This window comes from Pelophylax lessonae (genome assembly GCF_965119305.1).
Source record: "Pelophylax lessonae genome assembly, chromosome: 12".
Classification (NCBI taxonomy): Eukaryota; Metazoa; Chordata; class Amphibia; order Anura; family Ranidae; genus Pelophylax; species Pelophylax lessonae.
Genome location: NC_138779.1, coordinates 72,097,119 through 72,169,207, shown reverse-complemented (window position 1 = coordinate 72,169,207; position 72,089 = coordinate 72,097,119).

The following is a 72,089-nucleotide window of genomic DNA, read 5'->3' as shown; positions in this document are numbered from 1 at the left end:
CACCTCCCCCAGGGCATTCACAAAGGTCTTACTATCTGCAATAGCGACAGAAAAAAATTCAGTATAACTTCCACAAGGGAAGATCTGTCCTATGATAAAGAAAGTCAAAGGTGATTTGGAAGTGAAATCTCTTCCAGCAGAACAGTGCCTAAGTATCCTTGGTTCTTTTTAACTAACCAGTTGTTGTTTTTGAATGGAACATTATCATATTAGACCCCAGCAAAAAGCAGGCTGCTCAAGGTCTTGGAATGTTCAGCCTTTGAGGCAAAGTATGCTCTCGAACTGAGTGTAGTGTTCAATCAGTGGCCTGAGAGCGCAGGAAGATTGAATCATCGCTGGTTGGAGTAATTGGAGGGTACAGAGTGTGTGATCCACTGCTGCTTAGACCCGCATCATAGGATGTCTGGAGTTATGGTCTAGTTACTCAGCGACATATTATTGTCTTTCTGGTGAATTTGCATTACATGTGGGGTGACAAGAGTTGAACACATGGGTCTGTCTTGGGTCTTTTTATCAAGGGTGATCTCCTCTACTCTCTGAAGCAAGACTTTATCATCTTAATTCTACACCATGAATGTCTTATTATTTTTGCTTTTTTCTTCACATATTATTTTATGAGAAAGACTGAATACAATACGGGCACTTCGATTTCTTCATTGGTGCATCCAGTAGCTATATACATTCCTATCAGACTTTCGGAATGTGGGGGTGAGTGACATTTTCATCATAAAGGACACTATTACCCATGGACTTGAAGTTTTTTTTTAATCAACCATTCCTTCTCCAGGTTCTATTTATTTATAATTTTTTCATGTGCGCTGCACTCCTATATTTAAACATCAAAGCAACGTCCTAGGAGTTTTCGAATCAGGCTTCATGACATATGTAAATGGACTACACCAATAGCAAGAGCATTATTCAACTTTAGTCAAAGTTGCACAGTTTGTTTTTTATCTACAGATGCCCCTTTATTTGCATAGACAGTTGGTGAACTAACCTTTGAAGCATGGGGGATTATACAACTGGTGGACATGTCACAGTCACTGGTCAAGAGTTCTGACTATGCCCACCCTTTCCGCCCTCCTCCATTTATAGAAGCGGTACTATAGCTTTTAAAGAAAAATGCTCTGTGAATGGAAGAGGCCGACTTTTCATTCATCCACCCGAAATCACCATTCGTAGATACCTTTTCATTGATGTATCCTTTAGTACAGCTTTTGTGAATAGAATAGGGGGCAGAAAAGGCAGGCATAGTTGGCACTCTTGGCAGGAGCCTGTTACAAGTCCAGCAGCTGTGTTAACTCCTGTAGCACTGGAGGATTACTGTTGCAGGGGAAGGAAGGGGGTGCAGGAGATTTCAGCTAAAGCTGGTAGATGCTTTGAATCTTGGCTGGTTCAGCAGGGACTCGCCAAGATTCGTTCCATGTACAGGCAGGCTGATTGTACCAAGGTCAATCAATTGATCGACTTGGGTACAACCAGTATGTAGGATTTCCAGTAAAATTTTTAGGCAGTTTCCCTCTGACCTCAAGCGATATTCATTGGGTATTCTAGAAGATATAGTTCCGGATGCCAGGCACGTAAAGCCATACTACTCTACAGGAAAAGCACTTTCCCCCTCCCCTAAGGAATGGCTTAGGCATATGGATACCACTTTATGATACGAGTGGGTTTTTCTATCAACACAGAGGATGATTTTCCAAATTTCATAGGGTTTGGGGAGGCTGGCTTGACATTCCTGGTTTGGTTCCGGTTGACCTAGTCACGAACAGAATATTGGCGTAGGTTGACATTTACAATATTGTTTTTATATTCACAGTCAAGGTACAATAGGTAGCTGTTAATACGCTGTGGGACCATTCTCATACCTGCTCCTTCGGCCCACTGGTGGGGCCCTCGGATTTAACATGGAAGGGTTTCGAATCTGCTCTAGGCTATATAGTGCTGGACATTGTAATTATACTTGCCAACTTTTCTAGAACTTGAGAATTTGTGGAACCTGTATGCTTGCAAATGTCCAATAAAGGTTCTTTCTGAAGAAAAAAAAAAAAAAATTTTAAGCAGTTACAGCAAGGTTTTTTTTCTTTAGGATAAAGGTTTTACATAAATAAAAAAAGCTGATTATTGTAGGTACCCCTGTCAGTGGTAAATGGTTTTTCTCAACCCTCCAACTGCTATTTTTTTTGGACAGCTTGGTCTGTTAAAGGAAGATGAAAAATGACACTTATTAGCTAGATCAACAGCTGCAAATAAAGGAAAGAAAGAAAACAAATGCAGCCACCATATCTAAGAATTAGTAAACTGCAATGTGTTACAATTTGCTTTAAGATTCTGTCTTCTGGCAACAAACGTATGTTAGGTCAGATATTGCACAAGTGTGTAAGTTAGTGACAAGATGAAAAATAGAAGGTGAATTTCCCTCAGAAAATATTTTATGAGGTAAAGTTTTGCACAAGGAACAGGATGTGTCTGTAACACAGGAAGATACAAAGGTGAGGTTGCACCTTCCTGCCTGCTTACCGTCACAAACTAACACTATCATAAACCGTGTTATCAGATTACCCGCAATGACTGGGACAGCCTTGACATGGGGACAGCAAGGAAATGAGACAGAACTAAGTGCCTGGTGACAAATGCAGAACAACTAACTCTTTATGTTTTCATTAGGCAAGGATCAATTAAGTACATAATTAATGGGTATTTGATACATAACTGTGACATGCCTTCTAGATGACATGCTTGGGTAATTTGGATGAATGTGTAAATAAAAAAACAGTACAACACTGCTGTGTCTCACAGCGGCCAAACTGAATGTCTCATTTCAATTTTATTATGTCTGCTTGAAATGGAAAGCTTGATTTTGTCACGGGGAGATGGTTTCTCAGCAAAATAAGGCGTGTTATTTAAAGCGGAGTTCCGGGCACAAAAACGATATTTTTTTTTTGTGCCCCTCCGCTAGTTAGACATTACCTGAAAAGGAATTGGATAGTTATTTATTTTTTTTTTGTTTACTTACTTTGTAATTGAAGATCGTAAATACTCACCTCAGAGTACTTCCTCCCTCAGAGCCGCGGCTCACCCCGTCACTTCCTGTCTCGCGATGATTCCTGGGAGCTGAACGTCATCGCTCCCAGGAATCATTGCGACGGCACCGGCCCCTCTCGTCACTTCCGGGCGACGCCGCATTCCCCTGCTAAACAGCTTCTGGGCATGCCCAGAAGCTGTGGAGGAATGCGGCGCCGCACCGGAAGTGACGAGAGGGGCCGGTGCAGGCGCATTCTGGGACAAGAAGACGCGGAAGAAGACACAGAAGAGGACCGCGCCGGCTTCAGCTGCCCACAAGAGAGATGGAAACGCTGTGGAAGAAATTTTATAAGTAAGTATTTCTTCTAAAAGGTAAGTGCGAACCGGGACAGATCAGAGGCTAGCCATTGTGGAATGTGCTAGCCCTGACTGTCCCGGGGGTATGTTTATTAAAAAATGACATCTGTGCCCGGAACTCCGCTTTAAGGTAAATATTTTCTGTGCTCCTAAGTAAAATGGAGGAATCATCTTTCTTGCTTGGACTATTGGGGCTTGTTCACACTTGCTCAAAATACTGACACTTATCAAACGTGCCTACAGTGTTAATGCGAGTTAATAGGTGTGGTTGATAAGCGTTTAATGAGCATTAAAAATGCTCCACCAAATGCCCTAAACATTTTTTTTTTCTAAAACAGCCAGAACTGACAGCAGCCAGTAAATACATGTCAAATACATATAGGGTACATTCACACATCTGTAAAATGGGTCCGCATCCGTTCCACAATTTAGCGGAACATTTACAGACCTATTGATTTTCAATTCCAGTCTGAAAGATTTGGCAATTTAGTATTCTGTGGCTGGTAGTACATTAGGCATTCACAGGAAAAATAAGTGTCGGCCATTACAGGCCCCAAAAATTAGCTCACAGGCGTTCACCTGACAGCAAAGAACTTGGTTTTCTGTGGCTGGAGGTACATTAGGCATACACAGGATACAGAAGTAAGTGTCGGCCAGTACAGGCCCCAAAAATTAGCCCACAGGTGTTCACTTGACAGCAAAGAACTTTGTATTCTGTGGCTGGAGGTACATTAGGCATTCATAGGATTAAGAAGTAAGTGTCAGCCAGTACAGGCCCCAAAAATTAGCCAGCAGGCGTTCACCTGACAGCAAAGAACTTGGTATTCTGTGGCTGGAGGTACATTAGGCATTCACAGGATAAATAAGTGTCAGCCATTACAGGCCCCAAAAATTAGGCATTCAACGGACATAAAAGGCCTTTTATGCAACTGTATTTACCTAAGACAGGGACCATGAATTGTTATAGGGTTTTGGCAGATATTTGTGGGCTGTCATGAGGAATTTGAATCAAACATGGTCTACTGGTCACATGTGTTGAATTCCTCCGAGATCCATGCCTCATTAAATTTTTATAAATGTGAGGTAGTCAACAATGTCGTGAGCTAGGCGAGTGCGCTTATCGGTCACGATCCCCCCTGCTGCGCTGAACGTCTTTTCGGACAGGACACTAGACGAGGGGCAAGCCAACAGTTCCATTGCAAATTCTGCAAGCTCTGGCCAGAGGTCAAGCCTGCCCACCCAGTAGTCCAGGGGTTCATCACTTCTCAGAGCGTCCACATCGGTCGTTAACCCGATGTAGTCGGACACCTGTCGGTCTAGGCGTTCCTGATGCTGGATCCGGAGGACAGCTGTAGATGGGTCGGCTGAAAGAATGATCTCATATCAGAAGTGACCAACACATCTTCAAACCGCCCTCTTCTTGCAGGCGCTGTTGGATTGCTACCCGCAACTGTTTCTCTGTAAGTGGAAATTCCTCTGCCAGTGCACGCAAAAGCAGAATGCAGCATTTCCCGAAGCAAGGCCTGGAAGTGCTGCATGCTAAAAGCCCTCTGTGATGGTGGTAATATTTCCGCCATTTTTTGTTTGTACAGGGGGTCTAAGTATGTTGCCACCCAGTACAGGTCCTTGCCCTTAATGCTTTTTATACGGGGGTCCCTCTTAAAACACTGGAGCATGAAGGCCCCCATTTGCACTAAACTGGAAGCGTTGTAGTGGCCTGGCTCCTGCTCATCATCCAGGATAATGTCATCCTCGTTCTCCTCCCCCTATCCACGGACAACACCAGGGATCCCAGAAAGGTTTAAAGCGTGCTCTTCTTGCTCTTCCTCATCCGCCCCGGCACCATCCTCCTCTGACTCCTCTTCAGACTTTTGTTGTTGACTTGTCTCATATGGAGTAGCCCCCCCTGGGAATTCATCCAGCTTTGCGACTTCCTCATCTTCCTGCTCCTCGACGGCTTGATCAATGACATGACGCAATGCACGCTCCAGAAAGAAGGCGTAAGGTACGATGTCACTGATGGCGCCCTGGCTGCGAATGACCAGTTTGGTGATCTCATCAAATGGCCACAGAAGTCTGCATGCGTCGCGCATGAGCAGCCACTGGCGCGGTGAAAAATACCCAAGCTCCCCAGAACCTGTCCTGCCGCAGAGTTCGTACAGGTAGTCGTTAACTGCACGTTTCTGCTGGAGCAGCCTATCAAGCATATATAAGGTTGAGTTCCATCGCATTGGGCAGTCACAATAAAGATGTCTGACGGGCAGGTTGTGTCGTCACTGAATGTCAGCAAGGCGAGCCATGGCTGTGTAAGATCTTCTGAAATGGGCCGAGATTTTCCTGGCCTGCCGCAAGACGTCCTGGACCCCAGGGTATTTGACAACTAATCGCTGCATGACCAAGTTCAGGACGTGTGCCATGCATGGCACGTGTGTCATTTTGCCCTGTTTCAGTGCGCTCAGCAGATTGGCACTGTTGTCACACACCACTTTACCAACTGTCAAATTGAGCGTCGTTAGCCACTGATCTGCCTGTGAACGCAAAGCTGAAAGGAGTGCAGGAACAGTGTGGCCCTTGGCTTCTAGGCACAACAGACGCAGCACAGCATGGCAACGTCTCACCTGGCATGTCGAATAGGTTCTGGGGATCTTGGGCGGCGCAGCGGAAGAGACGGTAGCAGCGGAAAAGGAGGAGTCAGCCATGGAGGAGAGGGAGGATGGAGTAGGAGGAGGAGAAGAAGAGGCAGACCTGCATGCAATCCGTGGTGGTAAAACCAAATCTACACCGGTCAAAGGTGTGGGGCAGTGCTGCGCTACCTCTTGCGTGATAAACGGTATATCTAATCACAGACAGTCAAAAATAGGTAGCTCTATAGATCAGAAAAAAATGTAAACAAATAGAGATCTCATAAAATAAATATGTAAATAAACGAGGTATATATCTAAAATATCGATCTAATATCTATATCCACGTATTTATTAGCACCAATATGTATATTATTTAATTTATACCTAGTTTTATCCGTTAGCACAAGGCACAAGGCACTTTGTGGCAATTACTACAATACACACTTTGTGTCCAACCACCATTTTTTGCACTACCCACAGCACCTCACCATTGCACTGCTACTGTATATTTATGGATATTAGATCGATATTTTAGATATATACCTCGTTTATTTACATATTTATTTTAGGAGAAGTTCTCTATTTGTTTACATTTTCTTCTGATCTATAGAGCTACCTATTTTTGACTGTCTGTGATTAGATATATCGTTTATCACGCAAGAGGTAGCGCAGCACAACACCTTTGATAGTTTAAGGATAAACTATCAGTGCTTGCTGCAACCTACTCTCCCCAACAACTTCCCCTTTTCTTTTCCATAGTAGTGCGAGAGCCTTCTTTGTTTACAAATCTACACCGGTGCCACAGGTTACATGCTTGACGGCCGTCAGAAGGTTCACCCAGTGGGCAGTAAAAGTTATATACCTTCCCTGCCCGTGTTTGTTATACCACGTGTTATACCACGTGTCTGTGGTCAGATGTATCTTGGCACCGACACTGTGTGCCAGAGATACATTCACTTGCTGCTGAACATGGCCATATAGCTCTGGGATGCCCTTCTGCGAGAAATTTTCTCCTTCCTGGGACCTTCCATTGTGGTGTTCCAGTGGCCACAAATTTTCGAAAGGCCTCCGAGTCCACCAGTTTATATGGCAGTAGTTGGCGGGCTATCAGTTCCAGCAAGCCAGCGGTCAACTGTTGGGCAAGAGGGTTATCCGGCGTCATCATTTTTTACGCTCCAACATTTGGGCCACGGAAGCCTGCCTTTTTCCAGAAAAACTTGAGGACGGCATGATGGAAGGTGGAGTGGAGGACAATTGTGAAGAGAGAGGAGAAGGAGAAGAGGCTGCACGGTGAGAGCCTGGAGTGTGGCTTTGTGGGTTCTGACGGCGTTGCTCCCACTGGGCTCGGTGATGGGAGTCCAGGTGCCTACTTAAGGCGGTTGTCCCTAGGTGAGTGTTGGGCTTACTGCGACTTATGCGTTGATTGCAAAGGCTGCAGATGGCATCGCTATTGTCAGCAGTGGACAGGTTAAAAAAAGCCCACTCTGCGGAGCCATGTATCGGCGTCCTGGGAGCGCCAGATGTGACCGTACATGGTTGATGGCTCGCTCCTGATACATTAGCAGTCTGGTTTGTCCCTCCTGTGCAATGTAAGTTCGGCCTGCTTCTCCTCCCTGTCTGCAGGTCCATCTCTCCCTCTGAACTCCCCTCCTCTTCCTCTCTTGTGGGCACCCACGTGACGTCCATAAACACGTCATCATCGATGTCACCTTCCCCACCACTAACATTTGATATCTCGGAGTAGGCAGCACCAGCGGGGAGCAACCTCCTTGGGCTGATCTAGGTACTGTTGTCAGACTGCTGAGTGGCGGCTGTTGCTACCTCCTTTTCCTGATGCGATGCCAAGAATGGCTGCGCATAGTAAATGTCTTGTGATGGATCGGAAAATAATTCCTGTGACTCAAGCGGAGGGTATATGGTGGTGGTGTTGGTTGTGGTGTCTTTGGGGGTGCACACAGCAGAGAGTTAAGAGGGTGCAGATAGAGAGGATGAGGAGGGTGCAGAAGAGCAAGGCTGAGTGAGCCACTCAGCTAAGTCTGGTGCATCCTTTGACGTAATTGAATGCACCTTCTGCAACTTCCCACTTTGGCTCCGGCCTGGTGCTCCTGCCCTACCCCTACCACCCCTGCGGAAGGGCCTGTCTCTTCCTCTGCCTGTCATTTTTTAAATGACCCTATGACAAAGGTCTCTAGAGAAGCACAGTATATGTGGAAGAAGGTATATAACACCCCGCTTCAATCTGTCGTTTTGGGGGGCCCCTGGTTTATCACACCAGTTATAAAAAATATTTTCTAGTAACTTTTGTCATTGTGTGTTGCAGAGTTGACACAGCGAAAGAGTCAAAATTTCTGCAGTACCCAAATACACTATAATATGCTTTCTACATTAGAAAATATATTATAAGTGTATTAAACCCCTATATACTGCACACCAAACAATAGTACACCTATACCAGTCCTTAAAAGGACTTTTGTGGACCTATTACCTAGTGATTTGTGTCACTGAGAGTCTGTCCCTGCTCCACACAGCAACCTCCCCCTACACTGACAAAAGCCAGAATATAGGCCAAACAATAGTACACCTATACCAGTCCTTAAAAGGACTTTTGTAGACCTATTACCTAGCGATTTGTGTCACTGACAGTCTGTCCCTGCTGCACACAGCAACCTCTCTCTACACTGACAAAAGACAGAATATAGGCCAAACAATAGTACACCTATACCAGTCCTTAAAAGGACTTTTGTGGACCTAATACCTAGCGATTTGTGTCACTAACAGTCTGCCCCTGCTCCACACAGCAAACCTCTCCCTACACTGACAAAAGGCAGAATGTAAAATGGGAGCCAGATCAGGTCTATTTTTAAGGTAGGGGGTATGTCCATGTGCTGAAATGTCTCAATTGGCTGTCCTGTACCACCTGATGGATGTGTCATGGGTCAAAGTTCTTCACAATGTAAACTAATATGGTGGTCGCAAACATCGCCATATGTTTGCTTGTTAGGCGAATCGCGAATGAGCAAAGTTCGCCACAAACCGACCGCCGGGCGAACCGCAAGGCCATCTCTATTCACAACCAATAAGTCATCAGCTGCCAGCGGGCTTCCCTGCAGACAGATAAATGTAAAAAAAAAAAAAAAATTGCCAGCAATAAAAAAATTGGTCAAAAAACAGCATGGGGTCCCCCCCCCCCTCTAGTCCATAGCAGGCCCTTTGGGTCTGGTATAGATTTCGAGGGGAACCCCACACCAAAATTCAAAAAAAATGGCATGGGGTTCCTTCCAAACCCATACTAGACCCTTTATCCGAGCATGCAGCCTGGCAGGTCAGGAAAGGGAGGGGACAAGCAAGCGCACCCCCGCCCCCCCCTGAACCATACCAGGCCACATGCCCTCAACATGGGGGGATGCTTTGGGGCACTCCAAAGCACCTTGTCCCCATGTTGATAGGGAAAAGGGTCTCTTCTCCAGAACCCTAAACGGTGGTTGTGGGGGTCTGCAGGCAAGTGGCTTATTGGAATCTGGAAGCCCCTTTCATAAGGGGCACCCAGATCCCACCCCCCCTATATGAGTATGGAGTACATCGTACCCCTACTCATTCACCAAAAAAGTGCCCGCCGCACCGCCGACCAAAAAAACGAAAAGAAGTTCCGCTTGCGATGAAGTCTGCCTGCTCCACCGCCTGACATTTCTAAAATAGCTAAAGGGCAGGGCCACCTGGGGGAAATCACCTGTTGGCACTGCCCCCTTGTGAAATCAACGACTGGTATATGCTAGATGTGAGCCCTATAGTCAAGATCATCATGCTCACAAGATGGCAGCTGGTGACACTTATAATGCTTTTAGTAGTGTAAGGAGTGAGAATTTTTCACACAGTTTTATTATTATAATTAGTAGTTGCAGTAGTCTTGTAGTCTTAGGTGTTTAATGTTGCTCTTCTAAGAATCCACGCCTTTTTCTCCTGCTTATAAGGAAGAAATGGCTGAAGTCCTGAACCTGAGGTGCTCGATATACCAACGCAAATGTTCTTTATTAATTCTCTCTGCAACCTCATCACCAATGCTGTGTTGCTGGATTTACCTACAAATGTCCATTGCTATATAAACCCATACATGTGTTGCTCCGTCTTATAAAAAATTAGTTCACATGTGCTGTGCAGCTTGTTTTATTATTATCACACAGTGGTCTTGTTGTATCGTCAGTAATCTGATATTTTTATTCATTATGTTATAGATAAACTTGAAACTTCAGGAGAAGGGCACACCGACCTTGTGCATTACCGCTAAAAAAGTTTATTAAAATCCGAATAGGTAGCATACATTATACTCACAAACAAAGATGTATGCATGCATGTAGGAATTGGGAACAAGTCGCCTCCAGACCACTTTTATACTGTTAGATGGCGTCCACAATGACCTTGCTTACGCGTTTTGAGGCAGAACCCTCTTCCTCAGAGCCAAAATCGTCATAGTATTGGCTCTGAGGAAGAGGGTTCTCCCTCAAAACGTTTAAGCCAGGTAATTGTGGATACCATCACGCCATCCAGCAGTATAGAAGTGATCTGGAGGCGACTTGTTCCAAATTGCTACATGCATGTATACATCTGATGTTTGTGAGTATAATGTATGCTACCTATTTGGATTATAATAAACTTTTTTAGAGGTAATGCACAAAGACTGTGCGCCCATCAACGAATTCCTAAAAACTAATTCCATCAACTAAACAAGAGAATTGAACCAAGGTTCAGAAAGTGGGACTTTAAATGAGGCTCTACCTAATGGGGGTTAGATACCTCCATCCCTATTCATGTTGAATATGAGGGGAATATCGTAACAAAAGAATAAATAAATATAATACATCAGGCAGTGGGCTTGTACGGAGATAATAACGTAAAAGCATAGTAATATAGCAGTAATTATTGTACATCAGTACATTGGAGCCCACTACCTACAAAAAGGTACAAAACTGGGGGGACGGTTAAAAAAAGGGGGGAAAATGGGACTTTAAATGAAGTGTGAGGACATGCAGTTGGTAATAATTGTTTAAAGAACATTGGTAAAAAACAAAAACAGGTTTATTTTTACATATAAACTTGTATAGCATTGCATCAATTGCATAGTACATACATATAGTATTAGCAGATCATGGTGCAGTACAGAGCATAATATTGAAAACACATGATGTAATAGGCTTGTATATAGGTTCTTTGGCAGCTATGGGTACATATTGTAAAATCCAAATCGTAGTAACATAGATGCATCGGTAAAAGTCTCGACGCGTTTCGTGGACATAACCACTTTCTCAAGAGCAGGTGCATCATAAAATATATGCATATACAGCAGTAGAATCAGTATGCAAGACTAAGAGAACATCATGTAGCTTGGGTCAAGAAGGCAGCATATCCACACCGGGAGCTGAGGGAGCCCAGCCAGCAACCAACATAGGGCACACCGAGAGGACATTCATAAAGAGGGAGTGTAGCCAAGGTATTGACAGAGGGGCGGTATCATATTAGCAGTCACCAAAGTAATCTGTAGAAGTGAGTACAAAAATATATATAAGTATTCAGAAAATGGTGACATTGTAGTAGTGGGTCTTGAAGAATGATAGGCAAAAAAGATTATTACAAAAAAGTAATATACCAAAAAGGTGATGTAAGTGGCCTATGCCAGAGAGGTAAGGTGATAAGCATGGGTAAAAAGTGAACATAGAGGAGATAGGTGTAGAGTACCCTAGGAACCGATAGGTATTGAGATAGAAAGAGTGCCACTGCCAAGAGACCCAATAGTGAGGATGAAACCAGACAGGCTGGTGAACAAAAAGGAGGGAGAATGTCCAAATCAAGTACCCGAGTCGATCATGGTGGAGCTCCCAGCGTCACGTCCACGCTTGCAGTGGGAAGGAAGTCGCCGCCTCCCGGAAGAGGCATCATCCCGGAAGGCGGCGAACAATCCTCCCCATATAAGGGCGCGAGATGGAATCACGTGCCGAGCGCGGTGGCGTCGATAGACGTCACGCATGCGGCAGTGATGGCGTGACGCCGATGCGCCGTGATGAGACCGCCCACATCGCCCGCGTCCAAACCGGGGCGAGGGGGAGGAGGGGGGCCGCCAGAGCGCATCGCAGCTCCCGCCAAGGAACAATGCCTATCTGATAGGACCAAAATGTAGCAAAAAAAAAAAAAAAAAATCAAATCAACCTATGTTGGTTGCTGGCTGGGCTCCCTCAGCTCCCGGTGTGGATATGCTGCCTTCTTGACCCAAGCTACATGATGTTCTCTTAGTCTTGCATACTGATTCTACTGCTGTATATGCATATATTTTATGATGCACCTGCTCTTGAGAAAGTGGTTATGTCCACGAAACGCGTCGAGACTTTTACCGATGCATCTATGTTACTACGATTTGGATTTTACAATATGTACCCATAGCTGCCAAAGAACCTATATACAAGCCTATTACATCATGTGTTTTCAATATTATGCTCTGTACTGCACCATGATCTGCTAATACTATATGTATGTACTATGCAATTGATGCAATGCTATACAAGTTTATATGTAACAATAAACCTGTTTTTGTTTTTTACCAATGTTCTTTAAACAATTATTACCAACTGCATGTCCTCACACTTCATTTAAAGTCCCATTTTCCCCCCTTTTTTTAACCGTCCCCCCAGTTTTGTACCTTTTTGTAGGTAGTGGGCTCCAATGTACTGATGTACAATAATTACTGCTATATTACTATGCTTTTACGTTATTATCTCCGTACAAGCCCACTGCCTGATGTATTATATTTATTTATTCTTTTGTTACGATATTCCCCTCATATTCAACATGAATAGGGATGGAGGTATCTAACCCCCATTAGGTAGAGCCTCATTTAAAGTCCCACTTTCTGAACCTTGGTTCAATTCTCTTGTTTAATGATTTAGGGATGGAAGTGTGCGGCTGCAGCTTGGTTTTAATGTCAGGCGGTTTGCCTGCATTATATATATTTTTTATTGGCTTTATTGCTGGTCCAATCAATATGTGTACAGTGACATGAGATTTTTTTTTTTTTTTTTTTTTTTGCTACATTTTGGTCCTATCAGATAGGCATTGTTCCTTGGCGGGAGCTGCGATGCGCTCTGGCGGCCCCCCTCCTCCCCCTCGCCCCGGTTTGGACGCGGGCGATGTGGGCGGTCTCATCACGGCGCATCGGCGTCACGCCATCACTGCCGCATGCGTGACGTCTATCGACGCCACCGCGCTCGGCACGTGATTCCATCTCGCGCCCTTATATGGGGAGGATTGTTCGCCGCCTTCCGGGATGATGCCTCTTCCGGGAGGCGGCGACTTCCTTCCCACTGCAAGCGTGGACGTGACGCTGGGAGCTCCACCATGATCGACTCGGGTACTTGATTTGGACATTCTCCCTCCTTTTTGTTCACCAGCCTGTCTGGTTTCATCCTCACTATTGGGTCTCTTGGCAGTGGCACTCTTTCTATCTCAATACCTATCGGTTCCTAGGGTACTCTACACCTATCTCCTCTATGTTCACTTTTTACCCATGCTTATCACCTTACCTCTCTGGCATAGGCCACTTACATCACCTTTTTGGTATATTACTTTTTTGTAATAATCTTTTTTGCCCATCATTCTTCAAGACCCACTACTACAATGTCACCATTTTCTGAATACTTATATATATTTTTGTACTCACTTCTACAGATTACTTTGGTGACTGCTAATATGATACCGCCCCTCTGTCAATACCTTGGCTACACTCCCTCTTTATGAATGTCCTCTCGGTGTGCCCTATGTTGGTTGCTGGCTGGGCTCCCTCAGCTCCCGGTGTGGATATGCTGCCTTCTTGACCCAAGCTACATGATGTTCTCTTAGTCTTGCATACTGATTCTACTGCTGTATATGCATATATTTTATGATGCACCTGCTCTTGAGAAAGTGGTTATGTCCACGAAACGCGTCGAGACTTTTACCGATGCATCTATGTTACTACGATTTGGATTTTACAATATGTACCCATAGCTGCCAAAGAACCTATATACAAGCCTATTACATCATGTGTTTTCAATATTATGCTCTGTACTGCACCATGATCTGCTAATACTATATGTATGTACTATGCAATTGATGCAATGCTATACAAGTTTATATGTAACAATAAACCTGTTTTTGTTTTTTACCAATGTTCTTTAAACAATTATTACCAACTGCATGTCCTCACACTTCATTTAAAGTCCCATTTTCCCCCCTTTTTTTAACCGTCCCCCCAGTTTTGTACCTTTTTGTAGGTAGTGGGCTCCAATGTACTGATGTACAATAATTACTGCTATATTACTATGCTTTTACGTTATTATCTCCGTACAAGCCCACTGCCTGATGTATTATATTTATTTATTCTTTTGTTACGATATTCAATTCCATCAACTAATTTCTAAAACAAGTTGCTGACTGTGTCCCCACTAGGTAGATTCATCCTCTCTATTTGTTCTGGTGAGCATTGTCACTGACACAAAGTTGTAGGAAATGTCTCTGGGGCAGGAAGTGGAGGGAAATCCACCAAAGGGACAGAGACAATAAAATATTAATTGTAATCAGGATTGAGCATTGATCGCAGTGCCAAAAGACAGTCAAGCCTCAGCGCTCACTATTTCTAGCGATGCTGCTCTCCTTGAGTGGGGAAACTCCAAATCTCTAAAAAAAAAGAAACTGGAAGAAGAAAGATTTAAAAAAAAAAAATGTCAAATTTTCACCCACTAGGAGCGCCGGACTGTGTCCTGGGTATGGGGGGGGGGGGTGGGGTTTTTGACCCCACCTTCAGCCAGCAGGGGCGCCGATTGGCGCTCTTCAGGGGGTCATCGGGGCGCAGAGCAATGTGCCCCGACACTCCCCACTTTTCTGATGTCCGGGCTGTGATTGGTCCAGACTCCAGCCTGGACCAATCACAGTAGGACATCATCTGGTGAAGTGACGCGTGGGGCGGTTCACCGCCCCGGCGTCACGATCACTGCTTCCGCCTTCCGACTTCCGTAACTTCCTTCCCGCCCGAGCACAGTGTGTCGCGCAGCAGCAGTGGAGAGAAGACGTCGCGTCCGCACTCCGCACTGTCTGTTCAAGTCTGCCGGCCGACTCGAGTCACCAGGAGGACCAGTCCAGGAGGAGCAGGAGGAGACGGACGGAGACCAGGACTCAGCGAGTCGGATCGGGCGGCGGCGGGCCTTCTTCTTCGTGGACGGACGGGACGGCGGCACTGCAGAGAGACCGCATCCGGATCCAGACCAGGCCGCAGGCCGCGCAGCGTGAGGTAAGGAGGTCATCTGGAACCAGTCGGTCACGGTCGGGTCTCGGAAGAGAGACGAGACGAGTGAGTCCAGCCCTGTGCAGCAGCCCGGTAAGTGAGTCCTCCTGTCAGTCCTCCGTGACCATCCACAAAAAAAATGCATGCCAGCAGAGCAGCCATTGCCGAATTCCAATCCAATGCCATTGCCATGCCATCCATGATGATGAAGCACAGCAGCACTAGTCTGGTGGTCTGGGCCCGGCCAGGGTAACTTACTAAATCTTGCACCGTGACCTTCCTGTACCTACCTGTTCTGGCCTGGCCTGGGTCCATCCATCCATGATGATATATATAATGATATCTGCACACTCTGGTCTGGGCCCGGCCTGGGTAACTTGATATTATTCTTGCACCGTGACCTCATCTACCTGTTCTCCCCTGGCCTGGGTCCACCCATCCATCCATCCATGATGATAATGATATCTGCACTCTGGTCTGGGCCCGGCCTGGGTAACTTGATAAATCTTGCACAGTGACCTGCCTGTACCTACATGTTCTGGCCTGGCCTGGGTCCATCCATCCATCATGGATGGATGGACCCAGGCCAGAACAGGTAGGTACAGGCAGGTCACGGTGCAAGAATAATATCAAGTTACCCAGGCTGGGCCCAGACCAGAGTGTGCAGATATCATTATATATATCATCATGGATGGATGAAAGGGGGCCTGTACGCTGGTCACTACATTGAAAGGGGCATGTACGCGTGTCACTACATTGAAAGGGGGCATGTACGCTTGTCACTACATTGAAAGGTGGCCTGTACGCTTGTCACTACATTGAAAGGGGGCCTGTACGCTTGTCACTACATTGAAAGGGGGCCTGTATGCTTGTCCCTGCATTGAAAGGGGGCATGTACGCTGGTCACTACATTGAAAGGGGGCCTGTATGCTGGTCACTACATTGAAAGGGGATCTGTACGCTTGTCACTGCATTGAAAGGGGGCCTGTTCGCTTGTCACTGCATTGAAAGGGGGCCTGTACGCTTGTCACTGCATTGAAAGGGGGCCTGTACGCTTGTCACTACATTGAAAGGGGGCCTGTACGCTTGTCACTACATTGAAAGGGGGCCTGTACGCTTGTCCCTGCATTGAAAGGGGGCCTGTACGCTTGTCACTACATTGAAAGGGGGCCTGTACGCTTGTCACTGCATTGAAAGGGGGCCTGTACGCTTGTCACTGCATTGAAAGGGGGCATGTACGCTTGTCACTGCATTGAAAGGGGGCATGTACGCTGGTCACTACATTGAAAGGGGGCCTGTACGCTTGTCACTACATTGAAAGGGGGCCTGTACGCTGGTCACTGCATTGAAAGGGGGCATGTACGCTGGTCAATGCATTGAAAGGGGGCATGTACGCTGGTCACTACATTGAAAGGGGCCTGTACTGTGGGATTAGTGCTAGGGGGTCTGTACTGTGGGGTTTGTGCTAGGGGGCCTGTAGTGTGGGGTTTGTGCTAGGGGGTCTGTACTGTGGGTTTTGTGCCACTCTCAGTCAGTGTATCCCATAATAGGGTGTCTCTCACAGTATATCCCATAATAGGGCCCCTGCTCCCTATTATGGGATATACTAGTACTGATGGACCCCTTAATATGTGATATATTGGGAGAATTTGTTCACGCAAGCAAAATACAGGGGGGGGGATGGGTGGAGTCTATAAGGGGTGGGGCTTCTGAGAAATGGGAGGGGTCAAAATAGAAGGGCGGGGTCTTGCGCCCCCCCATCTTAAAACTTCACCAGTCGCCACTGACTGGAGGGCACAAACGCCTAGTGCATTACCAATGATCCAACTTACTGAGGACACAATTTATATACTGTTACTAAGCCTAGATCCCTCCCCTCCAACAGCTGCACTGGGTGGGGCCAGGCACAATTGAAGTCATGAGAGATTGAAAACCACCAAGAATGAAGAAAGACCTGTCAGTCAGTATTCATGATGCTACATCTGCTAATACAGGGACCTTACACCGCTAAGACATTTGTTCATATGTACCTTCTCGTTGCATCTTATCAGGGTGCCAATATTTAATGTACAGTTACTTGGATGTGGTATAGTGTACATTATGTCGCGTGCTCTCTCCATGTGCCTGCTTTAGTATATAAAGTATAGTAAATATAGTAGCAGTATATAAATGGTGTCCTCAGGTAGGTTGGATTTTGTTTTTTTCATGTTTGTGATAGAACAATCAAAAAAATGTGTTGCGCTGTGAATATACTCAAACAAACATATTCAAATAATCAAAATCATGTAGTGCTCTCATACACTGATGAGAATAAAGTGTAAAAAGAAAATTCATCCATATATACATGTAAAGCTGTAAACATGTGCATTCATAAATTATATTATTCAATAAAGTGTCAAGTAAGGTACAGGTTGGATATTTTTAATTAAAGTGCCAATTATTCTGTGCAAAGCATAAAAAACTCAAATAACGTTCATTGCTAATTACATCTTCAAATGTAGTAAGTGTGGTGAGGCGCTGCCACTATGTCATAAGTATATATGAAAACCAACTAAATATATTTTACAACAAAACCAGCACTAAACGCATTTGCAAATGTAAATTTCACCAACTGTGACGTGAGATAGTATAAAAATAGATAAATAGGATATTACCAGTGCTGATATAAAAGGTGTACTGACGGCAATAAATGCAAATAAATAAAATTGGATGATAAAAAAAATAATACCAGTGCTGATATAGAAGGTGTTGTGATGGCAATAAATACTGAATAAATGAGTGCACTACAATAAATATATATCAAAATGGACAATAGTGTCGTGTGTGAAATAATCAACCAATGACTAATGAATAAAGATAGGTGCTATAGGTGAAGCGTGTGCACTAAGTACAGGTAATGGGACTGCGGGTAAAGTTGCTCAGTGTAATGAAAAATTAATGACAATAAATATTCTAAAATAGAACATCAAGAACTAAGTGCCAAATAAGTAAATATTGAGTAGATAATGACACAAAAATAGGAGAGTGTCCATAAACGTATTAAGTGGGGTGATATCAAATCTTGTGCTTGTGCTTCTTCCCTTGGTGAGGTTCAGTGGTAACGTAGAAAATCTGATCCTCCACCCAGTAAGTAGTGGACACTTACCAGAAGCACTCAGGCCTCTGGGGACCTATAATGCTTGTAGAACTCCTTTGTCTTTTAAAGCGACCACCTCCTCCTAGGTGAACATTCAGGGGCACATCTATCCAATATGTCTCATAAGTGTTAGGCTCAAGGGGACATCTATCCATAGAATCTCCAAAAAATGCAGAGAGAAAATCTCATGGTGCAGTAAGTTTTTTATTAAATACAATAATCAAGGTAAAAGATGAGAACTCACATTTAAAAGTGCCTCAAATGGCACTTACAGCAAGCAAAGCAATCGTACGGGTAAACAGGAACCGCTGTACTGTGTTGTACCTTGCGTTCCACGCTCCGAACAGCCGCAAACCAGAAGTGACGTACTGGATCCTCAATGCATTTCGCCCCCGGATATGGAATCATGATGACGCCATATCCGGGCGAAATTCATTGAGGAAACTTATAGAATATACCGCGCTCAAACAAGTGACACACTCTAAAATATACAAAATGAAATAAAATTAAAAAATAAATAATTGGATTCAATTGAATAAATATTGTGCAAAAAAGTCTGTGGTAAGTGATATATGTGCTGATTATTCCAAAGTCTCTAGTGCAAAGTAACCACCAAGGATATCCCGATTCGAAAGGAATTCTTATGAGAAGCACTGCTTAACCATGCAAACTGCAGTTAACCTTCACCGTGGGACCTTCACCCTGTGAGAACACGCACTGCTTACCAGAGTTATGGGACCCCTTAATTATAGGGGGTCAGATACAGCGTTGTTCCCATGTCAATGGCACAGACAGGAGAGCCCTTCCATTTCCACTATTATGACACCACCAAAGTTTCCAACCTAGTATCCCTCTAGGATAAGGCTCCCATAAAGTGTGTTCAGTCCACAATATACACTTGGATAGACGGGATTATATTAGGAGAGATAAAGAAAGAAGCTCTCATGGCGCAGTATCGTACATAAGGTTTAATAAAAAGACGAATATTGCACTTACTACAAGAGTCTTCAATAAAGTGCACGTATACAGAGGTATCGGTTTTTCAGCAGGAGACACTGCTTCCGCTCTCCACCTGTGCTCCAAGCAAACTGGAAATGGCGCGTTGCGGTCCCACGTGCCGACGCGTTTCGTCAGCACGCAGCCAACGTCATCAGGGGTCATGTGATCGCAACAGTCAGACTGGGTTTTATGCAGACAGATCACGCCAATGACCAATCCGTTGCCATCCTCTCTAGGAACCTCCCATACAGGAAGTATGCTCAGTTCCTTGTTATCCTAGCGTTCGCTCCAATATGCTGGACACTATATTACCCCTTATTGGTCTAGATTATAGATAAGCAGTATAACAATGCTCAAAAGCCAAAACAGGGTTATTGCTCATTTTTCATCAAACGCTCTATTATATTGGACAATATATTAACCCCCTATTAGTCTAGGTTGTAAATAAGCAGTATAACAATACTCATACGCCAAAAACAGGGTTATTGCTCATTTTTCATCAAACGCTCTAATATATTGGACAATATATGAACCCCCTATTAGTCTAGGTTGTAAATAAGCAGTATAACAATACTCATACGCCAAAAACAGGGTTATTATTCATTATTGGGGCACCAGGTCTGGGATTGGTTAATGGCTAAATACATTGCACAATTGAAGCAATACATAAAACTTTAGTATTTTTATTCTGTCTCAAGTCACAGTTGGTGAAATTTACAGTTGCAAATGCGTTTAGTGCAAGTTTTGTTGTAAAATATATTTAGTTGGTTTTCATAAATACTTATGGCATAGTGGCAGCGCCTCACCACACTTACTATCTTATGTTTAAGTTTATTGTACTTAAATTGAAGGCAGCTCTACACTACACAAGTGCTATATCATAAAGGGAGGCGGCTTTACTCTTTACACTATCTCACAACATCTTCAAATGTGCCATAAAATTGGTAAATGATATAGACAGAGGAATCCCAATTCCAAATACTGGTGGTGACACAGGTGCTCCACCACGTGCTTAATTACAGTCCAAAAGTGCTCCAAGTGATCCCTTGTCCGTGATCCACCATATATAATAAATAGTATAGTAAATGGACGCTTTTCAGATGAGGAGACCCCAAACGAGGTCTAGCTACGCATTAGTTGACAACAGAAACGCTACTGGTGTCCTTTCAAAGATTTAAATATCAATGAGTTGGGTACCCTTTGACTGCCAGCTTTGGAAATTTTCAGTGGTCATAAAGGTACCCTGTCACATGGTAATCACATGGGGCACTTTCACTTGTGTTCTTTCACTTTCTGAATACTTTTTATATAACAATGTGTTCCAACAGCTGTCTTTTGACCTAACAACATGTTTTTTGCACAGTAGGCATTTCTTTTTATTTGTACCTTTCTATTTCTAATGTTCAATAAAGGCATAGTTTTATGGTTTGAAAAAAGAATTCTTTGTACATTTGGGTATTATATTTTGAAATATTGCACTGTGGGATTCCTTTTTTTTTTGTGCATCTACAATGTATCTAGACTTTTCTAGGATTTGTCTCCTCTAGGCATAGGCATCTCTAGATTTGGACATGAAATAGAATAAGGAGTTGCATACCTTATCCAATTGAAGGATAAACAAGATTTAGGAACACCGATTCCATTTTTGGTTTCAGCAAGTGGATAATTATATTACTCTGCACAAAAGAATATTATTTGAAATATCAAAATCAACTGGAACTTCCAGACAGAATAACATTGGTTTTTCAATTATGTATCTGATGCATGACTCCTACAGTATACAGCCATTTTTCTTTAGATGCTGCAGAATTGCAGATTATAGCATATTGGAAACTGTACTTCCAGAGCATCTAACTATCTACAGCACAGTATATGTTGTATAAAGGTCTGCAAACATAAATTATAAGTCTATTAAAGTCCAACTACTGGCAAATAAAAAAGAAGTCTCCCAGCAGGAGTTTAAAACAAAAAGAATAACTCAGGTTCCAACATGTAACTTGTCTCTGGCACTGCCTCTTGCAGTAATTCCTTTTCACAAGTAGATGTTCTCAGGCATCCATGTGAATGATGCCCCTAACATACAGTGATGCAGCATGTAGTGCTGGTGCCTTGCATTTTTTGGCACTTATTAAACAGATCTAACAAAATGCTTTCAATGCTATTTTGAACAGACCAAAAGGAAGCAAAAAATAAATTTATTGTTAGGGCTAACGTACACACATATTTGCATCATTCTGGGGGTTGAGGGGTGGTTGGAGGTTAGTTTATGCCTACAGTTGGCACTTACATTACCTCCTGAACCAACACCAGACATTAATAAATACCACAGTACATGGAGCAGAGTAAGACCTGCAAAATATGGCAATACCAAGGCTAGTTTAATCTCTACTATGCTGGGTCTCTGCATCCCAGGTATGATTTACATTTCTATATGTTGTCAGGACAGAGTAGAAGAGAGTATATATATATATATATATATATATATATATATATATATATATATATATTAATAAAAAACAAAAAGGCCCCTGCCCCCACCTATAGCTGGCCTTCACAGCAAGGAGCACATGGAAGGGCAATGCATGCAAGACAAAACCAGAAAAATTCCCAGCTCAGCTCCCCAACCAGTCTGCTTACCAACCAAATTATCCTATCTAACAGTATGCGATAAAAACAGGGGTTTAGTTAGCACACATTTGCAAACTCATGTGTAAGCTGCAGGGCCACTTCACAGCACCCTGTATTACCTGCAGTCCTAACTCCTGTAAATCTATGAGAGTCTCCACAGTGGAAGCACATGCATTCTAAAGAATAGATAGGGGGCAGGTGGGCCTGGAGGTAGCCCAACCCTCCTTAAAGGCACAGGGGCACAATGAATGCCCAGCACATAGCACAATGGCAGCAAAGGTATCCAGTGTGTCCCCTCACCAGAATACAAGGACAATGGCAGCAAAGGCATCCAGTGTGTCCCCTCACCAGTATACAAGGACAATAGCAGCAACGGCATCCAGTGTGTCCCCTCACCAGTATACAAGGATGCCTTTGCTGCCATTGTGCTAGATGGTTGGTAACCAGACTGGTTGGTGAGTTGAGCTGGGATTTTTTCTGGTTTTGTCCTACAGATGTATATATATCTATAGGGTAAAATAAGTATTAAACATGTCAGCATTTCTAGGTAAAAATATTTCTAAAGGTGCTATTGACATGAAATTGTCACCACATGTTGGTAAGAACCCATGCTATCCATACATACAAAGAAACAAAACAAATAAGTTTGGAAATTAGGTTATGTGTAATTAAATGGAATGACACAGGGAAAAGTATTGAAAACGCTAACTGACATTTATTTAATACTTTGTACAAAATCCTGTGTTGGTAATCCAGCTTCAAGATGCCACCTGTATGGAAAAACTAATTGCATGCATTGCTCAAGTGTGATTTTGGCCGATTCTTACACACCTACAGTCTTCAAATCTTGATGTTTTCGTGCACCTCTTCTATAAACACAGACCTTTTTTTTATAGATTATTCTATTGGATTTAAGTTAGGTGATTGGCTGGGCTATTCTAGCAGCTTTATTTTCTTTCTTTGAAACCAGTTGAAAGTTTCCTTGGCTTTGTGTTAAGAATCATTGTCTTGCTGAAAAGTCCACCCTCGTTTCATTTTCATCATCCTGGTAGATGGCAGTGGATTTTCATCAAGAATGTCTTTATAAATTTTTCCATCCATCCTTCCTTCAATAAGATGACGTTTGCTAGTACCGTATGCTGAAAAACAGCCCCACACCATGATGTTCCTATCTCCAAACTTCACTGTTGGATTGTGTTTTTGGGGAGCTGTGCAGTGCCATTTTACCTGCAAACATAGTGTGTATTATGGCATCCAAAGTGTTCAATTTTGGTCTCATCTGACCAGACTATATTCTCCCAGTATTTCACAGGCTTGTCTAAATGTTGTGCATCAAACTTTAAATGAGCTTCAACCTGTTTCTCCAGCAATGGAGTCTTGCATGGTGAACGTCCATACAGGGCATGGCGGTTGAGTGCATTACCCGTTGTTTTCTTTAAAACAATTGTCCCTGTAATTCTAGGTCTTTCTGAAGCTCTCCAGAAGTGGCTTGGCTCTAGGACAACTCTGATAATTATTTTTACTCCTCTGTCAGAAATCTTGCGAGAAGCACCTGGTCGTGGGGGGCTTATGGTGAATTGATGTTCTTTCCACTTCTGGATAAGGGCCCCAACAGCGCTCACTGGAACATTCAGAAGTTTAAAAATCCTTCTGTAACCAATACCACCAGTATGTTTTGCAACACTAGGGTTGCCAAGGTCTTGAGAAAGCTCTTTGCTTTTACCCATCATGAGATGTTTCTTGTGTGATACCTTGGTAATGAGATACCTTTTATTAGGCCATCAGTTCAGACTGAACCAGCTGATAATAATTTGCACTGACAAGGGGCAAGATTGCTTTCTAATTACTGATAGCGTTCAGCTGGTGTCTTGACTTTCCATGCCTTTTTGCACCTCCCTTTCATCATAAGTTCAATACTTCTTTCTATGTCATTCCATTTTATTACACATAACTTAATTCCTGAACTTATTTGTTTTGGCTCTCCGCTGCCTCCTGTCTCTGTGACAGCAGTCTTTCTGTCAGTGTGAAACTGCTCGGCAGTATGATGCATTATGGACAGATAGCTCACGCTCACAGGAGACCTGCTGATCACTGGTGCAATGCTTTCCAGGCTCCGAAAAAAAAAAAAGTAGTAAATGCACACTTTTTTACCTGAAAAAAAAATATACATTTACTTTATTTATTTATATTTTTTAAAGTGAATTTATCCTTTAACATAATATCCTACACAGCATAAATGTAGTATTGTCTGATTTTATTGGAAATAACTGCATGCACCTATGCTTAATTTAAAAATGTTACACAAATAATTGAAAATACCATATAAAATATATATTTATGAATGAATGCATACCAGTATTGCCAACCTAAAAATCCTGGTGGTTGGCAACACTGATACATACACAAATTCATATGCAGTGCTGTGAATTCATGTACAATATCTCAATGCATCTCAACGCATATAAAGTGCAAAAAGTGCAAAAAAAAACATGCAAATAAAAACCACAATTGTGGAGATTTATTTAAACTGGAGCTTGTAAAATCTGGTGCAGCTCTGCAAAGAAACCAATCAGCTTCCAGGTTTTATTGTCAAATTAATTGAACAAACTGAAGGTAGAAGCTGTTTGGCTACTATGCACAGCTGAACTAGATTCTGAATGCTCCAGTTTTATTGAATATACCCACAAAGTGTCCTGTGTACCAATGACAATCTTGTCAGGACTCTACTATCAAGAGTCACTGTAATAATAAATATTCACAAGTCCTTTTAAGTCCTATTCTCTGTGGTGTTACACCTGAAAACATTCTTCAATCATGTCACACTAGTGCTCCTGTGATCCACCATTTCCCAACAGACAGACAATCACCAGAGCTACATGCCTCTCTTATGACAGATTAACAAGAAACACTTAGGCCTCATGCACACAGGGCATTTAAAAAAACGAGTCGCATAGCCAGTTCTGACGCCAGGAAAAAGCGCTTTGTATTGGCGTTAATGCACGTTTTAGCCACGTTTAGCAGCGTTAGCATTTAGCAGCCTTTCTCTGCCCTCTATTTTCTAACCTCAAATCCAACTACTACAGCTTGAAAACGTCTGAAGTAGCCTAACGCTATATGCAACGTTTAGCAGCGCCAGGCGTTTTTACAGCTGTAACGCTGCAGCTCCAGACCGCGCTGGCCCTGTTTTTTTTTTTTTACAGCTTAAAAATGCCTATGCCCCTTACAGCTTCTAAAAAAGCCTGTGTGTGCATGAGGCTATAGAAAAACATGGAGGGCGTTATTAAGCTGCAAAAAAAAAAAAATGCCAGACGCTCCTGAAAGCAGCTATAAAAACTCCCTGTGTGCATGAGGTCTTAAAATCAGTGGCTGCTCAATCCTGCTAATTTTCCCTTCACGGAAATGTGCTCTCTGTCTCTACTCCTTTATCCTCCACACATGTTCCACATATTTAGGCAGGAATAAAATGGACCAACTAGTGTGATACTGTAAAACTAATGTAACTTTATTACGTAAAAAAACTACTCACAAGGTTGACAAAATAAATATCACCGAAGCTCGGTTTCTCCTTTGGGCAAAATCGCATACACCTGACCCAGGATTTATTAAAGCCAAATTAAACCTTCCTATTTTTAGCCAAGGAAGCTGCCATCTAAAGCCCTCTACACTCGAATGTCGGGGGACATTGGCCGGTTGAAAAAAAGATGGCCGACATTCGGCCTATGTGTATGCCAGCCGGTCTGACAGAATTTGGCTGACCTCTGTTTCTCATGATAGCTGTTTCTCATGATAGCTCTACTTGGAATAGAAAGGAACTGTACAAAAAAGATGGTTTGCATCTTTCTCTCAAAGGAACAAATGTACTTAGTGAACAACTCCAAGAATTTGCGAAAGAGTATTTAAACTAGGAAGGGGGGGGGCAAAAGAGTGGAATTACAAGAGTCCAATTGCCCCCCGAAACAATGCCAGAACAGGTCAGAAGCACAGAGGTTAAGAAATGATAAGCTCAGAGTCCTGTCTACAAATGCTCGCAGTTTAGGTAAAAAAATCAATGAACTTGGGTCAATTATGGCATCTGAGAATGTAGATTTAGTGGCTGTTACGGTTTAATGAAAGAAATGACTGGGACATAACCATACCAGGGTACTCTTTATACAGAAGAGACAGAGAAGGCAAGAAAGGAGGAGGAGTGGCCCTGTATGTGAAAGATAGCATTAAATCTAACCTAATACAAGTTGGTGAAGCCAACATAGAGTCAGTTTGGGTTACGTTGCAGTTTGCTAATCATGCAGTAACTCGTGTAGGTGGGATATATAGACCACCTGGTCAAGTCAAAGAACTAGATGATCTACTAGTTGAAGAAATAGCTAAAATGACAATGAAAGGAGAAGTTATCATTATGGGAGATTTCAATCTTCCAGATATAAACTGGAAAACCAAAATAGCAAGTTCTACCAGATATTACAGATTACAGAGTACAGATATTCTAAACTCCCTACTGGGGTTGTCTCTGCAACAAGTGGTTGAGGAGCCAACCCGGAGGGAGGCCATTTTGGATCTGGTATTCACAAATGGGGATTCGGTATATGATGTCATTGTAGGCGAAACCTTGGGATCCAGTGATCACCAGTCAGTGTGGTTTAATATAAGAACTGTGAAAGAGTCACACCACACAAAAACAAAAGTTTTAGATTTTAGAAAAACAGACTTTTCAAAAATGAAATTAGTCATAAATGAGTCCTTATCAGACTGGTACGGATTACATGGAGTCCAGGAGAAATGGGACTACTTAAAAGGTGCATTATTGAAGGCAACAGAAAATTGCATTAGACTTGTCATTAAAAGCAAAAAAAGGAAGAGACCACTGTGGTACTCAGCAGAAGTGGCCCAAATCATTAAAAATAAAAAGCTAGCATTTTGTAATTATAAAAAAACCCAGAGCAATGAAGATAAGGAAATCTACAAGATTAGGCAGAAAGAGGCCAAGCAAGTTATAAGAACTTCTAAAGCGCAGGCAGAAGAAAAACTAGCTCAGTCTATGAAAAAGGGGGATAAGACATTCTTCAGATATATAAATGAAAAAAGGAAATTAAAACAAGGAATAACTAAATTAAAAACAAAGGACGGAAGGTATGTAGAAGAGAATAAAGGGCTAGCCGACTGCCTTAATGAATACTTCTGTTCAGTTTTTACAGAAGAAAAAGGAGAAGGACCTCCACTTGAAAGGATGACTAATGAATCGTTTGATGCATGTGTCTTTACAGAGGAAGACGTTCTAAGATTGCTGTCTAAAGTGAAGACAAATAAGTCACAGGGTCCTGATGAGAAACACCCAAAATTATTAAAAGAGCTTAGTGGTGAGCTGGCAAAACCATTAACAGATTTATTTAACCAATCATTAGTAACAGGAGTCGTCCCGGAAGATTGGAAATTGGCAAATGTCGTGCCCATTCACAAGAAAGGTAGTAGGGAGGAATCGAGCAACTATAGACCAGTGAGTCTGACATCAATAGTAGGCAAATTAATGGAAACCCTATTAAAGGATAGGATTGTGGAACATCTTAAATCCCATGGATTGCAAGATGAAAAACAACATGGGTTTACTTCAGGGAGATCATGTCAAACAAATCTTATAGATTTTTTTGACTGGGTGACTAAAATAATAGACGGTGGAGGTGCAGTAGACATTGCATATCTAGATTTTAGTAAGGCTTTTGACACTGTCCCACATAGAAGACTTATCAATAAACTGCAGTCATTGAGCATGGACTCCCATATTGTTGAGTGGATTAGGCAGTGGCTGAGTGACAGACAACAGAGGGTTGTAGTCAATGGAGAACATTCAGAACAAGGTCATGTTACCAGTGGGGTACCTCAGGGATCTGTACTGGGACCAATTTTGTTTAATATCTTCATAAGTGATATTGCAAAAGGCCTCGATGGTAAGGTTTGTCTTTTTGCTGATGACACAAAGATATGTAACAGGGTTGATGTTCCTGGAGGGAAACGCCAAATGGAAAAGGATTTAGGAAAACTAGAAGAATGGTCAGAACTCTGGCAACTGAAATTTAATGTGGATAAGTGCAAGATAATGCACCTGGGATGTAAAAACCCAAGGGCAGAATATAGAATATTTGACACAGTCCTGACCTCAGTCCTGACCTCAGTATCTGAGGAAAGGGATTTAGGAGTAATTATTTCAGAAGACTTAAAGGTGGGAAGACGGATGTAATAGAGCAGCACGAAATGCCAGCAGAATGCTTGGATGTATAGGGAGAGATATAAGCAGTAGAAAGAGAGAAGTGCTTATGCCGCTGTACAGAACACTGGTGAGACCTCACTTGGAGTATTGTGCGCAGTACTGGAGGCCATATCTCCAGAAGGATATAGATACTCTAGAGAGAGTTCAGAGAAGAGCTACTAAACTAGTACATGGATTGCAGGAAAAAACTTACCAGCAAAGGTTAAAGGACCTTAACATATATAGCTTGGAATAAAGAAGAGACAGAGGGGATATGATAGAAACTTTTAAATACATAAAGGGAATCAACTCGGTAAAGGAGGAGAGCATATTTAAAAGAAGAAAAACTACCACAAGAGGACACAGTTTTAAATTAGAGGGGCAAAGGTTTAAAAGTAATATGAGGAAGTATTACTTTACTGAGAGAGTAGTGGATGCATGGAATAACCTTCCTGCAGAAGTGGTAGCTGCAAATACAGTGAAGGAGTTTAAGCATGCATGGGATAGGCATAAGGTTATCCTTCATATAAGATAGGGCCAGGGACTATTCATAGGATTCAGATATATTGGGCAGACTAGATGGGCCAAATGGTTCTTATCTGCCGACACATTCTATGTTTCTATGTTTCTCTGTCAATGCTGGAAAACCAGCAGCCGACCAGCTTCCGATCAGTGCTCTTAGCCAATGGCTGAGAGTGCTGACCGGAGTGTTCTGGTGGGGGGTATGGGGGGCTGTCCCCCTGTCAGAACACAACAGCACAGCGGGGGTGGGGGGGGGGTGGTTAGGTTGCTATACTAATGTCAGATCGTTAGTATAGCAGCTCCAACCAGAGCTGACAGATTTTTCTCATTCAACCCAAAAAACCTCATAGTCTGTACTAGGCTTTAGCCTCTATTTGATCTGCAATTGTCATGGTGCTGCACATGTGATCAGTTATGACACTAGCCATGTGATGGTTTCACAGTTTGGTTGAGAGAACAAACAAACATGACAATTAGCATTCATGGCATGCCTAGAATGTAACCATTTTTCTTAAATCATTAAATTGACGGGTGTATTTCCGCTTTAATATTTTTATTAAAGTTGAACCTTACTGATAACAACTTAATAAAAATTAATGTTCCTTAGCAAAGAACATACATTCCACATTAATAATTATGCTACCAAAATGATAGTGTGTGCTGTAAATTGCCTCCAGCACTGCTACTGTTACTTCTAGCTGGAGGCTGCCATTTTGCTGAAGCCCAGAGCCCCAGCAGGAAAAAAATAAAACAGAACTAAACCTATTAAATTTGCTGGTTTCAAAAAACAGTTACATTCCTGGAATGCTGGAAATGCAAACTGTCACATTTGATTGTGTCCTCAACCAAACTGTCAAACCATTAAATGGCTGGTGTCATAACCGATCACATGTGCAGCACCATGTCAGTTGAAGATCAAACAGAAGCAGCTTCCTTGGCTGTAAAGGATAGTTATGTTTAATCCTGTTTAAGCCCCGGTTCACACTTATGCGATGCGGGAAGGCTGCGAATTCGCAGCCTGTTCCCGCATCGCAAACGCACCCCTGGCAGTTCACACTGCCATATGCGATACGCTGGGGGTGTCAATGTAATCTTAACGACACCCCCAGTTTTATCGCATATCGCAGTGCGATCTTACAGTTCGCACAGGATCGGATCGCACAAGTGTGAACCACTGTGCGATCCGATCCTGATGCGGCTGCAAAAAAGGGTCCTGTGCGTCTTTGCTGCGGGTGCGGTGCGAATTTAGCCATACAAAGTGTATGGCTAAACTCGCACTGCACAGACGATCGCATGTAATGAAGGAGCAGTGCGCTCCGACATTACATGCGATCGCCGCAGCCGCACTAGTGTGAACCGGCACTTAAGGCTATCAGCAAATCGGCCTCTACAAATTCAGCAGCGCCTAAAAATGCCTAAAAATACAGAGCAACTGAGCATGTGCAAAGCAGAGTGAGACAGTATATTACTGGATTTGAAACAATATCGACACTTATTTTTAAAGTTTTACATAGCTATACCTGCAAAAGTGGCCAGCCTGAAGTGACCTCATTTTCTGCCTAAAGTTCCACTTTAATGTAGTTATTAGATATCGAATATATATTTACAAACTTGCAAAACATTTATAAAAATAAAAGTAGGCACTTTTTATTGTAGAGAGCAATAAATCAGACTTCCCCTTTCAATAAACTGAATACAATTAAAAAAATATGATTCATTTGGGTTACTGAATTTACACGTCATCTTTGCAATTTGGTAATATGGGAATATTATGCCATCTGCTGGACAATGCTTGAAGGAATTAGCTGTAGTAGACCATAAATTACTGAATGCAGGTGTTTTATAGCTTGGCAAGACAGTCTCAACAAAATGCAGTACAAAAGAGAATTGTTGAGTCTAAGTGCATTAAACTGTATGATCTTGGGCTCTTTTATTTAGAATAATGAATCCTTAAAGCTGTGTTAAATAAATGTAGCCAGTTTTAAATGCCTAAGTTTCAGGCTTCACAAAAACAGAAATCTACTGTAAGCTTGACCATGCACATCTTTTAGTACATAACAGTGCCAACTCTTATCTTTACTCATGACCAGATCAAACCTCTACAGACTTTTTCAGAGATTATTGTGTAGAAACCCATTGTGGCAAACCAGACTCAGACCTAAAACTGCTGCTGCACCTTTCATACTTACCACGATCAGTGACCAGTGACGAATAAAAATACAGTATGTGCTTATTTGGGCCTTCCTAACTTTTGATGTTACTTTGGCTATTGCCCTTAAAAGAGATTCTGGCACTTTGCACATTCAGGACACTGCCTAATGGGGTGAGCTGGCAAGCTCTGCCATACCCGGAGGCACCCAGTTTTTTGAGGTGGCTCTAACAGAGCGGTGGGGGAGAACAGTAAAGGTGATCATAAGGATGGTAAAGGACAGAACTTTAAAAAAGACTCTGTCCTGGATGGTCAAAATGACTATGGCAAACTGGCCTCAGATCTACAGGTGGTTGTAGGTGGGGCCTGAACAAGGTACCCGCTTGGGAGGTACTACTTACATGCTTAGCCCTTAGGACAGTGAAACCTTGTAGTAATTGTTTGGAGAAGAGCACACCGTAGGACAGGAAAGTTCAGCACAGCTTTTAGTATTCTACTTGTAACGTTACTGAAGAACGACTTCTGCTGGAGGAGTGGCAGTATTATTATTATACAGTATGCTGTATACCCAGGTTGCACAAGCCCACTGACAGGAATCCTTGGAAAGTTCTATGGCACCAAACAGTGTCCCTTACGCTGTCCCTACTTGCCAGGAACATTTTCTCATGCTAAGCACTGTCCCTAACCAGCGGGTTCCTTTCCCTATCCAGTCACTCACTCAGAGCGCACCCAAATGATGTAGAATCCCCTATTTAAAAGCGACCATGCTAAGATGGCCGCCCAAACTCTCACGGAAATTGTATATCCAATCTGATACCTTCCTTCCCAGAGAGGACTAACAGTCTATAAAGACTCCTCTTTCCCTGTAGCATCGGCACAGTATCTACAGGAAAAATACCGGCACCTGCATACATGCTGCTACATCTTAGTATAATCAATAACCAGTGACAAAAAACATACAGGTGCATGTCATAAAATTAGAATATCATCAAAAAGTTAATTAATTTCAGTAATTCAATTCAAAAAGTGAAACTCACATATTTTATATAGATGCATTACACACAGAGTGATATATTTCAAGAATTTCTTTCTTTTTATTTTGATGATTATGGCTTACAACTAGTAAAAACCCCAAATTCAGTATCTCAGAAAATTAGAATATTACATAAGACCAATAAAAAAAAAAGGGTTTTTAATACAGAAATGTTGGCTTACTGAAAAGTGTACAGTATAGTATGCACTCAATACTTAGTCGGGGCTCCTTTTGCATGGATTACTGCATCAATGTGGCATGGCATGGAGGTGACCAGCCTTGGAAATGAGTGTTTCTCTAGTACCGACACGTTTCAGGCGACCACCACCTTTCTTTAGGGGTATAGGAGATATAGGTTACATGATTCTCTATGTCCTTTTAGAAAAGACAAGGAACTACATTATTATGATCTTTATATTGAATTCAATTTAGTATATGTAGTTGTGCATCAAGCAATATTTATTGTATTACATACCAAAGATGAGGATATTTTTTGATGAGAAAAAAGCCGTGTATATTAAAAACCAAAAAAAAGGGTCATGAGACGAAAGTGCCAAGATGAAGTGATGGTAACATAAGGTAGTTCATGGTGGAGACATCTCCGCTGTCAAATAGCCCCCTAGAGTCCTACAACCAGATGGTGTCCCAAAGGTTGTTGAACATACAGATTATCTGTGAGATGTAATTGAAGTAGTTAACATTCTAGGAAACTAGTGATGGTTGTTAACAATGTATCATGGGTAAGTATATTAATGAGCTTCTAAAAACATAATATGAAAAAAATAAGATCTCAAAATGAAAGTTCCTATGGTGTCTGGGAATCCCATATATACAAAATATGAGTTTCCTTTGAGAATTGAGAGTCAAGATAGGTGTTGAGATCTAATTTGAACAGTAAAATTGTATCTCATTAGAAATGTATTTGTATCATGCTGTATATTCAAAGAGTATATCGATCAGGAGGCCAAGCAGAAGGCACTTACTGATAGATGTCCATGTATGTAATCAGACGATACCTGGCAGCACTGTCTGATGAGTCGCAGGTGTATTGGTGAAGGCACTATAGGGAAGGTAATATTGGGCGTATGCTATAGGCCCCCCAACCAGAGGGAGGAGGGGGAGGCGGACCTCCTTTTACAGATATGATTGGCAGCAAGGATGGGAAATGTCATTATAATGGGGGACTTTAATTATCCAGATATAGACTGGGCAGAAGGAACCGCGCATTCAGCCAAGACTCAGCAGTTCCTAAATGTTTAGCATGACTATTTCATGGGTCAGATGGTGAACGCACCGACAAGAAAAAATGCGGTACTAGACCTACTGATTACCAACAATACAGACCTAATCATGGATATAGAAATACGGGGCAACTTAGGAAACAGTGACCATAGGTCAATAAGTTTCAGTATTAATTACAGTAGTAGGAAACACAAGGGTAATATAAGGACACTGAATTTCAAAAGAGCCAATTTCCCACAACTGCGCTCTCTGCTAGAAAATATCAAATGGGATAGAACCCTGGGAACAAAGAACACGGAGGAAAAATGGGAGTGCTTCAAGAGCATACTTAACAAAGGGATTGGCCGGTGCATTCCAAAGGGAAATAAATTTAAAAGAGCAATAAATCACCGGGATCGGATTTCTCTTGAAATTCTTTTTGCCAAAAAAGAAGATCAGGACGTGTGAGTTTGATGGCTCGTCGATATGCTTTTTTAAGGCAAGTGATGGTGTATCCTCTTTTTACTAGGCGTTGTTTAAGTTTATCCGCTTCTAGTTTAAAAGTGTCCTCGTTCGCACAATTTCTTTGAATCCTAAGATACTGACTATAAGGTATAGATTTAACTAAAGGTTGGGGGTGGGCGCTGGTAGCATGAAGGATAGTGTTTCAAGCTAAAGGTTTTCGATAAAGTGTACTAGTAAGTTTCCCATCTGAATCTTTGTAAACAGTAATATCTAAGAAGTTTATAAACTTTGGATCAAAGGACATAGTAAATTTAAGATTAAATCCATTATTGTTTATGCGGGTTATATAAGTTTGTAATAGTTTGATCAAGCCCATCCATACGACTAAAATGTAGTCAATATAATGAAACCAGGTTAGTAAATAATTAACAAAGGTTGCAAGTTCTTCATCAGAAAAGATAAATTGCTCCCACTCCCCCAGGTACAGGTTGGCGTAGTATGGGGCACAACATATCCCCATTGCCACATCCTGCAGTGAGAGCCATCATATGTGAATACATTATGAGAGAGGATGTATTCCAGAGCCAAAATAGTAAATTCATTTATTTTTCATTGATCAGGATAGGACTGAAACAAAATGAGTCTGATGGCCGAGACGCCCTGTTGGTGTGGAATAGAACTGTAGAGAGCCTCCACATCTTTTGCCACCAACAGGGCGTCTGGGGGAATGGACAGGTCTTCAATAATTTGAAGGCGAAGTATTGTGCCCTTAACAAAGGATGGAAGGTTGGACACAAACGTCATAATTGTTCATCCACAAATTTACTAAGATTTTCAGAAATGTTTCCTCTCCCCGATTTGATTGGTCTCCCTGGGTTTTTTTTTATCTTTATGTATTTTTGGGAGGCTATAAAATGTGGGTATTCGGGGATGATTGGTCCAAATAAATTCCCAGCATGACTTATCAATTATATTGTTTAAATATGCATTGTCAACCAACAAATAAAATTCCTGCTTGAACTTATTAATACATGATTTTGATATGGGATGGTACCATTCTGTATTGTGGAGGATTTTGAGACACATATTCTTATATTGATTATTATTATGACAATGTTACCGCCCTTATCCAAAAGTTTGATAGTCAACTGTAGTTGACTGGTCAAAGTTTCCAAAGCTTGTTTCTCGTTTGAGTAGAGATTGGGAGAAAATGTAGAACTTTTTCGTTTTTTAATTTCCTAAATGGTCATAGAGTGGAACACATTTAAATGCAGACCAAAAAATGCACTGAACTGTAAGTGGTGTAAACTGGTCCTGAAAAAGACTCCGTCACTTTGTCCTGGCAGCTTTTTTTTTAAATTGGTTCTTCATATCCTTGCAGGTAGCAGATTTGAGGCTTTACACTAAGCATTTAATAAAAAACATTTTAAATTGTTCAAGTACACTTAGAAACAGTCCAAAAACAATGAATGCTGACTGTAAATGAATCATGAGGGCATAGCAAAAATAAATGGTAAATTTCATTATAGTTGTTTTCATTGGAGAACTTCACAGCTGTCAGTTTTTCCTTGTTAGCAGGCTCATTCTTTATTTCCAGAAAAAATGATGTTTTTCATTATGACAATTTTTCACAGAGTGCTGTCTGCAAATGTAGAACGTTAAACTTTGATTTCTGTACAGAAAGCATACAGGTTGCTTATATTTAATACATACTTTTCCTTTTTTTTTTTTTTACCTTATAAGCTGGTGATTTAATGAAGCCCAGCTCCCCATTTTAAAGCAGAAAATTTGTCCAGCTTAGGATAATAGGAGGTTGGGGTTAGAGAGGGTGGAAAAATAGCATTCGTGACTTGTGTCCAGTTTGCTTATCCCTGGGTTAAAGCAAATGGCTGTGAGAGAAATAAATTGCCTTAATGGTACACTCAAGAGAAAGATTAAAGCGGAACCTCCAGAGACATGCAGGGAATATAGCCTACTGATTAACCCCTTCACACCTAAGAGTAAGACAAATCTTAATGCCTAAGCACAATTTCACAACTTTGACACGTGTTAGTAAAACTGATCATATCATCACAACTACTTTGTGCATCCAGGTGGATTATACCGTGTTTATTTTTTTTAGGACAAATTGGGCTTGCCGACCGCCTAACTGTAAATATATGTCATGATTTTGATGTTAAATACTGGGGTTATGGCTGCAGCTAGATGCCATAACCCTGGTGGCTTTTTTTCTTCATGCGGTCAGCTTTCATATAAAAGTGATCCCAGCGGCAGATTTGCCATGAGATCACTTTTAAAATGTTGTGGGAGAGGTTCCCCCCCCCTCCCGCTGGTTCCCAGGCTTACCTTACCAATCAGTGAGCCCGGGAACCATCCGGATTCGGCTGTAGTTTTGCATAGAGATGAGTGATGGCAAGATGGCCCCACTCATGTCTTTGCCCTTGGAGGACCGGAGTGATGTTGACGTCACTTCCGGTTCTTGAGCCATGAAAGCATGTTTTTATATTTTCTTAAAGCAAAACATTAAAAACATTTGCCCCAGATCTCTCCATAAAGAGGACCTGTTATGCTGTATTGTTATTGCAAGGGATGTTTACATTCCTTGCAATAGCAATAAAAGTGATAAAAAAATATTTTTTAAAAGGAACAGTGTAAAAATATAAAAAAAATAATAAAATAAATAAAAAAAACATTTTTTTTGTAAAGTGCCCCCTATCCCTGCTCGCAGTTGTGAACACATATACATATGTACACTGTGTTTGCACCACACATATGAGGTATCGCTGCGAACGTGTGAGGGAGAGCAAGAATTCTAGCCCTAGACCTTCTCTGTAAATTTAAAAAAATTTAAAACATCGCCTATAGAGGTTTTTATGTACCGTAGTTTGTCACCATTCCTTTATTGTGCCCAATGTTAAAGCATGACATGTAAGGTATCTATTTACTTGGTGTAACATCATCTTTCACATTATACCATAAATTTGGGGTAACTATTGTGTTTATTTTTTTTTAAAGTAATTAAAGTGTATTTCATACATTGCGTTTAAAGACCGCTGCGCAAATACAGTGTGACATAAAGTATTGCAATGACCGCAAAAATAAACTGCTAAAATAAGTATATGTTTGTGGGTTCTAAGAAACTTTCTAGCAAAAAACACTAATTTCAATTTGTAAGCAACAAATGTCAGGAAAAGTATTTGGTGGTAAATCGTAATGGATATCTCCTAATTTTATTTTTATTTACTATCAAAGAAAAACTGGCCCAAAATAGTAAAAAAAATATATATATATTTTTTAATTTAGCTGTATATTTCTTGCTACTACAATACCCTTCCACTAAAGAACAACCCAAATTAAATTCTCCAGCTGTTGACGTTTGCAGCGATAGCACATATGTGTATGTTAGTTGCTTCCGGGTTTTTAAGCTTATAAAGCCATTTCAGATACATTTCCAGGAAATGTCTTGTAGGCATGGCATTAAGTATAGACAGTTAAATTATAATCTTATTTGATTGGATGTATCTATGTGCATATAACTTTCTTCCAGGATATGACCATCTTCTGTCCTAGGTGTGTCTCTCATTGGATGCGCCATCTTGGAAATCATCTGTTCTTCTTGTTTTCTTATTGCTTCGATTTATAGGAGAAAAGTGATCTGGCAATTATGCTTGAGCAAGGAAAGTATTTCATATAAGTAAATAGCATAATAGCATATTAGCATAATAGCACTATAGCATAAAATATCATAAATGGGTATAAACGGTTTATAAGCTTGTACATAATACTGTTGAAATAGGCATTTTACTAAACCATCAATTACATCCATTACATTGTTTGTACCCGCTGTACAGCTCAAAAACAATAGTGCGCATTTTGCTTTTTTTTATCCTACCTAAAACACACTGACATTAACTGACACTGATAGTGAGTGACACTGACACTGATTTGCCTATTTTGAGGGTGCTCCAGTCCGGTCTCGTGATCTTCTCCCAGCGGGGGCTTCAAGGAAGAGGAGGGACAGCAAACAATGGATGCCCCATAGCACCTTCACCTATGGGTGACGTCACCATGCAGGCATTTCAGCCATAGTCCACGATGTCCTCTCTCCCCTGAAGTCAGACTAATGCTATCCAATGGGTAGACAGGCTGTTATCTCTTCCAGTTTCCATAGACTAACAGAAAACTTTAACGCGGAATTTAGGGGCGTTTGGCGTTTTCAAGTGCTCATTGATTACAGTGAAAAATGAGCAGAGGGGAATATGTTGTAAAAAAAACACTTAAAAGCAAATGCCCATAAACTTTTTTGTAATATGAGCATTTTTTATTCCGCTTTTTTCTGCCAGAGGTCCTGGCATTTTTTCAGCTCCCTAGTGTGCATGGACCCTAAAGCCCCGTACACACGTGCAGATTGTCGGCCGAACGATCGCCCGTCTTTTGTCCCCGGGCTGTCGTGTCCGCTGAAAAGTGCAAAAGACTGCACACGAATTTTGTCCGCCAACAACAGCCGACTGCAGAAGTGATGTCATGTGATGGTTAACTTTCCCTGTGTTTTTTCTTTTCTGAGCATGCCCAGTCTTGCAAATCTGCTGCCTGTCGGCCGAAATCTGTACTGACTGGCGAACAATCAGCCGTTCTGGTGTCGGCATACAAAAATTTTAATGCTTGCACGACAGATTCTGTTCGGCCGAAAGTGCGCTGTCGGCTGTCAGAAGCATCATACTAACAAGCCGAAAATCGGCCGATCGGTCGTCGGCCGAATCTTTTCGGCTGACAATCTGCACGTGTGTACGGGCCTTAATTGATATTTTCAGTGCTTTAGGAGAGGCAATGGTTTTAGCTTTGTCACTTGTGGAGTGCTGCTGTTCATCTACCTTCAGTTCTGAAACCTCTGTACCAAAACCAGCATCTTCTGTTCATAGTTGCTGGAGAGAATTGTGCTGACTGTGTATGTACAGTATGTATACAGCTGTGGCCATAAGTTTTGAGACTGACACAAATATTAATTTTCATAAAGTCTGCTGTTTCAGTGTTTTTATATCTTTTTGTCAGATGTTACTATGATATACTGAAGAATAATTAAGCATTTCATAAGTGTCAAAGGCTTGTATTGATAAATACATTACGTTTATGCAAAGAGTTAATATTTGCAGTGTTTTTCGCCCGGTATGCTGTCAATCAACAATCAATCTGGGCCACATCCTGACTGATAGCAGCCCATCCTGACTGATAGCAGCCCATTCTTCCATAAACAATGCTTGGAATTTGTTGGGCTTTTTTTGTTCACCCGCCTCTTGAGGATTGACCACAATCCTCTCAATGGGATTAAGGTCTGGGGAGTTTCCTGGCCATGGACCCAAAATTTCTTAGTTTTGTTCCCCAAGTCACTTAGTTATCACTTTTGCCTTATGGCAAGGTGCTCCATCATGTAAAAAGCATTGTTCGTCACCAAATTGTTCTTAGATGGTTGGGAGAAGTTGCTCTCGGAGGCTGTTTTTGTACCATTCTTCATGGCTGTGTTCTTAGGTAAAATTGTGAGTGAGCTCCACTCCCTTGGCTGAGAAGCAACCCCACACATGAATGGTCTCAGGATACTTTACTGCTGGCATGACTGATGGTAGTGCTCACCTTTTCATCTCCGGACAAGGTTTTTCCCAGATGCCCCAAACATTTGAATTCATCAGAGAAAATGACTTTACCTCAGCAGTTCAGTCCCTGTACCTTTTGCAGAATATCAGTGTGTCCTTGATGGTTTTCCTAGAGAAAAGCGGCTTCTTTGCTGCCCTTCTTGACACCAGGCCATCCTCCAAAAGTCTTCACCTCACTGTGCGTGGCGATGCACTCACACTGGCCTGCTGCCATTCCTGAGCAAGGTGGTGCCCCAATCAACTGTAGGGGACGGTCCTGGAGCTTTCTGGACTTTCTTGGGCACCCGGAAGCCTTCTTCACAAATGCAGTGGAAATGTTTTTTTATTAGATTAAAGTGGAGTTCCACCCTATTTTTATACCTACCTCCATCTTCTCGCTCCGGGTCACCTGAAAAAGAAATGGATAATCGCATATTTTTTTTTTTTTTACTTACCTCGTAGCGAAGAAAATATACTTACCTTACTTCCTTCTTCCTCCTTCCTCGGCCGCGGCCCGTCGTCACTTCCTGGCTCTGCAATGATTCCTGGGAGCTGGACGTCATAGCTCCCAGGAATCATTGCGCCTGCACCGGCCCCGACGTCAGTTCCGGGTCGCGCGCGTCATCCCCTTCTAAACAGCTTCTGGGCATGCCCAGAAGCTGTGGAGGGGTGACGCGCGCGACCCGGAAGTGACGTCGGGCCGGCGCAGAGCATCGTGGGACCACAGAAGGCGGAAGAAGACGCCGAAGAGGACGCGCTGGCTTCAAGCTGCCCACATCTGAGATGGCAGCGCTGGACAAGACGTTTGCAAGGTAAGTATTTCGTCTTGCAGGTAAGTGCAACCCGGGACAGATCAGAGGCTAGCCATTGTGGAATGCACTAGCCCTGACTGTCCCGGGGGTATTAAAAAAAAAAAAAAAATCCAGGGTGGAACTCCGCTTTAAGTTTATTTTCATGGCAAAGAGGGACTTTCCAATTAATTGCAATTTATCTGATCACTCTTCATAACATTATGGAGCATATGTAAATTGCCATCATAAAAACTGAGGCAGCAGACTTTTTTGAAAATTAATATTTGTGTAATTCTCAAAACTTTTGGCCACGGCTCTACAGCTCATCATGTATAATTGATTCTGATTGCAGATGTATAGATTGCCCATTGGAGAACTACTGTTCAATGCAAAGAGCAAAGAGACAATAAAGCATTTCTTTGTATCCATTAAAAGGTCAGCATACAGTATTTTCCAATAGATAACTATAAAAACGTCTAGAGAACTTTTCTTGTTCATTACAAATGACTTTGTACCAAACACATTAGCTACCTAACCTCTTTTTTGGATTTACCTGACTTCCAGACTGGGGGAAAAAAATGTAACCACTTACAATTAAATACGTTAAATACGTTAAATACCGGGATTATGGCAGCAGATAGCTGCCATAACCCCGTTTTTTTTTTTTTTTTAAAGGCGGGAGGTTTTCATTACCATAAATGTGGTCCCAGCGGCAGATTTGCCGCAGGATCACTCTTATGGGCGGCGGGAAAGGTGTACCCCCCCGCCGCTTCCTGGTCGTTTTCCCAGCTTACCGGATCCGTCGGTAGCGGGGAAAACTATCCGGTCCGATGGAGTCCTAGGCAGGAAGTCGAGTGAGGGCAAGATGGTCCCCACTTGACTCTATGGCCTTTGAGGAACCAAGCAACATCATATGTCGCTTCCTCCCAACGGCCTTAAAGGGCCCATCTTTTTCTTGCAGAAAAAAAATTACTTTTTTTTTGTTTTTAAGTGTAGATGTGAGATCTGAGGTGTCTTTCACCCCAGATCTCACATTAAAGAGGACCTGTCCTGCTTATTTCTATTGCAAGCGATGTTTACATTCCTTGTAATAGGAAGAAAAGTGATCTTTTTTTTTTTTTTAAAGGGACAGTGTAAAAATAAAAAACAAAAGGTAAAATAAGAAAAAACTAAATTTAAACCTCCCCATCCCTCGGAACTCGCACGCAGAAGCGAACGCATATAAAGTCGTGCCCACATGTGTAAACGGTGTTCAAACCACCCATGTGAGGTATCACCATGATTGTTAGAGCGAGAGCAATAATTCTAGATCCACAACTCCTCTGTAACTCTAAACTGGTAACCTGTAGACATTTTAAAGTGTTGCCTATGGAGATTTTTATGAACCAAAGTTTTTCGCAGTCCCTTTGCCCAGTTGGCTTGAATATCGAACTTGATCTGAATTGATCTGAATTGCTTTATCAGCAATTCGTAGATTATCCTTGTTTTGTGATTGGCTATTCGCAGAATATCTCTGTTTTTTCCATTTGTAGATTTGCCTACGTATATTTTACATATTTATATATATATATATATGTGTATTTTAATCTTGTATTATGGATTTTAATGATTATCTGAAGCATTTTTATGTATGTGTTTTAAATTGTATGTTTCATTGCTTATTTATATATTCAGCTTTGGCACACATTTAAATTATTTTTAGCATGATCTACATGGTATTTTTACCTAAATGTGGGTAAAGTGTGTATTTTATCATGCATATGCTGACTTCCTGCTAAATGCCGCCGATCATGGAGAATGACGGTGTATGTGGTTTACTGCTGTCCAACCAATTCATTTATATGTGATGGGGTCATTTCCTGTCTCCAAGGCGTGCTTATCAAGTGGGGAGTAGACGCACGCTGTCGCCATATTTGGAGTCTTTAAGGGAATGGACATAAAACACTTCACTGAGTCGGCGGCGGTGGTTGCTATGCAACCAGGCTTGTTTGTCTTGATGACCGCTCTATAGCAGGAAGCGATCAGCTGTTGTTTATTCGTACACTCCGACTCCTCCCTAGAGGGAGAGAAGTCGGGTGTATTTAAATTGATGCCGTGCCGTCATGGTCAGGCCCCCGGTGAAGAAGTCGTAAGTGACGAAACACATCTGGGCGTGACCTGACGGCGTCATATACTATCCTGTATGAGGAGTGGATGGGCACCTGGAAGGCTTGTGGTACATGTAGATGTGAATAAAAGTGTCTTAGACGTTATCACACTAGTGGAGTTTATTTTTCTCCTACATGATTTGGAGCACTGTGGAACTACCCATCATTGTGGATATCCATGATCCTTCCAGGTGATGCGAATGTTATCTGGCTTGTTTGCTTGGTCACGAGAGTGGCTAAGCCAGTAGGGTTGGTGAGTTTGCATTTTTACTCCCCCTTTTGAGCACGGTGGTGGCATGAAATGGTGATCCATTACTACATCTGCACATCTAGCTATCATCCCAGGATTTTCTAGCAGTTACGGACTCTTGTGCTAGCCATGCTGTCTTGGTGGATTTTATATGGACTTAATACTTGTGATATTTTCATTTTACTAGTGATAAGACCTGTCCATGTGATAGACTTATATGGGCAGGCTGTGCTAGAGACTGATATTATTCACACATATATGTGTATATACGTCATTGATGGTGAGAGGTTACCACCATCCCTGCGCTACTGGAAATATTATATGCTTTTGATATTTTATTCCGTTATGTATATGTAATTTGTTTAAGTAGCAGCACTGTATATCTTCACATCATTATCCTCGTTTGAGTGCTTGGGGTTGCTTGCTTGCGGTTTGTGAGCATCGTTTTGTATACTGGTGGTGTCATAGCCTGTTTCCTAAAACGTCGCGCTGCACTTTCTGTATGGTCCTGCTATCTTCTGGGACCTGTGTGTCTCCCAGAAGGCAGCAGTGGGGAAGGAGGAGGGGCCGCAAATTACGTAGATTGCCGCACAATGATTGCGGCGATCTTACCCGGAAATGGGAGCAGGTACCTGGATTGGACAGGTATCCAATCCCCCCCCGAAAGGTGTCAAATGTGGCAGCAAGGGGGGGTGGAAGGAAGGAAGCAAGCAAGGGTAGATTCCCATTTTGGGTGGAGCTCCGCTTTTAAAATGTTTAGTTATTATATCCATTCAGGTAAATGTAGAAGGGATTCTAAATGATAGAATACAACCTTATGTAAGCTTGGGTTTGATTTTTACTTAGAGTTCACACATAGCTGATTGTCCACCTACTCCTATGTGACAGTGTTTGATTAAGCACCAGTGCTGTCACATAGAACAAGCTATGCAGTTTTTCAATGTGATGCCAGCCAGTGTTCATTTTGCAGTCAGATTTCAATTTCGTTTTAGTCATAATCTGTTGACGAGAATGCCATTTTAGTTTTAGTCATATTTTAGTCATCTGAATTGTTTATGTTTTTTAGTCTTTTAGTCGACTAAAATCTCCAGTACATTTTAGTCTACTGAAATCGAATGGGTTTAGTTAAATTGTAATGCATTATTTAAGAATTTCTCTCGAATTTCCAAATTCATTATATACTCCTGGAGTAAAAATCTAATAACATATTATTATTTATGGTATTAAGGTTTGAACATGCACTACAGACACAGATTAAGCTGTTGTGATATAAAACCATTGTCCATTCGAACGTCAAATTTCGATTAGGTTTTAGTCATAGTCTTTTGACTAAAATGCCTTTTTAGTTTTAGTCGTATTTTAGTCATCTGAATCGTTTTAGTTTTAGTCGCATTTTAGTTGACTAAAATTGTGTTAATTTAGTCAAAAATATTTTCGTTCACGAAATTAACACTGCTGCCAGCACAGGGCTATCCCCTCTTCAGTCTATCATGAACGCTGCTGCCAGGCTTATCCACCTTACCAACCGCTCAGCGTCTGCCTCCCCTCTCTGCCAATCCCTACACTGGCTCCCGATTGCCCAGCGAATTAAATTCAAGATACTAACCACAACATACAAAGCCATTCACAACTCTGCCCCGAGCTACATCACCAATCTTGTCTCCAAATATCACCCAACCCATCCTCTCTGCTCCTCTCAAGATCACCTACTCTCAAGCTCCCTTGTCTCCTCCTCTCATGCTCATCTCCAGGATTTCTCCAGGGCCTCTCCCATCCTCTGGAACGCTCGACCTCAACCTGTACGGCTATCCCCTACTCTAGCTGCTTTCAGTCGATCCCTGAAAACTCATCTCTTCAGGGAAGCCTATCACACCGCCAACTAATTTGCCATCAGCTCATTCCCTACTCTTACAACCTCTTGTAACACCTGCCCCACCCCATTAGATTGTAAGCTCTTCTGAGCAGGGCCCTTTTAATCCTCTTGTATTTTATTGCATTGTAAATGTACTGTCTCCCTTTAATATTGTAAAGCGCTGCCTAAACTGCTGGCGCTATAGAAATCCTTAATAATAATAATAATTTTATAGCCCCATTTTGGGCTAATTGTGAACACACTCTTTCCTCTCTCCCACTCCCTTCTAACCCATTCTTCTAGGGATGTACTTTACCTGGTGAAGCCAGATACACTTACCTAAGAACCCTATTCAGGTCCTTTGGCGACGTTGTTTCCAGGTGTGGGAGACCACTGCTCCAGTGCTGTGCTAGTGCTGGAGCCAGCCAGTCCCCTCCACTGGCGTCAGTAGTCTTCAGGATCATAAGAGAACCCCAACTGCTGTTCATCCAATAGCAAGTGTCTGACATGGAAACCCAAAGAATACCCTTCAAGGAAGTAAATTGAAAAGGAGAAGACTCAGTCCAGCCATGTAACCGTAGCTTTATGTATGTAAAAAGGGCATTTATCTTTTTTTTTTTCTTTTTTTTTCTACTTATTAGAGAGGTGGAAGGGAGAGGTAGAAAAGGGGCAACTTTATCTCAGAAAGGAGCTTTATTAAGCTGCAGGACACTAGTACATAGAAAAAAAGAAAAAAAAAGAAAAAAGACTTCCACATCCTTTAACCACTTTAAGGCCGGAAGGATTTGCCCCCTTAATGACCAGGCCCTATTTTGCGATTCGGCACTGCGTTAATTTAACAGACAATTGTGCGGTCGTGCGACGCTGTACCCAAATAAAATTTACGTCATTTTTTTCCCATAAATAGAGCTTTCTTTTGGTGGTATTTGTCGATGACCTGTGCGATTTTTATTTTTTGCGCTATAAACAAAAAAAGAGCGACAATTTTGAAAAAAAAAAAAATATATATTTTTCACTCACTTCATTCTGCTATATGATAATCTCAAAAAAAAAAAAAAAATAATTGAAAAATCAAAATGTTTTAACATTTTAGGCCAATTTGTTTTCTGTTACATATTTTTGGTAAAAAAAAAAATTGCAATAAGCGTATTTTGATTGGTTTGCGCAAAAGTTATCGCGTCTACTGACTGTGGGAAATATTTATGTCATTTTTATTGTTTTTTCTTTTTTTTACTAGTAATGGCGGCGATCTGCGATTTTTTGCGGAACTGCAACATTGCGGCGGACAGATCGGACCCCTAACTGACATTTTTGACACATTTGGGGGTACCAGTGACTTTTCCACAGTAATCAGTGCTAAAAATATACACTGTTACTGTAACAATGACACTGGCAGGGAAGGGGTTAACCCTGTGGGTGATCAAGGGGTTAAATGTAAGGCTAGGGGAGTGATTCTAACTGTGGGGGGGGGGCGTTGCTCAGCGGAGAACGATCGCGGGTGTCAGGCAGCAATCGGAGCCGCCTGACCCATGCATCGGCTTCCCCGCTGCCGAGTGGGAGTGGGAGCGCGCTGCCGCCTAGCTTTCCGTGCGTGACCGACATAGATCTATGTCGGTTTGCGCATGAGAGCCACCCTGTTAATAGGCGGTGGGTGGTCAGGAAGTGGTTAATGTGCATGCATTGGGATTGTAGTACTGTACAGCAATAAAAAAAGAAAGCTCCAACTGGGTTTTCAGTCAAGAATATAATGAAGAAAATAGTATATATAAAAAAACATACTATTACTTAAAAGTGTTACTAAACCCATTCACCATATCTGGTCTCCCACAGTGCACAGAACATGGAAATGCAATTATTTTTAGTAAATATAAACTGCTAAATACCTTTTCTCATCAGCAGTATATAGCAGTCTTGTGACTTCTATCAGTGTCTGGTTAAAGCTTGTAGGTGGACTTTTCATTCTACTATGACTGTCCTATGAGGCTGCAGGACCCCTGACCCTCTGTCTGGACAATGCTGATCACATGCACCCTCCCAAGAAAAAAAAATCTGTATAGCAATATACACCAAAATGAGCATGTGCAGAGTGACTCCAAATGCTCTGTTCTATCAGGAGATGGACTGGGGACAGTGGAAGAAGGGGAGAATCAGAGAAGACAGGATCAAACAGCCTTTTTACACAATGCAGAGGATTATTCCCTTGCACAGTGAGTATAACAAGCATGCTTTATTGCATACGCACACTGATATTACCGTTGTTGGGTTTAGTAACACTTTACCTTAAACTAACAAGAAGCCCAAGGGGAACTTAAATGAATCTCAAAGAATGTAGAATCCCCCCTTAGGCTAGAGGTCAATTGGAAGAACAGTGAGTGGTGCAATATAAAAATGTAATCTAATAGTAAACAAAACTAGGCGCGCTTCGTGTATTCACTTGCATGTCCGATAACTTATGTGGTCTTCCTGCAGATAGACACGTGACTTTAATTAAAGTTGAGTCCATCGGAATGATTTTATTGACGTAACATTATTACTCTCATCATCTGCCAAGGTATAGACTTGCTTTTGCTGTAAAGTTTAATTTAACTTGAAGAGTTTAGACCAGTCGTGTTCCATCAACCATAGTCACCATTTATAGCCGTCAGCCAGCAGTCCCTAATGATTCCTTTTTATGCGATGCCGTAAGTGCTTTTCCTCTTTATGTTGAAATGTCAGTTATTGTACCGGTGACATTTTGTGGCCACCTTTTAAGTTTAGATATGGCATTTAACTCAATTATTCTAAAAGGCATGTATTTAAAGCATGAAGCCATCTCTCTTACTGACACTGCTTGCGTGCCGTTGTTCAAATATCACAATGATTGGTGATCAAAGTGGATTGGAGAATGTTTATTAAGTCATTATTTTCACTGGCACCTTGTAAAACAATTTGCTTGTGTAGGTCAAATTTATATTTTAAAGACACTTTTTTTTCTAGTCAAAAAGTGGGGAAAAAAAGCTGAGATCTGCATATAAGTGGGTTTACCATTTGGTTCCAGAGTTCTACAATAAAATTAGGTTTTATATATGTAATGCCAACATTTACTAAGAAACCTTCCATAGTCCTCCACCTATGAGCAGGTACGAACACCACCATGTGCAAATGCCTCTAGGGGGGACTACCACCTTTTCCAGTCATACTAATAAAATATATGCCCAGCCAATTTTTATTTTTTCTTTGGGCGGACTAGGGGAGAATTAGAACCCCTATTCGGTTTCACTGCTATCTGGGGCTCCATTAGTAAGATTTTACCTTGCCTAATGTCACAATGACAGAGGTTTCACCAGTGAGGCAAAACCTGCAGTTGGAGCACAGACAGTAAAGAAAAGCTAGAATGTGTAAATCTCCTGTTCCTTTATACACTAAACTGGAAAACCAGTTTAGTGTAAAAAGTCCAGTAGCTGTGGTGAGGCTGCTCTAACCAAACAGGGTGCCTCTAACTAGGGGACCCAAAGTAAAAGTCCAGAGGGGGAAGATCTAACAAGAGCAACATACTGATGGTCAGTTGGTCACCAAGGTCATAAAAGTTTTAATTTGTTCATATTAAAAGCAGTGGCGGCTGGTGCTCAAAATGTTTGGGGGGGGGGGGGCGCAAAAAGAAAAATGTAATAGGTATTGTTTCGCGGCAAAAAACGCGCTAAAAAATTGTGTGATTTTGAGGTCATGGTACAGGCATGGCACAGGTGATGGCATAGGCATGTCACAGGTCATGGTACAGGAGATGTTATAGGCATGGCACAGGTCATGGTAAGGGCATGGCACAGGTGATGGTACAGGCATGGCACAGATGATGGTACAGGCATGGCACAGGTGATGGTATAGGCATGTCACAGGTCATGGTACAGGAGATGTTATAGGCAAGGCACAGGTGATGGTATAGGCATGGCACAGGTGATGGTATAGGCATGGCACAGGTGATGGTACAGGCATGGCACAGATGATGGTATAGGCATTGCACAGGTGATGGTATAGGCATGGCACAGGTGATGGTACAGGCATGGCACAGGTGATGGTGCAGGCATGGCACAGGTCATGGCACAGGTGATGGTACAGGCATGTCACAGGTCATGGTACAGGAGATGTTATAGGCATGGCACAGGTCATGGTAAGGGCATGTCACAGGTGATGGTACAGGCATGGCACAGATGATGGTATAGGCATTGCACAGGTGATGATATAGGCATGGCACAGGTGATGGTACAGGCATGGCACAGGTCATGGTACAGGCATGGCACAGGTCATGGTAAGGGCATGGCACAGGTCATGGTACAGGAGATGTTATAGGCATGGCACAGGTCATGGTAAGGGCATGGCACAGGTGATGGTACAGGCATGGCACAGATGATGGTATAGGCATTGCACAGGTGATGGTATAGGCATGGTACAGGCATGGCACAGGTGATGGTACAGGCATGGCACAGATGATGGTATAGGCATTGCACAGGTGATGGTACAGGAGATGGTATAGGCATGGCACAGGTCATGGTAAGGGCATTGCACAGGTCATGGTAAGGGCATGGCACAGGTCATGGCACAGGTGATGGTACAGGCATGTCACAGGTCATGGTACAGGAGGTGGGCAGAGGGACAGGTGGGGGGCAGCGTCACAGAAGATGGGCAGCATCACAGGAGGTGGGCTGAGAGACAGGACAGTGGAGAACCTCTCCAGCATCAGGTCATTAGGCAGTGGTGGGTAGTGGGGCTCGTGCAGTCCCAGTTAGGAAGGTGAGCATGGGGGGGTGAGGATAGATAGGCCAGGGGTGCAGTGGTCAGGAGGTGGAGGGTTTCAGGCAGGTGTCTGACTCTGACCGTTGCTGCGCTCCTCCTGCCTGTCTTCTCTCAGTGAGAAAGCTGACCCACATCGTACTGCTTGAAAGAATGAGCCCTGTGTCCTCTGCTCACCTCTGATCCCAGATCCCCCCTCCTCCTCCCCGCTGCCTCCAGTCCCGGCGGACTCCCATTCGGTCACTCTGTCCAGGGCTGGGCTGGGCTCCCCGCTGCTCAAACTAGGAGCGCTCCGCTCCTATTGTAGGGCCGGCCCTGCGCACACAGGAGAGAGAGGAGGCACTGAGGCTGCTTCCAATTATCACTTACCTGCTCGTCTTGGGCTGGCTCTCTCAGGACCGGGCCGACTTCACTGGCGTCTGCTGCTGCTGCAGAGGTGACGGGACTCGGGAGTCGGGAGAGACTTCTCCACTGACAACGTGCGCCGCTGCTCCTCCTCTCTGAAGGTGGGCGGGAAGGTGACGGCCGGGACGGTGAGTGATTGACGCACCGCCCCCATGCGACGTCACCCAGGATGTCCTGTATGATTGGTCCAGGCTGGAGACTGGACCAATCACAGCCAGGAATCCACGAAGTGGGGGTGTCCAAGCAATGTGCCCTGCGCCCAGGTTACGCCCCCAAAAGGCAGCCAATCGGCGCCTCTTGTGGGTCGCAACCACCCCACCCCCCCCACCCCCAGCCTCCACATAGGCCGGCGGCGGCGAGGTTTGCGAACGCAATTTTTTTTTTTGAAAACTTTATTGCTCATTTTGTCTTTTTTTTTTTTCTTTTTTTAGGGGGGGGGCGGCGCCCTGGCGCCCCCTATGCACGGGCCTCCACTGATTAAAAGGAGAAGTGCAGTCAAAGCTTGTTTGGCTGTACTTCTTATGTTGACCCATTTTCAGCAGACAGTGGGGTGAATTCTGCTGTCGGCTGACGTCACAGAGCCGGTCCGGGCTTGGGAAACTTCTTAAACTTGAACTGAGAGACTCAGTTAGGAAATTAGTAGAAGAGATAGTCTAACTGACAATCATCAAGTGTAGTAGCTCTGTAGTTACAGTGCCTTGGAAAAGTATTCATACCCCCTGAAATTTTCCACATTTTGTCATATTGCAACCAAAAACGTAAATGTATTTTATTGGGATTTTATGTGATAGACCAACACAAAGTGGCACATAATTGTGAAGTAAAAAAAAAAAAATAAAAATAAAAGATGAATGGTTTTTAACATTTTTTACAAATAAATATCTAAAAAGTATAGCGTGCATTTGTATTCAGCCCCCTTTACTCTGATACCCCTAACTAAAATCTAGTGGAACCAATTGCCTTCAGAAGTCACCTAATTAGTAAATTGAGTCCACCTGTGTTTAATTTAGTCTTAGTATAAATATAGCTGTGAAGTCTTCAGAGGTGTGTTAGAGAACCTTAGTGAACAAATAGCTTTATAAAGGCCAAGGAACACACCAGACAGGTCAGGGATAAAGTTGTGGAGAAATTTAAAGCAGGGTTTGGTTATAAAAAATATCCCAAGCTTTGAACATCCCATGGAGCACTGTTCAATCCATCAACCTAAATTGGAAAGAGTATGGCACAATTTCAAACCCACCAAGACATGGCCATCCACCTTAACTGACAGGGCTGGGCAAGGAGAGCATTAATCAGAGAAGCAGCCAAGAGGCCCATGATTACTCTGGAGGAACTGCAGAGATCCACAGCTCAGGTAGGAGAATCTGTCCACAGGACAACTATTAGTCGTGTACTCCACAAATCTGTCCTTTATGGAAGAGTGGCAAGAAGAAAGCCATTGTTAAAAGAAAGCCTTAAGAAGTCCCCTTTGCAGTTTGCGAGAAGCCATGTGGGGGACACAGAAAACATGTGGAAGAAGGTGCTCTGGTCAGATGAGAACAAAATTGAACTTTTTGGTCTAAAAGCAAAACACTACGTGTGGCAGAAAACTAACACTGCACATCACCCTGAACACACCATACCCACCGTGAAACATGGTGGTGGCAGCATCATGTTGTGGAGATGCTTTTCTTCAGCAAGGACAGGGAAGCTGGTAAGAGTTGATGGGAAGATGGACGGAGCCAAATACAGGGCAATCTTAGAGGAAAACCTGTTAGAGTCTGCAAAAGACTTAAGACTGACACAAAGGTTCACCTTCCAGCAGGACAACGACCCTAAACATACGGTCAAAGCTACAATGGAATGGATTAGATCAAAGCATATTCATATGTTAGAATGGCCCAGCAAATCTCCAGACCTAAATCTAATTGAGAATCTGTGGCAAGACCTGAAAATTGCTGTTTAAAGATGCTCCCCATCCAATCTGACACAGCTTGAGCAATTTTGCAAAGAAGAATGGGCATAAATTTCGCTCTCTAGATATACAAAGCTGGTATATAAAGGAGACATCCCCAAAAAGACTTACAGCTGTAATTTCAGTGAAAGGTGGTTCTACAAAGTATTGACTCAGGGGGGCTGAATACATATGCATGCCACACTTTTCAGAAATGTATTTGTGCAAAAATGTAAAAACCATTTATCATTTTTCTTCTACTTCACAATTATGTGCAACTTTCTGTTGACCTATCACATAAAATCCCAATAAAACAAATTAAAATTTTTGGTTGTAACATGACAAAATGTGGACAATTTCAAGGGGTATGAATACTTTTTCAAGGCACTGTATTTGCACAGGATAGGCATATTGATGGGTAGATGACCCAGAACTTTTAGTAGGTTCCAACAGCCCAACCCCACCTGTTGGCTTTATTGCATGTGTGTAATGGGCTGGTTCATTGCTGTCCATGGTATACGAGACAGGAAAGAAGTAGCGGAGGGAGGATGCATCTAATGCTAGAGCCCAGGAGCTGCTGTGGTAGTGTTAGATCCATCATAGATATCTGAGCACCAATGAGGGAAGGTAAGACAAATCCAAATAACTCCATCTGCATAAATTCATGTTTCTGTAGCATGTGTGTGCACTGTCATACTTAATTGCACTGAAATCAATGATTGTGGTGTTAGTCATATAGGGAAGAAAGCAAACTTGTTACTCTGTATGGAAAGACACAGGTTTGCTTTATTAAAAAAAAAAAAAAAAAAAATAGACTTAACGGAAGGAAAACAAAACAAAAAAGCAGAAACAAAAAAAACAAAACAGTTAGAGAAAGGGGGGCACACAGGGAGCGGGGGGGGGGGGGGATCAGAAGCAGGCAGAACAGGGAGGGGGATCGGTGTCAGAGAGGCAATTACAGGGACGCTTCCTTCTGTAACTGCCCCTCCGCCCGACCGCACCGATTCGCCGTGTTGTTGGGGCCCCCCTGTGTGCCTGGATCCCCTACAGGAGGACTGGTGGTCTCCCCCTATCAGCAGCCCTGCTTGCATGGCTGCTATTCTGATCCCCTGGCTTCAATCATTTTTTAAATCACAGTCCTAGAACAAGAATGCAGATTAGGAAAGTCTGAGTTAAGTCAGAATTCCCCATCTTCATATTTGCTCTTGTAACTCTACGTATTACAGCCAGAGGGTTGACATGGCAGCCAGGCAGTAGCATTTTCAAAATGAAAAGTCAGCAATGCTTTTTCCATGGCATGTTTATTTTATTACTTTCTATTCCAAGCAATACCTCTTTATTTTCCTAAAACAGATTGTGAGAAACTGGAGACACAGTGACATCTGGTGTCAGATAAGTGTAGTGCAGGGGAAAAAAAAGCCTAAAGCAAATATAAACACTTACAACACAATGTAGGATATTGCTGATTACCAATCTTTAGATGTGATAGCTGCATTGGTTTTCTTTTTTTTTGCCTGTTTTCCTTTATTTTCACCTAATGATTCTGCAACACGTCCCTTCCTGTCCTGGGGTGACAATGTTCAATCATTGTACTGTATTTATGGAGGAGCAGTGTTATCACCCTAGGATAAGTGTGTTAGGGTTGCAGAACACCTCTCCTTCTTTACTCCATAACATCTGGGGGATCTATTTCATTGTAATAATACACTTCATGATAACATTATTTAGACAAGACTGCAGAATGTGCAGGACAAAGAACAACACTGGATTTTTGTCAGGAACAACATATCTAACAAAATGGGCGTCAAAATATGTTCTGCAACTGAAATGCTATTGTAGATTTATAGATTATAACCTATTGATATAGGAGGGAGACAAAGAAAGTCTGGAATCTTTTAACCGGTTGCCGATCGCCGCACGACTATATACTGCGGCGGTCAGCCCCGGCCAGGCAGAGTGAGGTATGGGTACGTCACTCGTCTGTCACTGACTTGTGAGCGAATTGTGGGCGCGCCCGCACCCGGCTCGTTCACTGACAAGTCAGTGCGTGTGACCGGCGGACCCGATCGTCCGCCGGTCACTCACGATCGCGCCGTTGAAGGGAGAAAGTCAGGCGGCTGATGTAAACAAGCTGCCTGTCATTCTCCCTGGTGTAAAAATGAAGATGAGACGGTTCTACTATGTAGGACCGTTGATCTTTGTTTTTACACCAATAGCCATGTCCCTTTACAGTTAGAATCATGCCCCTAGGACACACTTAACCCCTCCCTCTCTAATACAGTTAACCCCTTCCCTGCCAGTGTCATTTTTGCAGTAACAGTGCATATGTATAGCACTGATTACTGCAGTAATGTCACTGGTAACCCCAAAAGTGTCAAAAATGTCAGTCAAGGGTCCGATCTGTACGCCGCAATGTCACAGTACCGCAAAAAAAAAATCGCAGATCGCCGCCATTACTCGTTAAAAAAAAACACCAAAAATGACAAAAATCTTTCCCTTTGTTAGTAAACGCGATAACTTTTGCGCAAACCAATCAAAATACGCTTTTTGCGATTTTTTTTTACCAAACATATGTAGCATAAAACAAATTGGCCGAAAATGTTAAAAAATTTTGATTTTTACATTTGTTTTTGGGGAATTTCATATAAAAAAATTTGAAAAATATTGTTATTTTTGCAAAATTGACGCTCTTTTTTTGTTTATAGCGCATGATCAAAAAATCACACAGGTGATCAAATACCACCAAAAGAAAGCTCTGTTTGTGGGAAAAAAAGGACGTCAAATTCGTTTAGGTACAGCGTCGCACGACCGCGCAATGGTCCGTTAAATTCACGCAGTAAAAAATCGCAAAATACCCCCTGGTCTTTTAGCAGCCAAATCCTCCGGGGGTTAAGTGGAAAACAAAAATAAATAAAAATGAAAAAATAATCTCAATCTTTTCTGGGAAGAACAAGATAAGACCATTGGATTTTTACATCTGGTTATACAACGTCAAAATGGTCAATTCGTTACTAAACCTATTTTAAGTCATCAGTTAGGAATGGCTACATTCCCCGAGACAGTTATCGTAACTCATGAATGATTACTAAATATATCAAGAAGACAACGTATTGGGCTGAGAAGGAATTGTTTAAATGAAGATATCTATTTAGAATAAGCCGATCTTTTAGGGGAGATTTGTCAATAAAGTTATGAAAGTAAATTTATCCATAAAAAAAGTGAGAAATATAGAAAGGCAAACGTTAATTAAAGAGATAAAGAAGACAGAAAATGAGGACCTCTCTTTTGGATCAGCTATTATGGATTGTATTATCCAATATGAGAAAATTGAGAAGACTATCGAAAAACACTGGAAGATACTGAAAGCTCCTGACTATTATCCTCCCTGAAAATTCTATTAGTGTTGGGCGAGCGGTTCGGACCGAGCATGAGTTCAGCCTAAACATCGCCTTTTTCGTCTATTATATTAATATTACTATACTATATACTTTGTATGCTATATATACAATATACTATATTAAGACAGCACCAATTGAAATGAATGTGTTTTTACTTGTCATACAACTTCCTGTATCGCACATCGCAGTAAGGCTAATTCCTTTGAAGATGTTATTTTTAAGGAAACGCGTTAGGAGTATCATGAGTGCCTATTTTTTACTGAATGCTTCTTACCATTTGACATATTGTAAGTGCAATTCTTTTATTCTTCAATAAATTTTCCAAACGGTATTATGCTATGGTGTCTTTCTGGTTTATCCCATTATACACTTCCTGGAGTGGGGATTCCTAGACATTTCCATGCGGATCACTTTTGAGGATTGCCACCAACATCTGCCATCCAGAGAGTCTGTGGAAGTTCCTACCATCTGGTATTGAGGACATCTTCACTTTCAGCCCGCATGACCCAATTGCTGTACGGTACTTTGGGTCCATACCATCTGGTGAGCGAATTTTATTTTCTGTGGTGTGGGATCTATCACCTTTACAAGTCAGCACCTTACTGTGTGGGACTATTTTCTTTAGTTATTTTTTACAATTATTGGAGTTTGTCCCCCCCCCCTTTTTTTTTTCAAATATTTACCACAATTTGTGCACAATTTTTTTAGCGCTGCACTATTTATAATTTATTACTATACTATATACTTTGTTTACTATATACACAATATACTATATTAAGACAGCACCAATTGAAATGAATGTGTTTTTACTTGTCATGCAACTTTCTGTGTAGCACATCGCAGTAAGTTGCATGAGAAGTCGTAGCAGTGTGAACCAGGGCTAAAGGATAAGTTCACCTTTGGTAAAATGTCACAGCCATATTTAGGGTGTAACATGTAGCATGTTACTAAATCACCATGTTACTAAATCACCACCCCGACAGCATCTACCCTCTCCCCGCACCCACTGCCACAGTTCAAAAACAGCACACCTGTGCGTGGCTCCGCCCACCTGGCTGCGCCATTCTTTCACAGACTATGAACGAACATAAAAGTATATCAGAAAGCACTCAGTCTTGTTGATGTTATTTCACATTCACAGCTGATAAAGCCTTTGAAACAACAGATCCAAGTCAGCCTGTGGGTAGGTACAGGGTGGTGTGGCGATAATAACTCACAGTCCAGGAGCAATCAGTAGAATTGTATTGCAGTAAATGCAGAACAGTTCACAGCAAACCCAGTGGGAGAGGACCCAACTGTGAACACTCATGAATACCGACAGCATGTAGCAGAACAAGTATCAGCTGAACTCACAGCATCTGTCTGGATGGGCAGAATATGGCCTGGCTTGTACCCAAACGGGAAAATGTCCAAGAAATTTGAGAGCCCTAAGCTTTCACTTCTCTTTGCCGCTAATACTGTCTCTGACAGATGGGAGACCTGTCCTACCCTACCCACACATGAATGCATGCCAAAATCTGGGAGGAAGGGACTTAAAAAAGGGCCTGCTGACTCAAGATTGCCCCCAAGTGACATCTGGATGCAGCGCAGCCAACTGGTACGCTGTCTCCAGAAAACCACTGAGAAACCAAGTTTTACCGGACTTCCTCTCTAAGCTGTGATGTCGCTCCAGTCAGGCACCACCTTCAGTGGAGGAAGCAGACTGCACCTGCTTACAAGCCTGCCTGGAACCAACAGTCATGCTTTGGTCAAAATCAATAACCGTTTACACAAGCTTCGGCCCTTCCAAGATTCTTAGAGGGCATTTAACAGGTGGTGAGGAGGGGTTATGTCGCCTCAGTGAAGGGCTGTGCGCAGGCCTTGGCCATTTTAGGACAGTCAGGTTATGGTTTCAAGCACTGCCAGGAAACTGAGCACGCTGGGGAGGATGTGCTTCTTTGCCTAGTGTGGTCAATTTCCAATGGGAAAGTAGGGGACTGGATCACTGGGCACTTCACACAATGGAAGAAATACAAAGAGAACAGGATAGTACATGGACCCCTGCTGACGAAGTCGTGACGTGCAAGCGTATGACGCCACGCGTATAGGGGGCGGAGACTCCGACGGACGAGCGGTGACTACACAGCACGGCTCCTCACAGCTCATTTGAAACTGCTTGTATGGTCCGCACAAGCCTGACTGTGCTTTGTATGTGAGTGATTTTTTACATTCTTCAATAAAGGGTTATGTAGCAGTGAGCACTTAGATCTATTGCATTTTTTTCATGTATTACCTGCATACTGAGCCCAAGAGAATATCAGTCCAGCAAGTGGTATCCATTGACCCGGATTCACCTATATTGAGGATTCATTGCCTCCTTATTATCTTATTGAGGTGAGATGCCATCTGGTGGCTAGTCGGTGGTGGTGTTTTGAGCACGTTGTTTATTGAAACACCTAGCAAGCACTGTTTATATTAGCCTCACACTTGGCTATTTTCTGGATTGGATTTCAGTTTTTCAACTGCACCTTATTGATTGGTTGAATGCACTTTATGGACACTATTTATATGCACCTTTAAGATATATGTTGTATATTTTGTATATCTTAATAAGCACATTGTCACTTTATTGTTTACGAAGCACTTTTATGATTGTTTTATATAGCGCTGTATTCCTTACATCTAGTACATGGTACAGCCTACATACAGTATATTAGGAATATAAAATGTTAGGGTAAGATACACTTTAATATAAGCACAACTAATGGCCTGGTGGAAATGCCATATCCCATACAATAAGCTACATGTAGCATAACCTCCAGCTGGGTGCATATTTCTATTAGAAAAGAAGTTTAAAGCTGAAGTGAATTTCTATTGGAAACAAAAATAAGCTGTAATAAATAAAGATTTTTGGGTTTACTACTACAAAACATAAAAAGTTGCCCCAAACAGAAAAACAATGAAGAAAATATTTCTGTCCCACAAGCTGAAGAAAACCAGATTGTGTGACAGTTATAAATGTTGCATTTTTTTTTTTTTCACAAAACTACATTTTATGTGTAAAGATACATCTAGATTGCTAGGAAATTGTTCTTTTCTGGTGTGAAATTCAGTCCAACCAAATGTGATAGTTATAGATTATCCGGTGTTCTGTTCTTGTCTGGTGTGAAATTGAGCTAATATTAAAGCCGGTCTTTACCCATATCAACTTGATAAAAAATAATGTTCTTTAGTAAGGAACATACATTCCACATTATTGATTACACAAAATTAGTGTGTGCTGTAAATGGCCTTCAGCATTGCTCCCGTTTTCTTCTTGCTGGAGGCCGCCATTTTGCTGAAGGCAAGAGCCCCTGAACAGCAGTAAATCATAAAGCAGAACTAAACTCGTTTCAATGGTTTAAAAAAAACTGTTACATTCATGGAATGCCAGCATTGCTAACTGTCACATTTGCTTGTGTGCTCAACCAAATTGTTAAACCATCAAATGGTTGTGTCATAATTGATCATATGTTCAGCACCATGGCAGCTGCAGATCGAACAGAAACCGCTTCCTTGGCTGTAATGGATAGGAGGGTTTTATTCCACTTTGAGGCTGTCAGCAGATCGGCTTCTACAAACTCGGCAGTGCCTAAAATTGCCTAAAAATAGAGAGAGGCGGAGCATATGCAGAGCAGGGTGAGACTTTGGGGTTGATTTACTAAAGGCAAATAGTCTGTGCACTGCAAGTGCAATTGCTCTAGAACTAAGGGGAACATGCAAGGAAAATAAAAAAACAGCATTTTTGCTTGCACATGATTGGATGATGGAAATCAGCAGAACTTTCCCTCATTTCAGAGCTTCCCCTTAGATATAGTGCAGCTGCACTTGCACTTGCAGTGCACAATATATTTGCCTTTAGTAAATCAACCTCAGTGTATTACTGGGTTTTAAATAGGATAGGCACTTAATGTTTTACATAGCTATACCTGCAAAAGGGGCCAGCTTGAAGTGATCTAGCAGGACTTGTTTTTCTGACTAAAGTTTCACTTTAACCACTTCCCGCAAACCGACGTACTTGTACATAGGCTTGCAGAAGTGGTTGTATCGGGGTAATGCCTGCAGGCATCAACTCAGAACCGTTTTTTAGAGCCGGCGTTCGGCTTTCAGGAGATAACAGCTGATGCCGCTCAGCAGCTGCTCAGCCATTATCCCAGTGAGCGGGAGGGGATGTCCCCCCCCCCCACCTCCTTCTGCAGCTCTGCCCGGGTCTTCTGTCCCAGCAGGAGACCTGAGCAACCAGCATGTCTGCTGGCCGGTTGGAGTCCCAAACAAAGCCGGATTCGGCTTCGATTGGGTCTCCGATCATGTAACGTGTCACAACGTCACTACTGATTTAAAAAAAAAAATATCAGTATTCAAAAATGCAGATTTCGACATTTTGAATACTTTGAAGTGCAGTCTTTTAGACCCCAGATCAGTGGCGGTTGGTGCATTGGTGCGCCGCCCCCCCATCCATGCGTCTGGCCCCCTAAGCTACATGCGGGGGGGGCCGGACGCATGGAGTTCAATGGGGCTTTTTTTTTTTAACCATTTGATTAGAGCCAGAGGCTCTAATAGGCTAAAAAAAGGGTGGGCTCAGGGCGCAGAGCACTGCGCCCCAAGCCCACCCAGTTGTGTGACAATAGCGAATGAAAATTCGATATTGTCACACGGATCATCCTCCTGGCCAATTAGGATGCCGGTTCTGAGACCCATTTCCCGATTGGCAGAAAAGAGAAGCCATGCTATTGGGCATGGTGGAAGAGGGAGGAAACACAGAAGACATGGGGAAGAAGCCGCCGCCGGCAGATGTCCAGGCAGGGTGAGTGAGCCGGATCCTGTTCTGTCCCCTGCCGTGGTCCTGTCCTGCTGTGGTCCGGGGGGGGGGGTGTATAGTGTGCAGCCTGGTGTGGTCCGGGGGGGGGGGGGGTTTATGGTGCGGTCCATCTGCCGCCCCCCCTGGTCCATGGAGCACCAGCCGCCACTGCCCCAGATCCCTCCATAAAGAGTACCTGTCACTGCCTATTACTGTCACAAGGGATGTTTGCATTCCTTGTAACAACAATAAAAATTTTAAAAATAAAAGATTAAATAAAATAAATTGGAAAAAAATTTTTTTTTAAAGCGCCTTCGTCCCCGTGAGCTTACGCACAAAAAAAACGCATATGTAAGTCGCGCCCGCAAATGAAAAGTGTTAAAAATCACACATGTGAGGGATCAACAGAGCGAGAGTAATGATTCTAGAAAAATACCACCTCTGTAACTCTAAACTGGTAACCATTAAACATTTTTAAAGTGTTGCCTATGAAGATTTTTAAGTACTGTAGTTTGTCGCCATTCCACAAGTGTGAGCAATTTTAATCCGTAACATGTTAGGTATCTATTTACTCGGCGTGACATCATCTTTCACAATATACAAAAAAATTGGGCTAACTTTACAGTTTCCTTTTTTTTAAATGCAGTGAAATGTATTTCTTCCAAAAAAATTGCGTTTTAAAGACTACTGCGCAAATACCGCAAGACAAATATTGCAACGACCACCATTTTATTCTCCAGATACTTTGCTAAAAAAATATATATCTATATATAATTTTTGGGGGTTCTAAGTAATTTTCTAGCAAAAAATACTGGTTTTAACATGTAAACAACATGTGTCAGAAATAGGCTTGGTCCTTTAGTGGTTAAGTGGTTAAAGGAGTTGTAAAGGCAGATGTTTTTTTTTTTTATCTTAATGCATTCTGTGCATTAGGATTAAAAAACCTTCTGTGTGCAGCAGACTCCCCAGCCCCCCCTAATACTTACCTGAGCCCCATCTCTCTCCAGCGATGTCCAGGAGTCCCTCGGCCGCCCGGGACTTTCCCTCCTGATTGGCTGAGAGACAACCGTGGCACCATTGGCTCCCGTGGCTGTCAATCAAAGTCAGTTAGCCAATCAGGAGAGAGGGGGTGGGGCCAAACAGCAGCTCTGTGTCTGAATGGACGCACAGAGCTGCAGTTCGGCACGGGTGCCCCCATAGCAAGCTGCTTGCTGTGGGGGCACCAAACAGGAGGGAGGGGCCCGGAACAGTATAGAGGGAACTGAGAAGAGGAGGATCCAGGCTGCTCTGTGCAAAATCAATTGCACAGAGCAGAGGAGATAGGTATAATATGTGTGTTATTTATTTATTTAATTCTTAAAACGAGACTTTACAATCACTTTAAGGGTCAGTCCACGTGAATGTTATATTATCTTAATAGTCTGATGAACCGAGTCAGTCCCAATGCTCTTGTATGTCTACTTCTGTCCATCTTTGCATGTCTTGTCCACTTTTGTGTGTTCCACCTATTACATTCTCCATAATATAAATAAACACGACAGGAACAGCAGGTGTGCAGATCCAAAAACTCAGAAATCCCACCAAAAGATTAATCGAGACATAGAAGAGATTGCCAGAGTGGTTAAAGTGACACTAAGGCCCCATGGACACTGGCAGGAGAAAATCAGCATAAAAATTGCCTTAAGCTGAGTTTTTGCAAATTTTTTTTTTTGCAAAATTAATTCTGGCCATTGAAATGAATCAAGGCTCATTCATTTAATATATCCAGTGTGTGCCTGTGGTCATTGGGTTCTGCTTTCCATGAAATGTAATTCTTCCTCTTTTGGGGCAAATTCTGAAAATACTATATTGACCACAGACACCATTTTGATTAATCTCCTCTTCCTTATCATCATCATTGTTGTTATCCAGTACAAGTGCAAACTATCACTTAACTTTCCAAGGCTGACAATGGACCCTCAAGAATCAGGTTCAGAACAAGACCATTCTATACAGTGTGCCCCAATCAGGGCTAGGTCAAAGGATAGTGTGACAGTGATTGGCCCTGCCACTATGTGAGGAAAGGCAGAAGACACACGGGATACACAATAATTCAGGATCTAAAGTCTTGGAGAAGACTGACATGTCTCTGGGTTTTGGAATCCCGGATCAGGTTCTGGAGCTTGAAGGCTTCAAAGTGTCTTGGTTGGGACAAAGCCTTCAATCCTGTGTGTAGGTTTTCCTGGAGACCTGCAGGTTGTGTGTGTGTCCAGGTATGCACGCTCATTATAAGTGAGGCCTGGCCATAGCTCAAGGGTCCTATCAGGAGAGCTGTGTGCTTCTTCAGCCAAGGGACAGTTGTGTTCCCATTAACCATCCACCGTAGGTTTAAAAATATTCTCGGATGGGAAGGGTGATATTTTGGTCGTCGCTGCAGCAATGAATGAGGTATCATTTTGTTGGACCAGCGATTTTGCACAAAGTAACAGTAATCTGAGTGGCTAACAAGCCGCTGGATTACTTTTACAGGTGTTGGAAGAGGGTCCCACCACCGCCACCACCACCATAACCGCCACAACCTTTGCAAGGATGCAACTGACAGCCCCAAGCTCTTGGCACACAGTGGGAGGAACGGATGTTGTTCCTTCCACTGTGTGACGTCAGAAACAGGAAGTGGTGAGAATTTCGTAACTTCCTTTTTCGACTCATTGTTTACCTGGCCGTTACTGACCAGGGAAGCAGCCTGATTAGACTGATCTGTGTCCGATCAACTGCATGGGAGGCCAGAGGAGAGATTTGGGGTCCATGCTATTACAAGGGAAGTTGTTCACCCCATGTAATAGCAATAAAGTTGATAAAAAAAAGTTAGTTACAGTGTTTAAAAAATGTAAAAAAAAATTGGAAAATATTAAATGAAAAACATTTTTTTGCTGTGCAAATGCTAACGTGCATGTAGGTCCAGCACACACGTAAATGGCGATTGCACTACACATATGAGGTATCACCATGAGCGTCAGAGCAAGAGCGAACATTTTAGTGCCAGACCTCCTGTGTAACTCTAAACTGGTAATTTGTAAAGGCTTTCAAAGCGTTGCCTATGGAGATTTTTAGGTACCATAATTTGGTACCATGGGCAGATGCAATTTTAAAGCATGAGGTGTTTGGTATCTATGTACTCAGTGTAACATCATCTTTTATATTCTTCCAAACAATTTGGTATTATAGTATATTTGTGCATTAAAATCCATTAAAGTGTATTATTTGCAAAAACGTTACATTTGAAATACTGTTGCGCAAATATCGTGTAACATAAAAATATGCAATGCCCACTATTTTACTCTCTAGGGCTTCTGCTAAAAAATAAAAATATAATCATTGGGGGTTCTTAGTCGTTTTCTAGCCCAAACAAAAAAAATGTTTGGCCATGTAGGAGAGGAATGCCAGAATTGGCCTGGACTGGAAGAGGTTAAGATAGGTCATACTTTCGAAAAACACTGCACTCCATGTTGAAGAGAAGGTTGGGACAGCTAAGCGAGTCTGGGAGCACTAAGGCGACTACACAAGTCCAGGGGACGGAGTGAGCCCAGGGAACCAGGAGATCCCCTATCTAGAGGCTAGGAGTGGGTCAGTGCAGTGAGGTGCTGTAACCAAGGGCAGGAGAGAGCCAGGAGAGCCCGAGAATCTTGACAAGGGCAGCGGTGCTGGTGAGCAGAGCTAGCTGTTGTAGCATTTTCTGTTGACTGTTTTTGCTGCCGAAAACTTCCCTGCATGGACTTTGTATTTCTTTTCATTTGTGTAATTAAAGTGGGCCAGCAAGCCCTTTAACCACAGTTCAGATTGGAATGATTTATTGAAAATAGTCACCACCATTGAGATAAACAGTAGGCAGTAGAGACATTGGGCTTAGGCACTTCAAGCAGGGCTCAAAAAGGGCAGGACCTACAACCTATGCTGCCGAAGGAGGTCAGAGCACATAGGATGGGAGCACTTTGGCTTTTTAGTCCTATGTGTTAACTAGCCCCAGGATCTCCAGCTACTGGTGTGTTGTGATACCTAACCACCAGCTTCCTTGTTGTTCACTCACTTCCGCCTTATGAGCCTTGATGTTGGTCAGTGAGTCTACTAATCTTAGTAATGGGACAACAGTGAGGCTCCAGAGGTGGACAGGAGCTACTGGTTGCTTGCTAGCAGGACAATATAGATAATAATATGCTGCGCCTAGCTTAAATTAAATCGATTGTCATGTAAAAACAAAAAGTAACACAAGACCTTGAATATAGTAAAAGATCATTCAGACAGTAAACATAAGTGTAGCACTAATCAATGAAATCAATGTAAAAAAACTAATAAAATCAATGTCCACATCCAAAGGAAGAAACCAAAAAAGTATCCACTTGCCCACGGATGCTCCACTTCCAAAATCTCCTAGATGTCAACAATCACATACAAGGAAAAAAAAGTGATTGCAATAGATTAACAAAAGCAAACACTCGCCCAGTGCTCAAAATAACACGGTGCAATATATATGATATATAAAAAAATTCAATAAAAAGTAATTCATTCAGCAGTGCTATCACATTATATTCAACATAAAATTATGTGTGTGTTATCCTCCCCCAATATGGTCTGTGTATCCAAGTGGTTGCACAAAATAAAATGTCCACTGTACACCATAAGTTGATATCACAACCCAATGTGCACTGATACAGTCTATCACTGATCTAGACGTAAGTGTCCAAGTTATAAGTGGTGAGTAAAGTTCATAATTTCCGGTGCTGAAGATAATCTAATATATCACACTTCCGCCACCACACCACTAGTGCATCCCCATAGGCAATGGGCACTCCCCGGATCACATAGGAAAAAATCCTTGTATAGATAATACTACTCCTCTCCTCTACACCAATCCACGGCTGTACCACATGTATCAGATGCCTGTCATATGGAATACTAATGGCCTCTCCCACGGATTCCCACAGGTGTATAGAGCAGATATCAAGAGAAAGAAAAGGCGGGGGGGGGGGGCAATAGCGTAACATAGTCTTGACACTTTAATGTTAAAACACTGCATACAAAAAGCCCCACACCCCCTTCAATAATCTGCTTACATTCCACAATAAATGGCAGACACGACTGTAAGAATTGGTTCCGAATGCTGAGCGCCTCTCATCCTGTCCAGCTCTGCTCCGCGTGTCCGCTAGTGGTAAGTTCCGGATATGGCGGCTAAGCATCGGGTAACCAAGGAGACCGCGTGCTCACGCCCTGACGCGTTTGGTCACCACGACTTCTACGGAGGGCCTCCTTAGAACACGCGGTCTCCTTGGTTACCCAATGCTTAGCCGCCATATCTGGAACTTACCACTAGCCTGTGTACCTCTTCTGTTTTCTATAATTTTTTTTTAAATATTTTTCTTATATTCTGTTCTGTTTCCCAATAATGAAAAATTTGTATGAATTTCAATTCGGAACGAAACAAACCGCACATGTCTAGCTGTCACAGTAAACACAGAAGCTTGAAGAGCAAGTAGGTAGTTTAGAATGCTCTAATAGAAGCTCTATTAGCTTCTGTGTTTACTCTGGAAGATTGAGGAGGACAGGGCTGCTGGAAGTTGTGAACTGACTTTCTGGCTGAAATAAAACCATGCTTTTGATAATAAAATAGTACATTTTGTATAGAGATGTACACAGCAGACCAAAAAGAGGACATCCATTGTAAAGCGCTAAGCAAACTGTTGGCGCTATATAAATCCTGTATAATAATAATAATAATAATCTGGGGCTGCATGAGGGACAGAGGGATTTGATCTCAAAAGAGGTACAGCCTTTTAAAATGAGGGGCAGTAGAGAGCTATGGTAATGATAATATTTTACACTCAAGCCTGCAAGTTTCAAAATAATCTCACACAAGAAGGTAGATTGTCATGTCATGAATTCTACCTGATGGTAGCGAAAGGAAAATGTATATTAGTCAAATGCTAATGCTCTAATTAGAACATATACAGTAAATCTTACCTTTGGACACTTCTCTTGGCAGCCACTAGAGGTCGCTGTAAGCATAATTATAAATTATAGAGGTTAACACTTTGAATGAAAGATGTTTATTTATGAGCAAATAAATGCTAATTCAGATTAATTTCTAACTGCGGGGGCGGAGGGGAGGCTAAGGAAAACTCAACTAACCAGAAATAAAATCCTTTAATGCTAGATCTTTATTTTTTATTTATTTTTTGCTATTTTTGATTGAACCAATAATAAGTATTATTATTATTATTATTATTATTATAAATGGCATTCCACATTTTCTCCCAAATTGGTTATCAGTCAATCCTTTTCAGCACAGTGGATGATATCACCATACAGCAGCTAGATGTCTGGCAAATATGTTGGTCCTGGCTAGCCCAAGAGGGCCAACAGGCTTTTATGCTCAATAAAAGTGCGGAGAGCCCATGTCAGATCAAGATTTTCATTGGTTGTCAGATCAAGATTTTCATTGGTTGTCAGATCAAGATTTACATTGATTATTTGCCTACCAGATTTGACATGCGCATTTCCCATGTTTGTACAAAGGTTTGTAGGTCCCTTTTAAAAAAAATACATTATACTGTTTAAAAAAAAAAAAAAAAAAGTATTCCTGATCCCCAAGAAATAATTACCTGTACAAATAAAAAAAAGGCTCTGGCCCCTCACACCTTTGCAGTGTTCTCTGGTGCACGTTAACCCATTACATTAAGGCAACCCATTATTTTGAATTAGAGCACTGGAGACCAGGCCTGACCCTTTTTAGTGCGTTACAGTGCATGCAAAACTTGCATGCTGTAAGAAACCTTGTGTTGCCGTAAAATGCACTTCAAAGGTGTGAAGCTAGGAGAGAAAGCCTGGAAAAGGAAACTAATACAGCCATCACATCTAAGAATTGCTAAACTCCAATATAATAAACGTTTGCTTTTTGGGTTTAACCACTTCCCGACCTCCGGCCGCAGTTATACTGCGGCATGGCGGCCCTCCTGTGCAAACTGACGTACGTATACGTCGGTCACGCGCCTGCAGCTAGGTGGCGAGCATGCGACGGCGCGCTCCCGCCCCCACTCGCCAGCAGGGACTCCGATGCACGGGGCAGGCGGCTCCAATTGACGCCTGACACCTGCGATCGTTCCCCACTGAGAGAGAAGTTTACAACAGCTGACCGTTCTTCACTCTGGAATGATCACAGAGCCCCTGTGATCCTTCTATGTAGGATCACAGGTCTCTGTGATCATTTCACAAGCCCAACCCCCATACAGTTAGAAACACACCCCTAGGTACACATTTAACCTCTTGATCACTTACTGTGTTAACCCCTTCCCTGCCAGTGTCATTATTACAGTAACAGTGCATATTTTTAGCAGTGATTACTGTAATGTGATTTGTAATGTCACTGGTCCCCCCGAAAAGTGTCAAAAATGTCAGTCAGGGGTCCGATCTGTCCGCCGCAATGTTGCAGAGACGCAAGAAATCCCAGATCGCCGCCATTACTAGTAAAAAAAAAAAAAAAAAACAATAAAAATGGCATAAATCTTTGCCGTAGTTAGTATAACGTTTGCGCAATCGCTTATTGCGATATTTTATACCAAAAATATGTAGCAGAAAACAAATTGGCCTAAAATGTTAAAAAATGTAGATTTTTAATTTTTTTCGGGGGGGGGGGGGGGAATGTTATATAGCAGAATGTGAAAAATATTGTTTTTTTTTCAGAATTGTCGCCCTTTTTTTGTTTCTAGTGCAAAAAAAAAAATAAATCGCACAGGCGATCAAATACCACCAAAAGAAAGCTCTATTTGTAGGAAAAAAAGGACATCAATTTTTTTTGGGTACAGCATCGCACGACCGCGCAATTGTCCATTAAAGTAACGCAGTGCCGAATTGCAAAATATGGCCTGGTCATTAAGGGGGCAAATCCTTCCGGTCCAGAAATGGTTAATACTGCCCCTACTGCCGGTTCACACTGTTCTGACTTGTCAGGCGACTTGGTCACCTGACAAGTAGCGGTCCATGCTGTGCAATGGTTCCCGTTCTAATAGGAGGGACTCAAGTCGCTCCGACTTAGAAAAAGGTTCCTGCACCTTTTTTTTGCAAAGTCGGAGCGACTTGCATTGACTCCCAATATGTGAAGTCATTGCAAGCCGCACCGAAGTCGCGGTGCACGAGCGACGGCATTAGTCGCCCGAAGTCGGGTGGGATCAGTGTGAACCGACACTTAAGGTGATTGTAATATGATTGTACAAAATCAAATATGTAACAAAAAGTGTTAGTTCTTGAGATGTGATTTTAGCTGGATACTTATTAAGTATTTATTAAAACACTAAGCCAGCAGGGATGAAGTCAGACATGGCTTATCACACAGGACATTGGTAGCACACTGGATTTCTGGTAGATCAGCAGGTATTTTTCCTGTATGTGCCACATTATCAAAGACAAAACAGGGCAATATGTATGTATTTCAGAGATGCACTGATTGTATTTTTTTTTAATTTGACGCAGACATTATCTTTAACAACCCTCATGTATTGGTTAACAACGGCAATCAGTGCAACAGATGGGGAGTCTGTAGAATCTGACTAATAATGTCCAGAGGGTCTATTATCTCTTCTGGAACAAGTGATGCTGTATATGGTCCAAGGTGTGGTACTATTATATACCATACAATTAAGTACCTCTAATTACAGCTAGAGATTTAATTGCTGTGTTTGTATTATATGGCTAATTACTCCTCTTTTATATCCTTTACAATTGTAGGGGAAGCTCCTTTTTCTTCTCAGCCTAACTTTGCTTTACGTTAGTCATATGTATGAAAAAAGTTGGCTTGGTACAGTTTAAGCATTCCATTTTCACTGAATAAACCAATTATAATGACATTTGGTACTAAATTGCTTTGACAGTGGGGGGGGTTCGGCTCTTGATATCAGCAGAGGGCCACACATAAATATTGGTGATTATTCTGTGTCAGAGACACAAAACAGAGTATAGTCAAAGACTATGGGGATGGTACGGGAGATGGTCAAAGACTGCAGACATGATACAAAAGATGGCCAGAGACTGCAGACATGATTCAAGAAATGGTTAGAGGCTGCAGACAGGATACAAAAGATGGCCAGAGACTGCAGGCATGATACAAGAGCTAGCCAGAGATTGCAGACATGATTCAAGAAATGGTTAGAGACTGCAGACAGGATACAAAAGATGGCCAGAGACTGCAGGCATGATACAAAAGATGGCCAGAGACTGCAGGCATGATACAAGAGAGAGCCAGAGACGGCAGATATGATACAAGAGATGGTCAGAGACTGCAGTCATGGTATAGGGGATATTCAGAGACTGTAGACATGATACAAGAGCTAGCCAGGGACTGCAGATATGATACAAGAGATGGTCAGAGACTGCAGACATGGTATAGGAGATTTTCAAAGACTGTAGACATGATACAAGAGATGGTCAGAGACTGCAGAACACAAAAATTCTTCTGCACTCGAGTGGTATGTAACAAAGGATAAATAGTATTAGATGGTCTTTGTTGGCATCACTTGTGGTCTTGCCACCCCCTCAGGACCAAGGGTATCCAAAAACACTAAAAGACAATGTAGCACTGCCCCCTAGAGGGCTGCTGAGAATTGCACTTTCTGGATTCCTCTGGGTTAACCGTAGCAACAGTCTGTAGAAACGTATCACTTTAGACACTTGGCTCAGACAATGAACAGTCCAGGGAATTTGGTTTTTGAATTTTATTTTAGAACTGGGATAGGAGAAGGGATCAGGGGGATACTCTAACTATGGACTATGCACAAATCTTGAGGACAACTGACTGTAGCGTGTGCGGCAAGGCCGCAGCTTCACCTTGCCACTGAAGTGAAGATAATGAATATGATCCTGAATTAGTTCCTATTCAGGGTCCTAACTTGACACTCCCTTTCTCACATTCTGTGCCTGCTAGCCCCTGTCCACTCACTCTCGACTGGAGTGGTCCCCTTCCTGGGCAGACCCCTGGCAAGCTTCCCGGTACTCACGGACACTGTTTTTCTCAAGGTTGCTCTGCCTTCAGCTCCACCTGTCAGTATCCACTGGACCTCCTGGCTTAGCACCACACTTCTGGCTCACTAGGTCGACCGCCTGTGACCTCCTTCCATACAGACAGGAGGAGAGACAGCCGTCACCCTGCTCCTGGGACCTGGCTTCCCGCACAAAGACACCCTGCCTCATGTGTTCTCAGCTTTTATACCCTATTCCATGATGCACCTCTCCGGATGCCAACCCACTGGGATGGTTACAAAAGCCTGTGTATCATTGGCCAGGTTTCCTCCACTGTCCAACAGGTCTCCCTTGGATACAGTAGGGACACTCCCTCAGACCAGATGAATACATACTGAGCACAATGAGCAGGCCTAACTATCGATCAGGCTCCCCTGATAAGTAGAGAGAGCAACTAGGTTTTACCTGCCACTCTCCTGAGAAGCAGGCAGAGCAAATTACACTCCCTACCTAGCACCTATCTAGGAGGGTGCTACAACAACAACAAGAGAGGAGCATACTGACCTAGTGCATTACTACTAAAAAGGTTTATTAAAATCTAAAAATGACATACATTATACTCACAAACAATTGTAGATAGCACACCTGTAAACACAATCAGACTAATCGTCTCCAAAATAGCCAAGGCACTCCTACAGTGCTGGATGACGTGCTGGTGTCCACATGAATCTGGTTATAATGAATACAAATGTGGGTGCGCTAAGGTATGGGTAAAGCTGCTACCTGAACTTATACCAAGTGAAAATAATGTTGAAAAAATAGGTGCGCTAAAAAATATTAATGAACGATTGCCATAAATGGTGAACACACAATGGATGTACAAATGCACAATCAATGAATCATGATAACCGTGATATAGTGAAAAACTGAAAGCTTAAAATATAGAAGCTCAAATGAGTGCAAAAATTAATAAGAGTCCATAAAGTACAGTCAAGAGGTTTTCACCAAGGTGTATCGTGAATTGTGAAAAATCAACCCCAAGTGATATCTTCCGTGCTATAAAACAGTGATTCCCACCACCAACAGGCTTTCCTCCTTACCAGATAAGATAAGGTTAGGTGCAGAGTAAAAACTCAATTGAGCCGGTTCGAAAGGAGGAAATGTCCACTGTAGTTCCACCCTATGATAGGACCTAAGTGGCCTCTTACCGGATAGCGTGTGAATCAAGGGCACTGGATAATCTCCTGAATGGATCTTCCTTCAATAGAACAGATATCGGTAGTCTCCTCCGCTAAACCTGTACGTCCGTTTCCTTATAGTACTCCGCCAGATGTCTCCTCTGCTGCCTCTTCCAGCAACGTCTCCTCTGTCACACAGAACTGAATTGTTGGTATCAAGGAGAGGAACAGTGCCCTATCATTGATGTTAGTGATAAGAATAGGGCCCTGTAGTTGGTGTCAGTGGGAGAGATTACAAAAACAAACAGACAAGAAGGCACATGCACCTAGTGCATTACCAAAAACCAATAATTTAATATATAAATTGATATTTACAAGGTAACAAAAAAAAAATATATATATATAAATAGCCATAGAACCACACAATGCCATGCAGTGCGGACATAAAAACGTCATGAACATCAAAGGGCTGAGCTAACATGTTTTGGGGGGACCCCCTTCCTCAGAGCTTGGCTACTCTGGACACCACATGGCATATGGGACTGTGGGAGGAAACCTGAAAAATGAGTGCACAGGCATTTAGTACAGCCCTGGTGATTGGCAGAGGAAAGAGCCTTGGTGCATGCTGGGATACTGTATAAATACCAGGGGCCCATGTGCTTGGGGTCTCCCAGCTGGAGAATGGAGTCCCGTAGGAAGGGGGCGGCTGCCTTCTCCTCTGTAGAAGTTGACATGCGGCCTCAGGTGGTTGACCTGAAGGTCTGAGAGTTAGAGAGGAACTGAACCCGGATGTCCTGCAGAGCTGACTGGAAGGGAGACACTGGAAAGGATCTGATTCTGCATACAGTGAGTACAGATCTGTGTCAAGGGGCCTGTCCTGAGGGGGGCCATCCCTTCAGCTGAAAGAGTCAGTGGATGGGTGTCAGTAAAGGGGATGATAAAGAGTGTCCTGAAGATAATGTAGTTCACCAAGTCTGTTGCTGGAGAGAGAGCAAAAAGACTTAACCCTTTACATACACGTGGCAGTATGGTTAAAGCAGTGTGACTGCTTCCACAAATAACCTGTTGAAGCCAAGTGAGAGTTGTTCTTATCAACTGTAAATAGTTCAACAAAGTTCCACAATAAATATCAAAAACCGAAACTCCTGGACTGTTAATTGAGTAACGAGCCATTGAGAGCAAGGATAAATGTGTGAACTGTCCCTAAGTGACTATTTTCAGGTAATCAGAGGAGGCCCAAAAAAAGTCATCACACAGCA